Source organism: Xenopus laevis, chromosome 1S (assembly GCF_017654675.1).
Source record: "Xenopus laevis strain J_2021 chromosome 1S, Xenopus_laevis_v10.1, whole genome shotgun sequence".
NCBI lineage: Eukaryota > Metazoa > Chordata > Amphibia > Anura > Pipidae > Xenopus > Xenopus laevis.
Window position 1 is genome coordinate 82,958,165 of NC_054372.1, and position 59,892 is coordinate 83,018,056.

Consider the following 59,892-nt stretch of genomic DNA (forward strand, 5'->3'; position numbering starts at 1 on the left):
GACAAACGTTCACGATTCTTCTTTAGTAGCTATTGTGCACATTTGTACATAGGAAAACACGTAAAAAAAATTATTTTAACAAATACTGTTTTTTTAACCATTTGTAATGTTTTATTTGTGAACTCAAACCAATTGCTGCTGCTAAATTCGCTGCCAGAAAAGATGACTGAGCTGTTTAGAGGAAGGATGTTGGGCAATAATTAGCCATTGTAACTTAAGGGGGGGAAAAAGCTTAACACTGAAAAAGACTCAACAATCATCCATTGCAGTTTGTGTGATTTACCACAGCCACAACGCCTTGGTGAACAACGAGCGATTGTTTAGCATCAAACATCATGTGATATTTTTGCGCACTTGCACATATCTGGGTAGAAGCAAACGTGCACTTCGGACACATGAAACCGCTTGTACCGCCGCCAGATCATTACAAACAACAACGCAGGAAATCCTCCATTCCATCCAATGCTGGAACTTTCACATGCTGGGATGAAAGAGCCGAAGCCGGGGAATACACCTCTTCCCTTATACACAAGCCTGATCTAGTGGACAAATATGCAGTCTGATTGCAGAGAAAGGCCTTGAAAGGATACGCCCACCAACGCTAGTTTGATTGGCTACTTAGGATGGCAGTCAGGGGTTGTCGGTGTCATGCTAGTGTTGTGCTTGCATTGCTAAAGAGGTGATTAGCAACAATGCCAAGAAGTTCTTAACCTAGCACAAATAGAGGTAACCAAAAAACATATGCTTTTTCAAAAAGCCAATATATTTGAACACGGAGATAGAACAGGCAAGCTACTGGCGATGTTAACCAGAGAGGAACTGTCGTCTACCTCTATACCAGCAATTGAACTACCTAACGGTGACCTTGCCTCCTCCCCGGAGGAAATAAACCAGGCCTTTGAACAGTTTTACTCGGACCTGTATACTTCCAAATTACAAATAACAACAGATGGTCTTCAGGGATATTTAGACACTATCCAACCTAATGCATTTTCTGAACAGATTTCCCAACAATTAGCACAGGACATCACCATAGCGGAAGTTGAAGCCGCTATAGCGGCTCTTCCAGCGGGGAAAACACCAGGCTTAGATGGGTTGCCAGCGGAATGGTACAAGCAGCATGTACACAAGTTAGCACACCCCCTTACCAAATTATACAATGGTGTGATCAAAGGGAATCCTCTCCCAAAATCTATGAGAGAAACCTTAATAGTCCTCATACCCAAACCAGGAAAGGACCCATTAATATGTGCCTCTTACAGGCCAATTTCACTTATTAATGTTGATGCAAAAATCTTAGCGAAAATACTTGCTATGAGACTAGCTGACTCTATGGCAGATATAATTTCCCCTGATCAAACTGGTTTTATGTTGGGAAGATCGACTGACACAAACCTCAGAAGGCTCTTTACTAATTTATCCATCAAACATGACAATCATGGTAGCAGAGTGATTGTTTCATTGGATAATGAAAAAGCGTTCGACTCTGTAGAGTGGGAATATCTATGGGTTACCCTAAGGCAGATGGGAATACCTCGAACGTTTATAACCTGGATTCGAGCACTATATACCTTACCAATAGCCAAAGTCCGCACTAATTCCAAACTATCACAATTCTTTCCAATAGGCCGTGGAACGAGACAGGGTTGCCCATTGTCGCCTCTGTTATTTGCTCTGGCGATGGAGCCATTGGCATGCCGCATTAAATCCTCACAGGGAGTGAAGGGGTTACAGTTAGGCGACATGACAGAACTAATCTCAATGTACGCTGACGACACTCTCTTGTACTTAGCTGACCCTAATCAGTCCCTGATAAACGCTTTGAATATTATTAATGACCATACTTCTTTTTCAGGTCTTAAAATTAATTGGACTAAATCTGTAATTCTCCCAATAGACCCACTCCCTCCAATTCTCCCTACGCAGGCACGGGAACTAAACTGGGTGAACAGTTTCAAATACTTAGGAGTATGGATTCATCCTGACATGGGGAAGTTTACAGAACTTAATGTGAACCCCATACTTGAATACTTAAATCAGAAGATTAATAACTGGAGACTTCTTCCACTTACTCTAGCTGGGCGAATCAACCTTTTTAAAATGATAGTCTTGCCCAAACTGACATATATTTTTCGCCAATCACCCGTAACTATACCCCACACAACCTTTCATAGGCTCAAAGGACTTATGCTAACCCTATACTGGAATGGGGAACAACCCAGAATTTCGCTACAAACCTTGCAACTACCAACTGTAAAAGGGGGGCTAGCGGCGCCAAATCCATACATGTACTATATAGCAGCACAGCTAGTCGTAGCTTGGAGATGGACCTCACCCTCGCTAACTAATGCGGCCACTTTGCTTGAAGCTAAGGTCCTGGGATCTCTAGAAGAACTTAAAAATATTCTATATAGGGGTACGGCCTATACTAATAAGGCCACTCTGCCAATGATAACTATAGTTAAGGCATGGAAATTGGCTATAAAACACTTTCCGAAATCTCAACCACACTGCTCTCAGTATACTCCCTTGTGGGGTAACCCAATCCTTACACAACTGAAAACAATCCCAGACCCCCAACTGTGGGCACGGTACAATATTAAGTACATTTCAGACATTATACTAGAGGGCACATTACTATCCTTTCAGGAGCTGAAACAAAAGTTTTCCCTCCCCAATGAAATGCTTTTTCGATATTTTCAGCTTAGACATGCGGTGGGGACCCAGTTTCAGGCTGTCTCCAATATTGATACATCGTCAAGCCTGATTGAAACTATGGTCCACAATGAAGAACTTAAAAAACCTCTATCAATGTTTTATAACAAACTGTTAATGGCTGGAAGTACCTCTCTAACCAAACTATATGAAAAATGGCATTGTGATATCCCACAACTTACCTTAGAAATATGGGAGGAAGTGTTGGAAGCTACCTTTGATGGGATTATTAGCAGCAGGGATAGACTAACACAATTAAAGTATCTCCACCGTACCTACTTTACACCACAGAGGCTACATAAAATGAACCCTGCTATTGGACAAGAGTGTCCCAGGTGTCAACACTCCCCAGCTGATTTTTTCCACCTAATATGGAGCTGTCCCAGATCACAACACTTCTGGAAGGCAATAGCAAGAATTATACTAGAAAAAACTGACTTGACCCTCCCACTTGACCCTATGGTGATTTTACTCAATCAGGTGGAGGACCTTTCACATAGGAGGGCCCAAAGAACCCTAGTTAGTATACTTTGTATGTATGCCAAGAAAACAATAGCAATACATTGGAAGTCCGCAGAGGGCCCGAAGGTTGCAACTTGGGAAAATATGATTGATAAAGCTATACCACTATACAAACTTACTTATATAAGGAGAGGTTGTCCTCAGAAGTTCGAGAAAGTCTGGTCAATATGGATAGACCTGGAGGATAATAGCATGAACCCATGAACTACACTACTGCCCTCTCACACAATCTTACCCCCCAACACATAGGTAATTAAAAGTATATAATTAAACTCCTGGTGGGGTTTTTTTTTTTTTTGTTTTTTTTGTTTTTTTTAATAGTACAAAAAAGAAAAGAGGAAAGAGAAAGGGGAGAAGAAAACAAAAAAAAAAAAACCAAAAAAGAGACATGTTAGGTAAGGGGAGCCAGTGGATAAATGTATAAATGAATGATGACACCGTAATGTTATTGTTTTGTGTTTTCTTTTGTTGGTTAATTTGCATTTACTGTACTGTACAAGTGGAAATCCTTGATCTGTACTTACAATGTATCTATATGTACAATGAGATGCAATAAAAGAATTGATAAAAAAAAAAAAAAAGAGGTGATTAGCATTTAGAGGACTAGGATCTGGTTCAATTAAGGATGTTGGATTTAACTAATGAAATTGTAATTTGTTTTCTATGAAGTTCGAATAATATCTTGTATCTTTGTGTATTACGGTGGCGCCGAGGTTTGCTTGGGAGGTTGGCCACTTTTATTATCCATTCTGTATACTGGTGCCATGCTAATTAATATACGCTCTGCTTTCAAGCTCAGAACTTCCCGGGGGAAGCCAGGTAGCAGATGCTGATTGAGATACTGCTGCCTAAAAGCGAAGCAAGTGAACTCGGAAAAGTATATTGGAGGCGCAACCCTGTCACACAATGGTAGATTTACCGTCTCTGCCTCTCTGCCAGCGGCTTAGCTTCGCCACTGGGCATTTCCTAAACGACCTGTGTGCCTCAATGTGGTTCACATATTTCCTGGTGTACTTCCATTCCGTGTTAGGTTTCGACTCTTTCTACGCGGGAATGCTTCTCCTGGTGGGCCAAATAGCGGATGGCTTATGCACGCCCTTGGTGGGTTATGAATCAGACCGGCACGCTGGTTTGCTGGCGTACGGGCGCAGGAAGTCCTGGCATCTTGTGGGTAAGTGATTCCAGACTCCTTTTTGAAATAGGCATCTAAACCAACTACCTGTTATCTTGAACAATTCTACACCAAATCTGTCAGCAGGGGCATCTTTATAAAGGTGTCTAAAATATTCAATGTCAAGGAGACTTTGGGGCAAATTTACGAAAGAGCAAAGTGTGTGTTTTTTTGGTTTTTTTTTTTTAAAGAAAAAATTTCCCAAAATAATAGGGAAAGCGGCAATTTTCTAAAAGGCAAAGACTATTCCCCTGCAAGAGAAGTTTTGTGCCGTTTCACCAGGCCAATTTTCACCCAGGCCAACAATAATTAATCCATACTCTATTGGCCAGGTTCTGCCTCACTGTTAACATGAAACTACATCTTTGCAAGTGTTTGCTCTTTTTCTTTATATTGTGGTTCCGCTCCCTAAGCTGAGGGTTCAGGGCGGTGCACCTGGACCTCTTCTCGTAACTGGTGAGTTTTATTGAAACCTGAGAATTTTCTATTTATATATTGCTACTATCAACAAGTGTGTAGTGTTTATATATATATATATATATATATATATATATATATATATATATATATATATATATATATATATATATATATATATATTATATATTAATTTCTTGGAGTGCCCGCACTCTGACAGTAGTTGATTGGAGGTGCTTGATCAATATTTGTGATATAAGTGATGAAGGATCCGCACTCTCATTTTCAAAGTATAACAACTTTTATTTATCGCATTACAATCCGAAGTTTCGGTCCCTCCTGGGGACCTTTCTCAATATATATCTATATATATATATATATATAATATATATATATATATATATATATATATATATATATATATATATATATATATATATATATATATATATATATATCAGTTCAGGCTGTGGTGCACTCCAATCCAGCAGAGTTTTACTGCCTGGGTGCTGTCATATATAGTGCAGATAGTTGTGTTCCAAGGAATGATGCACTCCAGGACTTCATGTCATGTCTTGAGAAAGGTCCAGACTGGACCGAAACGTTGACAAATAAACTTCACTTTGCTTGATCTCATTATGAAGTCCTGGAGTGCGTCATTCCATGGAACACGACTATCTGCACTATATATGACCGCACCCAGGCAGTAAAACTCTGCTGGATTGGAGTGCACCACAGCCTGAACTGTATATATAACACTACACACTTGTTGATAGTAGCAATATATAAATAGAAAATTATTAACATTTGCAACCATGCAGTTTTGTCTGCACATCGACAAAAATCGGACTCAAATGTGGTCAAGCATGCTATTGCCACGTGCTCCAAATTTTTTAGTCCCAATTTTTAGGTGTGTGTATTGATGCAGGCCGCTGTGAGAACTGTGGAACTACCATCATTGTTGGGCATATATGTAGATTGTGCCAAAACACACAAATGCAAGGAGAGGTTCTAGATGCAATTAATTTTAATGAATAGTGCGGATGTGTGCAGCAACTGAGGTTTTTTGTTTCCATGTTTAAAGGTCTTAAAGGGATACTGTCATGGGAAAAATTTGGGTGATCTCATGACATAAAAGATTAATCGATTTTGAAGCATCATTAACTATTGATAAATAATTTTATGCCTGCTAAGTCAAGTCTGTCTGTAGTGAATTACATGGTCATGGGAGCTAAAACTACTGCATTTGCCTATTTTAGCCTCCATGCAGCTTTTCTCAGAATGCATTTTCTTTTTCTTTCTGTTAAATGTAATGCAGTGGATATTAAAGGGATACTGTCATGGGAAAAAAAAGGTTTTCAAAATGAATCCGTTAATAGTGCTGTTCCAGCAGAATTCTGCACTGAAATCCATTTCTCAAAAGAGCAAACAGATTGTTTTATATTTAATTTTGAAATCTAACATGGGGCTAGACATAGTGTCAATTTCCCAGCTGCCCCAAGTCATGTGACTTGTACTCTGATAAACTTCAATCACTCTTTACTGCTGTACTGCAAGTTGGAGTGATATCACCCCCTCCCTTTTCCCCCCCAGCAGCCAAACAAAAGAACAATGGGAAGGTAACCAGATAACCGCTCCCTAACACAAGATAACAGCTGCCTGGTATATCTAAGAACAGCACTCAATAGTAAAAACCCATTTCCCACTAAGACACATTCAGTTACATTGAGATGGAAAAACAGCAGCCTGCCAGAAAGCATTTCTCTCCTAAAGTGCAGGCACAAGTCATATGACCAGGGGCAGCTGGGAAATTGACAAAATGTCTAGCCCCATGTCAGATTTCAAAATCTGTTTGCTCTTTTGAGAAATCGATTTCAGTGCAGAATTCTGCTGGAGCAGCACTATTAACTGGTTCATTTTGAAAAAAAATAATTTTTTCCCATGACAGTATCCCTTTAAGTAGCTGTAAGCACTGTGCTCCACATTACGGAAAGTTTTATAGTGGAAAGGTTTATGATGATTTCAGTTCTAATTAAGTTTCTGCTATAAACATTGTTTAGAAAAGTACTCCATGGGATCAATAGTCTTTATGATGTTTTCAACAGTTTTTTAAATAATATATGTTATGTAAAAATTTCTATCATGAAATGCAAAGGCATATTGCATTGAAATTGGATTTTAAATTGTTATTGTTTCTTTCTTTTTTCTTCTTATCTCTCAGGAACTCTAAGTGTGGTTCTGTCATTCCCTTTTATATTCAATCCATGTCTGGGCTGCACATTGAACACCCCACAGTGGGTAGGCCTGATATACTTTATCCCATTCATTGTCATCTTCCAGTTTGGATGGGCAGCCACACAGATCTCCCATCTCTCTCTCATACCAGATCTGGCACAGAATGATCATGACAAAGTGGAGCTCACTGCATTCCGGTAAGTGGCACCATGACAATTATTGCAACTAAATTATTTTCTGACCACATAAAACAATTTATCTCTTAAATTGCATTCATAAAAATGTGTTTGTGCAGGTTGAAGTGATCCATTCTCTACTGTGTTGCCGAAGTCTGATTAACAGTCTTTAGACTGGTCCTTATAATTCATCATAGCTCTGCATTGGGCTTGCATGACTGCAATTAAAAAATAAAAAAGAAGAGAACTCTTAAATCCCAACCAAAAAACAAGATCTTAGTAGAAGGTCAGTGCTCAGAATTATATAAAAAATAGAAAAGTACCCCGTCTGTAACGTTTTAATTAATGTCTAGCAATCAATTAAATCCCTTGAATTGAAATAAGTGAGTGGCTTAAAGGGATACTGTCATGGGAAATTTTTTTTTCAAAATTAATCAGTTAATAGTGCTGCTCCAGCAGAAATCTGCACTGAAATCCATTTCTCAAAAGAGCAAACAGATTTTTTTTATATTCAATTTTGAAATCTGACATTCAATTGAGATGGAAAAACAGCAGTCTGCCAGAAAGCATTTCTCTCCTAAAGTGCAGGCACAAGTCATATGACCAGGGGCAGCTGGGAAATTGACAAAATGTCTAGCCCCATGCCAGATTTCAAAATTAAATATAAAACAGTCTGTTTGCTCTTTTGAGAAATGGATTTCAGTGCAGAATTCTAATAATAATAGAATTCTAACTAATAACTTGATTCATTTTGAAAAAAAAAAAAACATTTTTCCCATGACAGGGTCCCTTTAAATTAAAGTGCAATGTGTGCCTGATCAATTAATTCATGAACTAATTAATTCCCAGTCTTAGAAAATAATAGGCAGCTAGCTTTGGGACAGCTCCACCTTCTTATGTTTCATTATATCCTCTCTCTATTCTGCAAGACCGTAGCATTTGTTTAGCCCTTACCCAATTCTGGTCATATTTTAATCTATCTTGATCTTTTGAATTAATTTATTTTTTTAGTAATGGATATTTACAGGGCCGGATTTACATAATGGGCGCCCCTAGGCCCACTACCGTTCCGTCACCCCTGTCGCCTCCAGGGGGACAGGAGCAATGGGGATTGGCGCATGGGAAATTAAAAAAATTGTCTCTCCAGCGCATCCCCAGTATTATTGAACAAATGTGGGTGTGGTTTGGCAGCATGCCGCCCCCCTAAAATCCTGCCGCCCTAGGCCCGGGCCTAGGTGGCCTTTCCACAAATCCGGGCCTGGATATTTAAATGCCTGGCACTATAGTATTCTAGTTTAATTTTGTTTGTTTTTTTAAATATCAATTCATTTAACCTTAAGCACCTTGTCCAAATTAATTGCACTTCCTAAATGAACTTTGGTCGTTTTTAACTTTATTTAGCTGGGCTCAATCATGAATTGTTTATGAATTGAAGGTTATTAATTGGTTAACACCTATTGGATAGATGCACTAATTGGCACTTTATATTTAATATTTATGAATTGGTTGGAAATTAATTAGTTCATGAATTAATTAAAACGTTACTGACGGGGTACTTTTCTATTTTTTATATAATTCTGTGCATTGAAAAAATAGTCAGTTTTCTTTAAGGTTAAGGCTAGTGCTCAATCAACCTGTATTTATCATATGATCTTAATGTTATATAACCAGAATACTCATTCACTTTATGATACATATTACCTTATTTCACTTTTCTGTGGACTTCCCTTGTCTAATATAATCCAGTTACCACCCTTCATAAATACTTACATCATACATATACATTTCTCCTGCTTTACAAGTGCTGTCCCTCCCTGTCCCTACATTAAGTTACTGTCATACTTTGAATTTAGTTAAAATCCTACAACCTTAAGCATTCCAGATAATAAATCTTCATACCTGTATTTACAAAGTACCCAAGAAAAAAACAAAAAACAAAAAAAAAAAAAAAATATATATATATATATATATATATATATATATATATATATATATATATATATATATATATATATATATATATATATGTGTGTGATTTTAGCCCATACATTGCCTCTCTAATTGAAATATCTCCCCCAGAGTTACCCTTCTGCACATGACTTCTCTCCTCTTTTATTTCCAATTTCTCTAACTCTAACTTTTTACTTTGCACACATACTTTTGAACAGTAACATAACTACCTCCTTCCAGGCTGGGTGCAGGATGTGCACTGGGCCCCCCTCCAGACGCACAGTTTCCTCACCGTGTTTGCTTTGGTGTGGGCCCTGGTGCAACCCCTGTTACACCACTGCTTTTGAAGACCCTTCCCTAAGGTATCAGATGTTCGCAGAACCTTGAGCTTTCAGTGGCTTGCTTAAACATCCATGGAAACATATACAAATTTTGCATTCATTGTTCTTTCTGAACACAGAAATACTGGTGTATAGCTCTATCCAAAAACAAAATCAATAAATAAATAGTCCAGAAATAAAGAAACTGAAAAGGTGAATGAAAAAAATACTAAAACTAATGAAATGGTTTCTCACCAAGACAACCCCCAGTCCAAAGGTTGCCAATCAATTTTTCCAATATGCAAAAATTCCAAGTGGAGTGCGGCCCATTTCCAAGTAAAGCAGTAGCTCAAATATTGAGCTACGGCTTTACTTGGAAATGGGCCTCACTCCACTTGGAATTTTTTCATTGTTCTTTCCTCTTCAATTACCAACTGGCTGAAAGACAAGCTAATCACTGATTGGTTGCTATGGGTTGCTACTCAGGTGCAAAAATGTCCAGTATTAATAAATAAGCCCATTTTGAAATAATACCAGCTTTGCATGCTATGGGAAAGATTTAGGGGCAAATTCACTAAGATCCGAAGTTGCGACAGCTTCGCCACACTCCGCCGCACTTTGCCAGTTGTAGTTTCGCCAGCACTACGCAAATTCAGTAAAATGCGAAGTTGCGCTCAGGAAGGCAAACGGTAGCGAAGTTGCGCTAGCGTTAATTCGTCAAGCAAAGCGAAGTTATGCTAGAGATGCCTAATTTGCATACGGCGCCAAGTTAAAGTACAATGGAGGTGTATGTAGCACCAAATACATTACACTACACAAGCTGGGAAAGCTTCATAAAAAAAAAAATAGTTGTTATTTTGCCCTATACATGTGCCCACTGTATAGTTTAGGTGCCATATGTTAGGAAATGTAGGGGGGAAAGAGGGTACCCCCCAAAAAAATTACGATCTTTTTCAGCCTATCACCCTTATAAAAGCTTTATTTGGGACTTGGAAATGTAAACTTTTTTTTGAAGCAAGCCCTATCTACTCTATTGCACTTGCGCCTGGTCTCTGGTGGCGAAGGCAAGTATGGCGCAAGAAGTAACGTTCAGTAAAATACGCAAGTTAGTGAATTAGCCTAGTTACGCCCCATTCGCCACATCGCAACTTAGCCTGGCGTAAGGGTGCGAAGTAGCGCTAGAGTAGGTCCACTTCGCTAGCGAATTTACGCCAGTAAATAAATAGTGCCAAAACACTCACGATACTTGTATGCTGCAGGCTCTGCGTGCCTCCTGATCACGTGACTCAACAGGATCCATTCAATAGTAGAACAAAAATAATGAAGACGCGATGCCAATGCGGGTGGTGTACTTAAAGTACCTCCAAGGCTTTAATGTGCGGAATATAACCAAACGTTTCAGGAGCCTCGTGCTCCCTTCTCAGTGGATAAATGCACTTATGTGCAGCGCGTCTTCATTATTTTTGTTCTACTAGCGAATTTACGCCAGCGCTCCCAGTAAATTGGTGAAGTAACGAAATTACGTCACGCTGGCAAATTTACGATAGCGTTAGCCGTTTCGCGCTTTAGTGAAGCAAATTTTCTCCATGCTGTTCAGGTTAGTCAGATAATGCTTGTGCACCTCACTTTTAGTACAGGTATGGGACCTGCTATCCCATACTTCTACTCGATACTTAGGATTTTTCAGATAAAGGGTCTTTCCGTAGTTTGGATCTTCATACCTTAAGTCTACTAGAAAAGCATATAAACATTAAACAAACCCAATAAGATATTTTTGCTTCCAATAAGGATTTATTATATCTTAGTTTGGATCAAGTACAAAGTTCTATTTTATTATTACAGAAAAAAGGAACGAGAAAAAGAGTGTATGGTAGATGTCCATTCTGTAATTCGGAATTTTCTGGATAACAGGTTTCCGGATAACTGATCCCATACCTGTAGTGTCACAGGTTCTCATCTGGATTGAGATCAGAACTTGGTCATTGCAGAACATTCACCTTTAACCTAGTGTGAAGATTGTATTCCTTAAACTTTCTACCATGATTCAGTTTTTTAACAGGTTGTTTTGCACCATTTTTACCTGTATCTTTCACCAACCATTCCTACTTTTTGACTAGGTGCCTAGATCCAGTGGGGTGTGCGATATGAAACACAATGTCTTGCACATGTTCGACAAGTTGTCAAATGATTAATCATGTTCAACAAACTTACACTACTGGAGGGATCCCCAGGCTGTACACACTGTGGATGATACGCTTACATCCACTTCTTAATGTAACTTTACTGACAGGCACGATGTTAGCCGGTGTATGGATTTTTTGGCCAAAATCTGCTCAGTGTAGCTGCACGCAGGCTGACACAAAAGACCGAATGGGAGTGGATTCACTTTTCTCTGTCTATGTACAAAGCATCTGCGTTGTTTGTCTTGCCCTTTATATTACCTGGGATGTATTCGCCAGAACCAAAACATGCAGAATAGTTGGATTTAGGCATCACAGAAAAATGGAAAAAAAAGTTAAATACATATAGTATGAATGGAAATTTCAGTACCGTTTATCAACACTAGTAACTTACATGTTTCAAGGTGTCGTTCCAACTCTATTCCCTCAGTAAAAGTACAGTGTTTTCAAACCTGTCTGGTCGATATCTGACCTATTTTCAACCAAAAGTTAATTATTATTTATATCTCTCCATTGTTCTTCACGGTGCATTACAGAGTAAAGGGATACAAATACAAGACCAACCAGTTTACATATACAGAAAAAAAGTTCACCAGAATCGAGCCACAATTACAACTGTATATTGTTAGGCAAGCTTACAATCAAAGCTCTTAGATTGGGCAGGACACTCCCAGGGCCCCATGCATGGATGGATAAGCTACCAACTCTATATGGAGGGGAAATAATGGCAGTGTTTATTGGCCCCTTGTGTTGCCAGCTATAATTTATCTAAATAAGCTACTCTGTAGCCATTGAGCTGACATTCTAGACTGGTAGCAGCAGATAAACGCTAATTTGCTTAGAATACAATGGTTTTAGTACACCGCTTTTCTAACATCAAATAGGGTTTCTACTTTCAACAAATAATTAATTTACAGATGCTAGATATAAGAAGTAATTTATGACATGGAAGACAGGGCTCTATCTTCTGAAATTGAGCAATAAATTTGCGAATCTCGCGTGAAAATTCGCTGGTGAAAATTCCGGGATCCATTTCCGATTTTCACTATTTTTTCCTGAAAACGTTTGAATTGCTCGGTTTTTTCGTGAAAAGGTTCAAATTGCTCGATTTTTTTTTTTGTGAAAACGTTCGAATTTCACAATTTTTTCATTAAAATGGTAGAATTTCACAATTTTTTCGTGAACTTTACGGTTTCACGATTTTTCATGATCTTTCGGGAGAGATTCTCCCATCACTACCCATGAATACAGAGCCGACTGTGGTCAGACAGCTATGTATTTATGAGACGAAATAGGTACACTTCTACAGTCACAAACCCTTCTTCTAACTTCCACATCATTTAGGCATGAAAGGTAGAGCATGCTGGAGGGCACAGGCTACATTGGGGCCCTATACTTACCACCTGTCGTTGAAAAGAATTTGGTTCCTGAATGAGCTCTAAGGGGAGTGATTTTGCACTTCTTCATAATCATAGTAAGCTTTCAGAATATTTAAGTTCCTTTTTGAAGCTGATAATCGTCTTAAAAAAGGAAAAAAGATCATTGCAAGCATTCAGAACATTTTAGTTCCTCTTTCCAGCTGATAATCAGCTTGAAAAAAAAAAAGAACTAAAATGAACTTCTGAAAGCTTGCTATGATTATATTAGTTAGTCAATAAAGGTATCACCGTTATACCACTTTTGTTATTTTTCAAAAGGGTTGCCCTGTATGTGTGTGTGTATATATGTATATAAATATATATATATATATATATATATATATATATATATATATATATATATATATATATATATATATATATATATATATATATATTATATATATATATATATATATATATATATATATATATATATATATATATATATATATATATAAAATTGTCTGTGGTGTCCGCACTCCTTAGCTTGTGAACTCGAGGTGCACGATCAATAAATCATACATAGAGGTTGGAAGGATCAGCACACTCCATTTTGCGATGAAAAAAAGTGTTTTTTTATTATTAAACACACATAACACATAGTTATGTGTGTTTAATAATAAAAAAACACTTTTTTTCATCGCAAAATGGAGTGTGCTGATCCTTCCAACCTATATATATATATATATATATATATATATATATATATATATATATATATATATATATATATATATATATATATATATATATATATATATATATATATATATATATATAGGCTTCTGCTGAAACAGGGAGCTTTTTAAATTGATGTTGCCTGTTGTTTTAAGGGTTACTATTTAAAGGACAAGGAAAGGCTAAATATAATACCAAGTTTAGGAATAGGTGTACCTCTATACAGGCTATCTGTGTAGAAAACTCTGTGATATGAGCCTCCGTTTAAAAGATCAATAGCTGACGATTTTTACAAATGCTTGTCGTACCCAGAAGTCACTGGGCTCCTCGCAAGACCAAGACTGTTACACATGCGCAGTAGATAGGAATTGCCTTTGTGCATGAGCATATCTTATTTGTTGTGAGCGCGCTTTCTCCCCTGCAGGCGGCTCTCTCAACCACACTATAATTGTGTGTGAGAAATCTCCTCACCAATAAACGCTTAGAAAGAGAGGAGAGGAAAAGGTAGGCAGGAACAGCATGTTTGGGTGTGAGGTCAGCAGGCCCAGACTGGTAATCTGTCCGTTCGGGGGGAGTAGCACAAAGGCTTCTTTCTCATCACCCTGCCATACAGATGTTCTTTGTGCAAATTGCGCTGAATTGTAGAACGATGTTCAGATACACCATCTGCAGCAAGATGTTCTTGCAGGTCTTTGGAGGTGATCTTTGGGTTGTCTGTAATCATTCTCACAATCCTCCACATATGCCGCTCCTGTATTTTTCTTGTCCTGCCAGACCTGGGTTTTACAGCAACTGTGTTTGTGGCCTTCCATTTCCTGATTAAATTCCTTATAGTTAAAACTAACAGTTTAAACCTCTGAGACAATCTTTGTTTTCAGATCTTTTGAGAGTTGCTTTGAGGATCCCATGCTGTCACTCTTCAGAGGATAGTCAAACAGAAGCACAACTTGCAATTGGCCACCTTAAATACCTTTTGTCATGATTGGACTCACCTGCCTATAAAGTTCTAGATTTAACAAGCTAATCCAACCAATTTTGTGTTGGCAGTAAGCAGTACTGAGCAGTTAAATGCATTAAAATTAGCAAAATTACAAGAGTACCCAAATTTTTGCACAGCAAGTTTTTCACATTTGATTTAATTTCATACAACTGAATACTGCTTCACTAAAAATCTTTGTTCAGAAAACACCCAGTACTCGGCTGTTTCTGGGAAATGACATACCACTTTTATATTTTTTGTTGAAAGTGGAGTAAATTATTATGCAGGCTGAGTGGGCGTTCCCAAATGTTTTATGACTGTATATACAGTAGAACCCCCATTTTACATCCCCTGATTTTAAGTTTTCCCTCATTTTACATGATATGTGGTCCCACCTATATCCTGGAATTTACATTTTTTTTTCTAGTCCCCTGAAAAACGTAAAATGGCGGTTCTACTGTATTACATTTTGGTAATGTACTATAACTATGTGTTGTTTAAGTATTAATTATGGAGGTATAGTTTTCATTTAAAGGAGAATGAAAGGCTAAAATTAAGTAAGCGTTATCAGAAAGGTCTATATAAATACACCAGTAAACCCTCTGTCAAAAGAAACATCACATTTCTTTCCTTCTATTGTGTACACCTGGGCTTCTGTATCAGACTTCCTGCTGAAACCTCCAGGGCAGGGCTTGAGCATGCTCAGTTTGCTCCTCTCCCCTTCCCTCCTCCCATCCCTGCTGTAATCTGAGCTCAGAGCTGTAAGTGAGCAGGGAGAGACTCAGGCAGGAAGTGATGTCACACCAAGGTTATATGGCAGCTTCTATCCTAAACAAACAGAAACAGTGTCTAGAGCTGTTTACTCAGGTATGTTAAAGCATTCTGCAGAATAAATATAGCATTTTAGCTTGCACTATTGTGGCTAATATGTTGGCAATAAACTGTCTTAGAGCTTTCCTTCTCCTTTATCAACTTAATAAAATGTGGGGCAACTGTTAGGAAAGCCAGTATTTTCATTGGGCTATTGATAAATAATTGTATTTATATTTAATGGCCGTGCACTCTCCTGCTTTTAATAAATATTGCACTATCCATTAGGCTTATTATAAACTGGTCAGTTTTCCATCCTGAATAAAAGATCTGTTTTGTTGTGGAACAGTGGGACAGAGAGTGGAGTGCAAATATTATCCCCTTGAAATGAGAAAAGGGGGGGGGAAATGCTCTCCTTTTACTATGGGCTCTAACAATCACGGTTAGAGGTTAATGCCTTTATCCAAGCCGTATCCCCTCTGCTACAGTCAAATTAATTGTTAGCGGCTAGCTTCTTCAGAAACCATGCTTTCTGTGGGTATTACAAGCAGATCCCAATTTACATTACCGCTCCATTTGTCATACTAGGGATTGTAGAGACAACCACCATCCGGTCTGCCGCATAGTACTTTATCGCCCTATCCGCTGCAATGTCCTCTCAAACAAAACTCGCAGGCTCCATTCATCAATACTTCCACACTGCAGTTGTATTTATGCTGATAAATAATTTTGTAAATATATTTATTTAGGGTAAATTAATTTGGGTGATCTCATGACATAAAAGATTAATCGATTTTGAAGCATCATTTAGCTATTGATAAATAATTTTATGCCTGCTAAGTCAAGTCTGTCTGTAGTGAATTACGTGGTCATGGGAGCTAAAACTACTGCATTTGGCTATTTTAGCCTCCATGCAGCTTTTCTCAGAATGCATTTTCTTTCTGTTAAATGTAATGCAATGGATATTAAAGGGATACTGTCATGGGGAAAAAAAAGTTTTTCAAAATGAATCAGTTAATAGTGCTGCTCCAGCAGAATTTTGCACTGAAATCCATTTCTCAAAAGAGCAAACAGATTTTTTTATATTTAATTTTGAAATCTGACATGGGGCTAGACATATTGTCAATTTCCCAGCTGCCCCAAGTCATGTGACTTGTGCTCTGATAAAATTCAATCACTCTTTACTGCAAGTTAGAGTGATCTCCCCCCTCCCCCCAGCAGCCAAACAAAAGAACAATGGGAAGGTAACCAGTTAGCAGCTCCATAACAAAAGATAACAGCTGCCTGGTAGATCTAAGAACAGCACTCAATAGTAAAAACTCATGTCCCACTGAGACACATTGTTACATTGAGAAGGAAAAACAGCAGCCTGCCAGAGAGCATTTCTCTCCTAAAGTGCAAGAACAAGTCACATGACTGGGGGCAGCTGGGAAATTGACAAAATGTCTAGCCCCATGTCAGATTTCAAAATTGAATATAAAAAAAATCTGTTTGCTCTTTTGAGAAATGGATTTCAGTGTAGAATTCTGCTGGAGTAGCACTATTAACTGATGCGTTTTGAAAAAAACATGTTTTCCGATGACAGGATCCCTTTAAGGACAATGAAACGTCTGCTTAATTTTTAAGGCTTTAAAGGTCTCTTGTTAAATATTGGGTATTGGAAAAATGGTTATATTCCAGTATTGATTACGTTTGAATATGTTGAATTTGTGCACTCATGACTTGTCATTCACACATCCTTCACACATTGTTTCCCATACTCCATTTGTTCCCTAAGTCTGGAGGGATTAGGTTACAGGAAACATATGGAATGTTTTATGGGTGGGCTGGGGGAGGTGTATCTCACAGATTTTGAATATATCCCTGGACAAAGAGAAATTTGCTCTCTCTCACACTGGACACACACACAGACACACACTGACTCTCACACAATACAGACATACACAAACCTTTCATACAACATATTGATACATACATATTTTGTATTATTTTGGTAGGCTGTCAGTAGAGCTGACTGGCTAGATATCTGATAATTTGTACCGTATATACTCGCGTATAAGCCGAGATTTTCAGCACCCAAAATGTGCTTGAAAATCCTACCTCGGCTTATACGCGGGTCAGCGCGGTGAGAGGCAGTAAGAGAGAGAGAGGTTCCATGGCAACGCGTCGCTCTAAGACACTGCGTCCTGCCTATGTTCTACCCAGGGACATCACGTGGTTCATGGACAGCGCTAAACCCAATGACTTATTTATGAGTGACATATATGTATATAAGTACTAGTGTCCCCGCTCTTCATCTGGTCCTTTAAACCCTCCTCCGTCCCACCAACAAACCCACCCCAGTACCTGCTACTCTTTGCCTTCAGTCTCCCCTTACTCTCAACTACTTCCTGTTTCTCTCAGCCGCGCCTGCGCACAAGCCGCAATTCCCTTCGGGCAGAGCTAAAACTACTCCTCCCGGCATGCCTTTCTCTGGCATACGGGAGATGTTACGTAACGATGACGCATATTGGAGGCGGAAGTCAGCTGTGCTGAGGTTCGAGGTCTGGGGGAGAGAACGACCGGGAGCTGCGGTGAGTAAATCGATCGGTTTGGGACCGGACACTGCGGGCGTAGAGATTTGGAAGCGATTCGAGTAAGGCGACTCAGTTAACTACAATTCCCACAATCCTCTGCTGTCAGTAGAACGCTGGGGGTTGCAGTTAGAGGCTTCGAGTGGTTAACAGAGCTCAGGGCAGAGCCTCTTTGTACTGGTAACATCACTGCTGCTATTAGCACCTGTATTTTATTTATATATGTGGCTCAGCTATTGAGTGGATCTGTTGGGATGTTTGTTCCCTTTGTTATGAGGTGGGTACGACTAGCTGCTGCCTGGCCAATCAAAGTGCGGAGGAATGGGGCCAATAGTCTCCAAGATACACTGGGGCCTTTGAAATTCATGGAACAGGTTATTCATAAAAATTACATTTTTTTTTTAAACTTGTGCTTGTTTTTATGAATTAATGTCTTAAGCATCATGGCTTGATTTTTAACATTAAACCGACTGTTTGATATTTCTGAGACTTTTCTGAGTTGTGTCTAGGCTTATACGCGAGTCAATACGTTTTTCTGGGTTTCATAGGTAAAATTAGGTACCTCGGCTTATACGCGGGTCGGCTTATACACGAGTATATACGGTATGTATTTTCTGTAACACATTTTTACACATTAAATATACTTAAATATCACCTTGGTGAGTGTTGTTTGTTGACCATAGAACTTATACAAATTATTTTAAAAAGACTATAGTTTTTACACTTGTAAATATGATGAGATAAGGTGGTTTTCCAACCAGAGGGCAGAGGGATAACATTTTGAAATAAGCTGCATACATCCACAAAATTACTTATACATATTCATTACTATTGTAATAATAATTGATTTATATAAAGTCAATCTAAATATTTACAGAGGGCCTGTGGGGTTATAGTGTTCTGTTTATTTGTTTCTAAATCTTTTTTTCACAATCTGGGACCAACCATATGTGATTGGGGTGCAACAGGCACTTAAACTGTCAATGTTTGTAACTCTTGGACCTAGCCGTGTAGGAGAGCCATATCCATTAAAGTTTGCAAAGAGGGCTTGGAAGATGTTAAAAACACAGCCTGAGATAAGGAAATTACCTCTATTCTTTTATGTTAGTCAAGCAAAATAAACTTTACTAACACTATATACATGAACTTTATTTTAGTCTTGTAAATCACAATCAAATCAAACGGGCAGCAGCCATTTTGTGGCCACTGTTATTAAAGGACCAGTAACATCAAAAAAAATTTTAAAAAAATTTGTTACAATACAACGAAAAAAAACCCACGAAGACCAATTAAAAGTTCAAATCGCAAAGTATTTAAGAAATAAGTTACTGAAACTCAGCTTGCGCCCCTCTATAGAAAAGGCGACACAGCGACAATCCATCGTGCGGCGCTCCTCAATACATTTCTTCACTTGTCTCATGGTATATTTCTGTATGTTTCCTCCGCTCTGCTCAGAGCCACTGTTTTCACCATGTACACCATCCACATCCACTGCCATCTCTCATCTAAAACCATTCTACCTTGTGGCTCCTTACCTCTGGAATTCTATCACTGATTTCCATATGGAACACTCATTCAGTATGTTTAAAAAGAAAGTCAAGTGTCACCTTTTGGAGCACTAGAATTTATCTTGTCTGGTCCAGCCCTGGCACCTAAGTGTCAATACCCAAATCTCTGTAAACGTTTGTACTTCAGTTTGTGTCTGCATGTTATCCACTCGCTTAGATTGTAAGCTCTATAAGGTGGGATCTTCTTACTGCTGTCACATGGCACTCGATCTCTGTATATTTATACTCCTCTTTTACTATGCTTGTTACTTATTTTGTATGTATTATTATGCTTGTCCTCCAGGTGTGTACTTTCCTACTCTGTAAAATAGTTAAGAGCTGCTTATTCATGTAGTGCTTTATTAATAAAGTTATACATACATACAAGAACTGGGGCCCAACACTTTTCTGTATATATAAGGTTGCTAAGTGACTAATGCATAATGCCAGTGTTAATAAGGAAGAAAGATAAGTATGTATGAAGGCTGGTATATTTTTCCAGAAAGGTGGCAACAGGGCCGGATTTACATAGTGGGCGTCCCTATGCCCACTGCGATTTGTCGCCCCTGTCCCCTCCAGGGGGACAGGAGCAATGGGGATTGGTGCACAGGAAATTTAAAAAATGATTGTATCTCCAGCGCATCCCCATTGTTTGAATCATTGTGGGTGTGGTTGGGCAGCATGCCGCCCCCTTAAAATCCTGCCGCCTTAGGCCCAGGCCCAGATGGCCTTTCCACAAATCCGGACCTGGGTGGCAACCTTATGCAAACACAAGCCATGTCTTGTAAGCTACTGTTATGTTCTAACACTGTACAGAAATATATATATGGGAGCTTACCATTACACAACATGGGAATGTCTTTATAGCGTTTTTGTTCTATCGTAAGACTAATACCTATGCATTGGTAATGATTATGTTTGGAGCCTAGTGGCTATTTTCCCCACTTTATATATACAAGTATGCTCTTCTAATTGTTTCTATTTTTAACTGATAGATGGCACATCTACACCACTGTTTTGCCATTATTGGCTATATTTTTCTCTTTCAATAGATTTTAACTGATTTTCTTTTTTTAAAAAAATCGGTTGTTTTCCTATGTTTCGAAAAAGCTCTAAAAACAAAAACCTCTAAGGCAAAATGTTGGCAAGTAAAAGTTGTTGAGGTCCTATAGAAGTCAATGGTAGCTGCACTGATCTGATTGGACTATAAAATAAATAAATAAATTCGGACCTTCAGAGATTTTCTGATTTTTTTTTTTCTGCTAGGAATTGTAAGAAAAAAAATCGAATTTTGAGAGGTTTTCAAGGTATTCATATTTGTTACTGCATTGATAAGTGGCCACACATATTTCCTGCTACTCTGCCAATCTCCTGTTGCAATTCATTACAGTGTGAATTGGCATAATTATGTCACAAAGGTTATTTAAAAAATTTTTTTTTAATTAACAGCCCGTATACCATTAGTCTGATATTATGCAGTGGTCTTGGAATCCGGAGCATGTAGAAAGCAGGATAACTGTTCATATGTCGTTTGAAAGTGCTAAAAGCTACTAATGGTGTGCATACTTGTAAGTTCTGTACTTGCCCTTTAATCTTATCCCAACCAGTTGGTATATTTCATGGCTTGAAATTGCATGGCGTTGAAATTAGTAGGTAAAAGCATGCAAGGTAGAGTGATTGATTGTCTTGAACCTATCCAAACAGCAGACAAGGAAAGATTATAGAGAATAAGGGAACAGTATTAATTTTTTTGGTTTGTTTTTATTTTAAATAGATATGCCTTCACTGTTATGGCTAATATTACTGTGTACTCTGTGGCATGGCTTCTTCTGCACTTTCACATGGGAGAGGACAAGCCTGAAAATATGGAAAACTTAAGCAAACAGGACATTCCCATTTTCAGGGTGAGTGCTGAAAAATCCGAAAAGGATTCATCGCATGAGGTAGAGCACTCCATCTTTGTGTGCAACTTTACTGATGACATCATAAAAAGCAAATCATATTTGTCTGACAGGACCTACCCTTCAAGGCCTTGCTGATTACTACTCATAATGCCATTCTCCAGGAGCATAATCTTGATTGTGTTCTCTTAACAAAAGTTCAACTAACTTGACCAAAACAGATATCAATCTTGCAGGCCTATAATTACAGGTAATCCCTTATTAAATATTGGAATGACACCAGCTTTATAGGTACCAAACCGAATGAAGATGAGTCAGAAAGAGTCCTGGCTAAAAGAGTACTAAGGGGCCTTATGGCAGAGACACGCTGCTATTTCGGGAGATTAATTGGACAGCGACAAATTGCTTTTTCTTCGGGAGACTAATCCCCCCCGAACTGCCTTCTCGCCGGCTAGAATGTAAATAGTCGGTGGGATGGCACTCGGAACACTTCGTTTTCCAGAAGTCGCCCCACGTTGCCTCACGAGGAAACTTTGGGCGACTTCGGAAAACCGAATCGATCAGAGTGCCATCACGCCGGCGATTTATATTTTAGCCGGTGGGAAGGCAGTTCAGGGAGATTAGTTGTTTGAAGAATAGATTTGTTGCTAAGCGACTAATCGCCCGAAATATCAGCGTGTCTCTGCCCTTAAGTACCTGAGGTATATTCCATCCTGGTGCCTTGAACAATACAGTCACTCAAAAACAAAGGAACCCTAATGAAAAGGGCTAATGGTCCTATAGCCATCAAGTCCTAATAATATTGTGGTAGAGATTACCCAGATAATCTATATGTTTGAGGTTCACTTGTACTCTAATTTTATACTTCCTATTTTGTGGTTCCTAGAAACCACTTATTGTGGTACATTGTCAATAGTGGGAAAAACAGATATTACTGAGCCCAACAGCAAATTATTTTTCAGGCCCCCAAAATGTCTAGAGGTTGACTTGTTTTACCAATATTTATTGAAATTGTATATGAATTAGGGCCTCATGAGGCCCCTATACTTCCTTGCCCCCCTGCAGCTGCAGGGTCTGATTCCTTTGTAGTTATGCCCCTGCTTTTATATTTTTGGGTCTACAGTAGCTATATACTTTGGGTACCCTAGAAATTTGTGGTATCTACATGCTTAAAAAAGATGTAAAATTCACAATGTAAAATATTACTAATGTACCTAAGAGCTAGTTGAGATAAGATGTTTGTTAAATGCATGTTTACAGCAGGGAAAATAAGTATTGAACACGTCAACTTTTTTCTCAGTAAATATATTTGTAATGGGGCTATTGACATGAAATTTACACCAGATTTCGATAACAACCCAAGCAACCTACACATACAAAGAACTCAAAACAAATAGGTACCTACATTAAGTTATGTGTAGTTGTGAAATAAGTATTGAACAAGCACTGAAATGTAATATTTGGTATAAAAAAAGCCTTTGTTGGTAATTACGCCTCCTCAAATCTTGAAGGTTCCGGGGGCCCAGGGGCGTAACTACAGAGGAAGCAGACCCAGCGGTTGCAGGGGGCCCAGGCAGTATAGGGGCCCCATGAGGACCTAATTCATTTACAATTTCAATAAATATTGGTCAAACAAGTCAATCTCTAGACATTTTGGGGGCTGAAAAATAATTTGCTGTGGGGCCCAGTAATATCTAGTTACGCCACTGCGGGGGCCTCTTCTAAGAACTCTGATCTTCAGTACTTTCCACAGATTTTCAATTGGATTCAAGTTGGGTGATTGACTGGGCCATTCTTTACAGCTTTATTTTCTTGCTCTGAAACCAATTGTAAGTTTCTTTTGGTTGTGTGTTTGGGATCATTGTCTTGCTGAAATGTCTACCCTTGTTTCACCTTTAGCATCCTGGTAGATGGCAGCAGATTCTTATCAAAAATGTCCCGGTAAATGTTTCCATTCCTACATCCTTCAGTTATTTGAAGTCTGCCAGTGGCATATGCTGAAAACAGCCCTACACTATGATGTTCCCATCTCCAAACTTCACTGTTGGTATGGTGTTTTTGGGGTCATATGCAGTGCCATTGCTCCTCCAAACATAGTGTGTTCAATGACATCCAAAGAGTTCTATTTTGGTTTCATCTAACCAGACTATATTCTCCCAGAATTTAATTGCCTTGTCAAATGTTGTGGCGCAAACTTTAAACAAACTTCAATATGCTTTTTTACCTGGTCACCATGGCAGCCCCCACACTAAGGGTTTCCCCCCCCCATGCTGATAGGACAGGTTCAAAACAATGGTTTCCAATGAGGCCCCTTCACCCCTATATCTTCTTTTCCTACCCTTCCTGCTCTTCCTGCTTTTTTCTTGTCCTCGTAGCTGGAAAGGTATGTTAGTTATGGACGTACCAGGAGTGTGTTTTCGTTCAGAAGGACTGCTTATGCGTCTGCTCGTCGAGGAGACCAGGAGAATTCTACCCTGTTGTAGGCAGCCATGGAATGTGGTGCAAAGCAGATTTAATCTACTCATAGATGCCTGAAACATGCCTGTGTGTTACACCAGGCAGCTCCGACAGCAGCTCCTGTGGTTTGGGGGGGTTGCTAAGCAACTCTAAGTTACGACACGCCACTTTAATTTTGGGCAGTCGGAAGGGTATATTTGACTTGAGCTGGATGCTGCGTTCTTCCGGTGTGCCTGAGAGAAGCAAGGGGAGATGCCAAGTTCACGAGCGGAATTGTAAGGTATTTACAAGAACACCTACTGCAAAGAGTCACAGTTCACAGATTTATACGTTCTATATGTGGATTTGTTTTAGATAACCAGGATGGAGCGGAGGATGCCTAGTAGGCCAGATAATACTGCCCATAGTGTTAGGTGAGCTAAAAAAAATAAGATAAATGTATATATTTTTTTGTGTGTACTTGTTAAAGCTATGGGTTGTTTTTATATACAGTGTGCCTTCACCCAGGAAGAAGACATGTAAAGAAAAGAACAGCGTGTGTGTGGCATGTAACAATACGGCCCAGAAACATTCAAAGCTTTGTGAAAGATGTGCCAGAAGGTTGGCAGGAGATGCTGCAGCAGATACCTCAGATATTATGAGGTGGATAAAGGAAGCAGTGAAAAAAGGAGTAGTAGCAGCAGCCACTAAGAGGGCTGGAGTTGAGATGGATCAAGAGCCTGTACCAAGTAGACAGAGTGAATGGAGAGGAGTAGAGGCGATGTCAGTTATTTCAGATACAGAAGATTTTGGGGAAGAGGATGCAAGCAGCTCTTTTTTTATAATTATGATACAGCCATTCAGTAAGGCGGTAAGATCACAGCTGAATTTGCCAGAGGAGGCGGAAACACAGACCTCATCATTCAACCCTTTTGAGTCACTCAAAAAAGTGAGAGTTAAGTTTCCTATACATGAAACCATAAAGGAAGAGTGGAAGAAGACAGAGGGATAATACCATATACCCACAAGGGTACACAAAATGTATCCATTTCTAACTAAGGAAGAACAGGTTTTGGATAAACCCCCAAAGGTGGATGCAGCAGTGGCACGCTTATCAAGAAAGACCACTCTGCCGGTGGATGATGTTGCTTCTTTTTTTAATCCTATGGATAGGAAAATGGAGGCATTGCTTAAAAAATCTTATATGGCTTTGGGAGCAACGGCAAAACCAGCATTAGCTTTAACATCTGTCTCTAGGGCTGTGCAATGTTGGATACAGAATGTGAAAACAGCAGTTAAAGGGATCCTGTCATCGGAAAACATGTTTTTTTCAAAACGCATCAGTTAATAGTGCTACTCCAGCAGAATTCTGCACTGAATTCTATTTCTCAAAAGAGCAAACAGATTTTTTTTTATATTCAATTTTGAAATCTGACATGGGGCTAGACATTTTGTCAATTTCCCAGCTGCCCCCAGTCATTTTTGTTGAAGAAAAAAACAGGATTATCGGCCAGTTCTAGATTTGAGGCCAATAAACTCATTTTTGAAAATTAAAAAGTTAAAGATGGAGTCGGTATAATCAATCATTTCGCAGGTGGAGCAAAACGATTGGATGCTATCCTTAGATCTAAAGGATGCCTATCTACATGTGCCAGTAGCAGAAGCTCATCAGAAATATTTAACTAAGATTTGCGATACAAGAAGATTGTCAGTACCAATTCACATGCCTGCCTTTCGGCTTAGCAACGTCACCGCAAGTATTTACAAAGATACTACAAGTTTTGATTGGAGAGATGAGGAAGTATGGAATACAGATCTACCATTATCTGAAGGCAAAAGATGTAAAGATCTTAGAAGAACAGCGAGATTTTGTGATCCAGTTTCTCCAGAATCATGGTGGCAGATGAATCTAGAGAAAAGACAAATGATTCCAACACAAGATCTAGTATATCTGGGAGCCAGATTTGTTACGGAGCATGCATAGGTCATGTTACCAGATCAGAAAAGAGAAAAAATAAAGGAGGTAATAAAACAATTTCTAATAAGATATGTAATGTCAGCAAGAGAAATCAATAGTATACTGGGACTCCTGAATTCCACTATACCAATGGTGAAATGGGCCAGATGGCATATAAAGGTCAGTGCAACAGTGTTTCCTACAACAATGGAGGAAGGTGAGTCAAGTTTGGAAACAAAAGATTTCAGTATCACAGATAGTGAAGCACAACATGAGGTGGTGGTTGAACAATGAACATCTGATGAAAGGGATTTCATTTAAAAAGCTTCAGTGGAAAACCGTAAAACCGAAAAACTTCAGTCCATGGGGCTGGGGAGCTCATCTGGGTCAGATAGTTACCCAAGGCACATGGAGACCAGAAGAGAGATTCCTTCCAGCCAATGTGCTAGAACTCAGAGCAGTGAGGAAAGCAATTGGAAAGCTGGATCAGACACTAAGGGGCAAATTCACTAAGCGCTGAAGCGCCTAACGCTGGCGTAAATTCGCTAGTGTTACTTCGCACCCTTACACCTGGCGAATTTAAGCTACGGACGTAACTACGCAAATTCACTAACGTGCGCAGTGTACTGAACGCTACCTTTTACGCTAGACTTTTTTCGCCACCTCAGACCAGGCGAAGCGCAATAGAGTAGATAGGGATTGCTTCAAAAAAAGTTCAAATTTTTTCTAAGTCCCAAAAAACGCTGGCGTTTTTTCTATATTATGGGTGATAGGCTGAAAAAGATCGAAACATTTTTTGGGGCTCCCCTCCTTCCCCCCTACATTTCCTAACTCATGGCAACTTAACTATACAGTGGGCACATGTGTAGGGCAAAAAAAAAATTTATTTGATGTTTTGAAGGTTTCCCAGGCATTTGTAGTGATTCTACGTATTCCTCCATTGAAATTTGAATTTGGCGCCGTATGCAAATTAACCATTGCTAGCGTAACTTCGCTTCGCTTATCGAATCAACGCTAGCGCAACTTCGCAACCTTACGCTACCCCTGTGCGCAACTTTGGATTTTAGTGAATTTGCGGAGCGCTGGCGAAACTACGCCTGGCGAAGTGCGGCGAAGTTACGCCTTATCGGGAGTTATATTCCAAAAAGACAAAATTTTCTCTTCACCATGCAGACTCTTTGTTTTCCTTCATAGTACTACTCAAATTAACACCTGACCAACAAAAAATGTTGTCTGACCCTATTACCCTTCAGGAGATTCTGGATGCAATTAAAGTTTTAAAACCGGCTAAAGCTCCTGGTCCGGATGGACTCACCGGTGCATATTACAAGAAATTCAAGAATATTTTGGCTCCTCAGCTACTCGCATCTTTTGTCAATCTTGCTAATGGGCAACAGCTCTCATCTGAAGTTAACGGCTTATATAGCCTTGTTGCCTAAACCATGTAAAGATGCAACTCAATGTGGTTAATTTAGGCCAATCACAATACTTAACTTGGATGTAAAAATTTTGGCAAAGGTTTTAGTTTTACGTTTAAATAAGTTTATTCCCTCACTGATTGACATAGACAGTCTGGTTTTGTTCCAGGAAAGCATACATATGACTATGTTAGAAAATTGTTCAATGTTATTTGGTCGGCTTCCCAATCGAATGCCTCCTCAATGATCCCATCTTTGGATCTTGAGAAGGCGTTCGATTCGGTAGATTGGGACTATTTGTTTTGTATTTATTACGTTATATGGGCTTCCCGGTTACCTTTTTGAACTATGTTACTGCTCTCTATAACACTCCCAACAGCTCAAATTAGAACCTTGGGCCTTCTCTCTCAACCATTCAGTATTCATAGGGGCACACGTCAGGGGTGCCCGTTGTCCCCCACTCTGTTCTTATTGGCTATAGAACCACTTGCGGCTTTGATTAGGGCCTCGTTAGATATATCTGATATTTGCATTGGGGCCATAGAGTATAAATGCACCTTGTTTGCGGATGATCTCATACTTACTTTAACAAGACCTATGACATCCTTACCAAATTTATATAATCTGCTAGGGAATTTTGGTAAAATTTCAGGCCTACATGTTAACTTAGCTAAATCTAAAGCACTTAATATTAATCTCCCTTCACCATTGCTTAAGTTACTGCAAATTAACTTTGATTTTATCTGGGCTAAACCACATTTGGATTATTTAGGGATTAAATGTATGCCTCAATATCATCAAGCTGCAGATGCTAACTATTTGCCCTTGATTTCTAGAGTAAAATCGTTGTTACAGAAATGGAAAAGCTTCCCTATTTCATTGGTAGGCGAGGTTCACGCAGTTAAAATGTTAATTTTGCCCCTTGCTATGTATCTGTTTCAAACTTTACCGGTAGACCCTCCCAAGGGCTTCCTTAAGTCTCTTTAAAAAATATGATTTATCTGGAAGGATAAACCTCCTAGACTAATTTTTTCCCAATCCACAGACGGAACAGGAAACAAAATGGCACAATTTATACACAGCCAGATGTCTATCTATTTGAATAGGACTAAGTCCTGGAGACCCTTTGGGTTATAGAAGAGGACAAGCAGCAGCTACGTCCACAATAAGTAGATGGATTGTTAATTGCATGAGAATGGCTTATCAAGAGAGTGGAGTAGATGTTCCAAAAGGGGTAAAGGCACACTCCACAGGGGCAATCTGTACTTCTTGGGCATTTCAGGTGAAGTATGCAGAACAGCAGCATGGAGATCGGCAAACACCTTTCTCAAGCATTATCATTTAGATGTACTGTCTGCTAAAAAGCCAAATGTAGGCTTGAAAGTTTTGGAGGCAGTTTGCAATTCAAAATAAACGTAAATATTTTGCCAGCAGAAGGCTGTTTTTGGTCCCTCCCTTATGAACAGCTCAAATAAATCACCCTTAGTGTGGGGACTCCCATGGTGACCATGGAAAAGGGAAAAAAAATATTTTCCTGGTTAACATGGGCAGCCTTCACACTAAGCTCTCCCAGCAACAACAATGCTCGGACATTAAAAGACAAGAGCAGGAAGGGGAGGGAAGAAGATATAGGGGAGAAGGGGTCTAATTGGAAATCGTTGTTATGAACCTGTCCTATCAGCATGAGGGGTGGGAAAACCCTTAGTGTGAAGGCTGCCCATGGTAACCAGGAAAAGAAAATTTCGTTAAGTATGAAGTCAAATTTTCCGTTTTCTTCAGCAGTCGAGTCTTGCGAGGTAAGCGTGCATAGAGGCCATGTTGGTTGAGTGCGTTACTTATGATGTCATTCCAATATTTAAAAAGGGATTACGATCTCAGCCTGGCAATTATAGGCCAGTAAGTTTGAAATCTGTGGTGGGCAAATTATTTGAAATTTTAAGAAATCACATTCAAAATTTTGTCCTAGTGAATGGCATTGTGAGCAGCAATCAGCAAGGCTTTATGAAGGATAGGTCATGTCAGACAAATTTGCTTTTTATGATGAGGTAAGTAAGATGCTGGACAGTAAGTGGGGAGTAGATGTGATCTATTTGGATTTTGCCAAAGCGTTAATGAAGTCGTTTGCAAATGGATAAGATCGGGTACAGAGGGTGGTTGCTAATGGTACAATACAAGAGTCCTCTGCACTCAACCCATTATCAATATATTTAAGACAGAGACATTTTGTGCATACTGCTACTGAAAAATGCCTTACCCTTTAAACAAAACAGGGATTGTTTGTCCATATATTGCAATATATTTATGCTGGCCAACTACCTCAAAGTCATCCCATATCTGTCCAGTCCTATGCTCAATTTTCATCTGATTGTTTAAGAATTCTATTGCTTCATTATACATTTTACAAAGGGACTAAGTTTTACCTGCAACTTACTAGCTGCTTTCAAAGTAAAACTCCCAAACTTGGCTGCCCTTTTATTAGACACCAGTGGGATCACCTGACTATAGCTGGGAAGGGTGGGAGCTACAACATGGAGCTGGTCACTGCTCCTGTATAACTATAACAAACAAGGGAAAGTTGTGCTCACCACTAATATTTAAAACCATTAGACAGACAGAGACATTTTGTGTATACAGCTACTGAAAAATGCCTTACCCTTTAAGCAAAACAGGGATTGTTTGCCATATACTGCAATATGTTTAAGCTGGCCAACTACGTCAAAGTCACCACATATCTGGCCAGTCCTATGCTCAATTTTCATCTGATTCATTAAGAATTCTATTGCTTCACTACACACACACACACACACACACACTCTTTATGTGTGCAGTATACACGTCATTACATTGTATTATTTTGCCTCTTTTGTCTAATCCAAGAGGACAGCAACAGTAAAAATGCTGAATGTGTCATAAGTCTAAGGCCAAAAATAAACGGAGATTTCAAGTGCTTTACCCATTATGCAAACCATGCTTATTCCCAAGTGCCGTGGATCTAAAAGGATAGAGCCAGAAACTGATTTGTGCTGCTAAATCTTTGAAACGCAATAGCCCTTAAAGCGTCACATGTAATACTAAGTAAATTTCATGTTTATTACTTGCAGGCCTTGGCCCTGATCATGGTAGGGTTGGGAACATTATTCTCTCTTTTTTTCCATATTGGAACAAAAGAGAAGCCAGAAAGTTTTCATCATCTTCTGAAGACTGAAGACCCAGACAGTCCTCGTTCTTTTGATGATACAAGACTTTCTGAACCACCAATGCCTTACATGGTTTGGAAGCGCTGGCTAAAGGAACCATCTTTTTATCAGGTACAGTATTGTACTTTTAAGATGGATATGTTTAGTATTTGGATTACTCAGGGTGTACTAATATATGTGTAACCGAGTGCTGTGAAACGGATTAGCTTTCTGTTTTTTCAGCTTGCATTGTTTTTAAATTTTTCACAATGAACTTTAGTTTTTGCTTAAAAATATTGTGTTATTTTTAGGTGGCTGTTTTATACATGTGTACAAGACTTATAGTCAATCTTTCTCAGACATTTATTGCTGTTTATTTGACCAATTCCCTGCACCTTCCAGAGGTAAGTTTATCTTTTTTGCCTTTAACCCTTTAAGTGCCACAGAACGTAGAATCTACGTTCTGTGGATCAAAGGACCAAAGTGCCACAGATCGTAGATTCTACGTTCTGCAGCACTTCCGGGTTTGCGAGCGGAGGAGCGGCTGTTAGAGCCGCTCGCTCCGCTCCTTCACGATCCCCTGCCCCTAGACAACGAGCAGAGCAGGGGATCGTGTGGCCCCTGGGGCGCGATCGCCCAGGGGCCCCAAAGCAGCAGCAGGGACGCGTTTCCTATGCGTCCTGCTGCTGCCTGCGCCGCACTTCCGCCCAGCTCCGCCCCCACATGGCTGATGATCGTTGGAGCTGGAGATCTGCTGCGTGGGACCCTTTCTGATCGATCTGCAGCATCTACCCCAGGTAAGTGTAACATTTACACACACAAAACACACAAACACACCAACACACACTTATTACAGTAATATACACTTACATTCACACTTACACACACTCACACATAGATTTTTGGGGATTGGGGGGGTCACACACACTCACAGCACCCATGTACACTTGCACACGCGCACATGCGCAAATAACATGCAATTTACCCGTTGTGCACACGCATATGTACATATATGGCTTTGTGGCTTTTTTTTTTTTTTTTTCTTATCGCATCGTCTCTTTTGGGCTAAAAAAAATGTTTTATTGCCGTTCCGAATAGCGTATTCGCTAACCGTACTGTGCAATAGCTTTTGTATGTTATTTTGGTGGTTATATTGCAATTTTGGGTATTTTGGTGCATTTTTAGCCATTTTATTGAATTTTTAGCCATTTTATTGCATTTTCAGCTCTGCATTTGTGTTGTTCACTTGTTTCTGCCCGTATAATCGATTTGGCCCAGCTAAAATATTCAAACGGTAATTCTGGTGGCCGATTACACTAGTGTGAAAAAAAAAAGCATTGATTTTGTGGTTTTATTAGTTTTTGGTGATTTATTTGCATTTCACACTGTTCTGTGTTATTTTGTTTTGCCTATGTAAATTTTATCTACTATATATCCATTTGGGGTCTCTGTGCGCCACATAGTTTGGTATATCTATGCATATTGGGCATCAAAGTGTTCAGTAGACCCCTGTCATTCATATTTAGGATGTTTTATGCTGATACGTTACGAAATGTGGGGCACATAATGGGGTAAAATTCAAGCTTTGTGACGATTTTCAGAAATTTGATAAAAACCGTTATGTTCAGCATTGCTTTGCAGTTTGGCAGTTTGCTGTAGAAACACTTATTTACCCATTTTGGATTCGTCAGAATGTGTACTTTCTGAAAATATATGGTTTTCTGGGGTCTCTGTACTGTTAGGGGGGTCTAATGTCGCATAATACACACACCAGGTGCTTATATTGCAGCAGCCAGCGCGTCAGCTGTGAAAATGTCTATACATATTGTCATTTGGGGGTCTCTGTGCGCAACATAGTTTGGTATATCTATGCATATTGGGCATCAAAGTGTTCAGTAGACCCCTGGCGCTCATATTTAGGATGTTTTATGCTGATAAGCTACGAAATGTGGGGCATATAATGGGGTAGAATTCAAGCTTTGTGACGATTTTCAGAAATTTGATAAAAACCGTTATGTTCAGCATTGCTTTGCAGTTTGGCAGTTTGCAGTAGAAACACTTATTTACCCATATTGGATTCGTCAAAATGTGTACTTTCTGAAAATATATGGTTTTCTGGGGTCTCTGTGCTGTTAGGTGGTCTAATGTCGCATAATACACACACTGGGTGGTTATATTGCAGCAGCCAGCGCGTCAGCCGTGAAAATGTCTATACATATTGTCATTTGGGGGTCTCTGTGCGCCACATAGTTTGGTATATCTATGCATATTGGGCATCAAAGTGTTCAGTAGACCCCATGCGCTCATATTTAGGATGTTTTATGCTGATAAGTTACGAAATGTGGGGCATATAATGGGGTAAAATTCAAGCTTTGTGACGATGTTCAGAAATTTGATAAAAAACCGTTACGTTCAGCATTGCTTTGCAGTTTGACAGTTTGCAGTAGGAACACATATTTACCCATATTGGATTCGTCAAAATGTGTACTTTCTGAAAATATATGGTTTTCTGGGGTCTCTGTACTGTTAGGGGGGTCTAATGTCGCATATTACACACACCAGGTGCTTGTATTGCAGCAGCCAGCGCGCATCAGCCGTGAAAATGTATACACTATTGTCATTTGGGGGTCTCTGTGCGCCACATAGTTTGGTATATCTATGCATATTGGGCATCAAAGTGTTTAGTAGACCCCTGGCGTTCATATTCAGGATGTTTTATGCTGATAAGTTACGAAATGTGGGGCATATAATGGGGTAAAATTCAAGCTTTGTGACGATTTTCAGAAATTTGATAAAAACCGTTATGTTCAGCATTGCTTTGCAGTTTGGCAGTTTGCAGTAGAAACACTTATTTACCCATATTGGATTCGTCAGAATGTGTACTTTCTGAAAATATATGGTTTTCTGGGGTCTCTGTACTGTTAGGTGGTCTAATGTCGCATAATACACACACACCGGGTGGTTATATTGCTGCAGCCAGCGTGTCAGCCGTGAAAATGTCTATACATATTGTCATTTGGGGTCTCTGTGCGCCACATAGTTTGGTATATCTATGCATTTTGGGCATCAAAGTGTTCAGTAGACCCTGGCGCTCATATTTAGGATGTTTTATGCTGATAAGTTACGAAATGTGGGCATATAATGGGATAAATTTCAAGCTTTGTGACGATTTTCAGAAATTTGATAAAAACTGTTACGTTCAGCATTGCTTTGCAGTTTGACAGTTTGCAGTAGGAACACATATTTACCCATTTTGGATTCGTCAGAATGTGTACTTTCTGAAAATATATGGTTTTCTGGGGTCTCTGTACTGTTAGGGGGTCTAATGTCGCATATTACACACACCGGGTGCTTATATTGCAGCAGCCAGCGTGCGTCAGCCGTGAAAATGTATATACACTATTGTCATTTGGGGGTCTCTGTGCGCCACATAGTTTGGATATATCTATGCATATTGGGCATCAAAGTGTTCAGTAGACCCCTGGCGTTCATATTCAGGATGTTTTATGCTGATAAGTTACGAAATGTGGGGCATATAATGGGGTAAAATTCAAGCTTTGTGACGATTTTCAGAAATTTGATAAAAACCGTTACGTTCAGCATTGCTTTGCAGTTTGACAGTTTGCAGTAGGAACACATATTTACCCATATTGGATTCGTCAGAATGTGTACTTTCTGAAAATATATGGTTTTCTGGGGTCTCTGTACTGTTAGGTGGTCTAATGTCGCATAATACACACACCGGGTGGTTATATTGCAGCAGCCAGCGCGTCAGCCGTGAAAATGTCTATACATATTGTCATTTGGGGGTCTCTGTGCCCACATAGTTTGGTATATCTATGCACATTGGGCATCAAACTGTTTAGTAGACCCCTAGTTTATATTTAGGATGCTTTATGCTGGTAATGATACATGGACAATACGATGCTGGAAAGTTGAAGCTTTGAGGCAATTTTCAAAATATTTACCAAAACCGCAAATTTGGCAAAGCCTTGCGACTCAGTAGTTTGGGCAGAAAGGCATGGTACCCATTTTAGATTCGTTATAATGTGTACTTTCCAAAATATATGGGTTTGGGGGGTAACATATATTTCTGTGTTTTACCCCACAAAATGCAGTCAATGTGTTGATTTTCATTAGCTGAAGTTACCCACAGGATATTGTATGCGCTAACTTCATTTTGGGGCCTCTAACTGCCATATACTTTGGTAAACCTATGCACAGTGGGCACCAAACTGTTTGGAAGACCCCTGGCAATCATATTTAGGGTGTTTTTTTGCGTGCGTAACGATACATGTGGGATGATAATGGTGCTGAGAAGTTGAAGCTTTGAGGCAATTTTCAGATATTTCACCAAAACCGACAATTGTGGGAAAGCCTTGCGACTTCAGTAGTTTGGAGCAGAAAGGCCATGGGTACCCATTTTAGATTCGGTAGAATGTGTACTTCCAAAAATATATGGTTTGGGGGTAAACATATATTTCTGTGTTTTTACCCACAAAAATGCAGTCAATGTGTTGATTTTTCATTAGCTGAAGTTACCCACAGGACTATTTGATGCGCTAACTTCATTTTGGGGCCTCTAACTGCCCATATACTTTGGTAAACCTATGCACAGTGGGCACCAAACTGTTTGGAGACCCCTGGCAATCATATTTAGGGTGTTTTTTTTTGGTGCGTAACGATACATGGGTGATATGGTGCTGAGAAGTTGAAGCTTTGAGGCAATTTTCAGATATTTCACCAAAACCGACAATTGTGGGAAAGCCTTGCGACTCAAGTAGTTTGGAGCAGAAAGGCATGGGTACCCATTTTAGATTCGGTTAGAATGTGTACTTTCCAAAAAATATATGGGTTTGGGGGTAAACATATATTTCTGTGTTTTTACCCCACAAAAATGCAGTCCAATGTGTTGATTTTCATTAGCTGAAGTTACCCACAGGACTATTTGTATGCGCTAACTTCATTTTGGGCCTCTAACTGCCATATACTTTGGTAAACCTATGCACAGTGGGCACCAAACTGTTTGGAGGACCCTGGCAATCATATTTAGGGTGTTTTTTTTTGGTGCGTAACGATACTGGGTGATATGGTGCTGAGAAGTTGAAGCTTTGAGGAAATTTTCAGATATTTCACCAAAACCGACAATTGTGGGAAAGCCTTGCGACTCAAGTAGTTTGGAGCAGAAAGGCATGGGTACCCATTTTAGATTCGGTAGAATGTGTACTTTCCAAAAATATATGGGTTTGGGGGGTAAACATATATTTCTGTGTTTTTACCCCAAAAAAAATGCAGTCAATGTGTTGATTTTTCATTAGATGAAGTTACCCACAGGACTATTTGTATGCGCTAACTTCATTTTGAGGCCTCTAACTGCCAGATACTTTGGAAAAACCTATGAACAATGGCCACCAAACTGTTTGGAGGAACCCTGGCAATCATATTTAGGGTGTTTTTTCTTGGTGCGTAACGATACATGGGTATATGGTGCTGAGAAGTTGAAGCTTTGAGGCAATTTTCAGATATTTCACCAAACCGACAATTGTGGGAAAGCCTTGCGACTCAGTAGTTTGGAACAGAAAGGCATGGGTACCCATTTTAGATTCTGTAGAATGTGAGCTTTCCAAAAATATATGGGTTTTGGGGGGTAAACATATATTTCTGTGTTTTTACCCACAAAAATGCAGTCAATGTGTTGATTTTTCATTTAGCTGAAGTTACCCACGGACTGTTTGTATGCGCTAACTTCATTTTGGGGCCTCTAAATGCCAGATACTTTTGGTAAACTTATGAACATGGCCACCAAAATGTTCAGCAGGAACCCTGGCAATCATATTTAGGGTGCTTTTTCTTAGTACGTAATGATACATGGGTGATATGGTGCTGAGAAGTTGAAGCTTTGAGGCAATTTTCAGATATTTCACCAAAACCGACAATTGTGGGAAGGCCTTGCGACTCAGTAGTTTGGAGCAGAAAGGCATGGGTACCCATTTTAGATTCTGTAGAATGTGTACTTTCCAAAAATATATGGGTTTTGGGGGGTAAACATATATTTCTGTGTTTTAACCCCACAAAAATGCAGTCAATGTGTTGATTTCTCATTAGATGAAGTTACTCACGGGACTGTTTGTATGCGCTAACTTCATTTTGGGGCCTCTAAATGCCAGATACTTTGGTAAACTTATGAACAATGGCCACCAAAATGTTCAGAGGAACCCTGGCAATCATATTTAGGGTGCTTTTTCTTAGTACGTAATGATACATGGGTGATATGGTGCTGGGAAGTTGAAGTTTTGAGGCAATTTTCAGATATTTCACCAAAACCGACAATTTTGGGAAAGCCTTGCGACTCAGTAGTTTGGAGCAGAAAGGCATGGGTACCCATTTTAGATTCTGTAGAATGTGTTCTTTCCAAAAAATATATGGGTTTGGGGGGTAAACATATATTTCTGTGTTTTTTACCCCACAAAAAATGCAGTCAATGTTTGATTTCTCAGTAGCTGAAGTAAAGTCCTGAACAATTTGGATGCGCTAACTTCATATTTGTGTCTCTAAATGCCAGATACTTTGGTAAACCTATGCATAATGGATATCAAACTGTTCAGTGGACCCCTGGCAATCATATTTCAGGTGCTTTTCTTGGTACGTAATATAGTTTGGGATATGCGGAGCAGCAAAATAAAACCTTTGAAATGATTTTTCAAAATTTTGAATTTTATTTTGAAAAACCGCTATGTTCAGACAAGCTTTCTCTGTTTGGTAGTTGGGAGTAGAGAGACATAGTTACCCATTTGTAATCGGCAGAATGTGTACTTTTCAAAAATGTATGGTTTTCTGGGGTAAACCTATGGTTTCAGGATTTTTTGCCTTGGAATCTAAAGCATGCCGTTTTCTGCCTTAGTGCTTTCAAAATTCAGTAATATACTGCCGGGAGTTTTTGCTGTACAGAAATCCTAAATCTCCCTAAAACTATACATATCTGGTATTGGCACGTTCGAGAGACATAAGGCTTTCCAAATCAGTTGGATTTTCATCTGTAAAATGAAATATTTTTCTGGTATAAATTGATATACAATGAAAAATGGTAATTTTTCATTTTTTTTTGTTATTTAGCACTATAAATTTTTTTGCACAGGTGGAAATACATGAAAACTCAGGCAGATTTAGAAAGCTCAGTTTCTACCGAAAAAAACAATGTATAGTTTTCCTAGGTAAACTATAGGTTTCCCCTCAGAAAATGCCCCTAAAGTGAGAGAGCACAAAATGCTTAAAAACGGCTGGCATTTCGCGTAACCAAAATGTGAAATTCTGCTGGCACTTAAAGGGTTAAGGATGGCATATGCATTGTTTTGTTATATTCCCCCCCTGGGCAACAAAGTGAGTAAAAATAAATTTTTGTTTTTATTGGAGTGAAAGAAAAAACAGCTTCTGATATTTTAAGAGCTGCATTTCTGGTTTTTAAACTGAAAGAAATCAGCTCTGTTAGTGCAGCAAGCACAATAGTGCTCTCTGTGTTAAAGGGGACATTTAGTATATATTTTCACAATGCTTTAAACCATTTCAAATAATGTAAAATAGAAGAGAGTGTTTTTATTTCAATACCTTTTGCATCAAAAAACGCCTGTATTAGCTTGAAAACTGTTCTCAGCCCTCCCCCTTTGAAACTTCCTGTCTCAGACTCTTCAGTATCTGAACTGCTGCCGACAGCTCTTTCTGTATAAGCTATAGAGCAACAGCCAATGAGGGAGGAGTGGGCGTGTCTGTGATGTCTCTCTCAGTCCTTCCCTGCAGACTTCTGTTAACCCTTAGGGCTATTCCACACGGGGAGATAGCCACGCGTTTGCGGTCGCGGCGACAAAGCGCCGCGCCAGTCGCCGCGACCGGCGCAGGCGACAGTTTTGTATGGGCGCCTATGTAAAAACGCCTGTGCTAACCACACGAGGCGATGCGCTTTTCAACAGTCGCCTGAAAAGCCTGGCGAGGCATTTTCAGGCGACTGTTGAAAAGCGCATCGCCTCGTGTGGTTAGCACAGGCGTTTTTACATAGGCGCCCATACAAAACTGTCGCCTGCGCCGGTCGCGGCGACTGGCGCGGCGCTTTGTCGCCGCGACCGCAAACGCGTGGCTATCTCCCCGTGTGGACTAGCCCTTACTGCTGGTTTTCCCTTCCCTGCTCCTTTCTCTCCCTCTCTGTCCTATTTATGTAACCCCCTCTCTGCCCTGTTTGTTTTCCTCCCCCTCCCTTCACTACTTGTTCCTTTCTCTTGCCCTGCAATAATTGTGGAAAAGAAAGAAAAGAAAACTTCTATATAAATAATACATAATCTGCTGCTAAAAGTATTTTATTCTTTTCTGGGGGCAATGAGCAGTATGAGCAGTTAGTGTAAGTACCATAGTCATTTTCTACCCAGTATTATGTTGTATACAACCAGCAATCAACGTCTTTTTGGGGTTTCCTTTGTAACTCCCTGCATCTGTTATTATATGTTATACAATTCCATCAGCTGCATTTATTCCCTTGCAACTCCCTGCACCTCATTATAAATTGTTCCATAACAGCTGCATTTCTCCTTGCAACTCCCTGCACCTGATCATAAAATATCCCAGAACAGCTGCATTTATTCCCTTGCAACTCCATGCACCTCCCTATAAATTGTTCCATAACATCTGCATTTCCCCTTGCAACTCCCTGCACCTCCCTATAAACTGTTCCATAACAGCTACACTTCCCCTTGCAACTCCCTGCACCTCCCTATAAATTGATACACAACAGCTGCATTTCCCCTTGCAACTCCCTGCACCTGATCATAAATTGTTACACAACAGCTGCATTTCCCTTGCAACTCCCTGCACCTGATCATAAACTGCTCCACAAGAGCTGCATTTTACCTTGCACCTGGTCATAAATTGTTCCAGAACAGCTGCATTTCCCCTTGCAACTCCCTGCACCTGGTCATAAACTGCTCCACAACAGCTGCATTCCCCTTGCAACTCCCTGCACTTGGTCATAAATTGTTCCAGAACAGCGGCATTTCCCCTTGCAACTCCCTGCACCTGGTCATAAACTGTTCCACAACAGCTGCATTCTCCTTGCAACTCCCTGCACCTGGTCATAAATTGTTCCAAAACACAGCTGCATTGTTCCAGAACAGCTGCATTTCCCCTTGCAACTCCCTGCATCTGGTCATAAACTGCTCCACAACAGCTGCATTCCCCTTGCAACTCCCTGCACCTGGTCATAAATTGTTTCAGAAAAGTTGCATTTTACCTTGCAACTCCCTGCACCTGGTCATAAATTGTTCCAGAACAGCTGCATTTCCCCTTGCAACTCCCTGCACCTGGTCATAAACTGTTCCACAACAGCTGCATTCTCCTTGCAACTCCCTGCATCTGGTCATAAATTGTTCCAAAACAGCTGCATTTAACCTTGCAACTCCCTGCACCTGGTCATAAATTGTTCCTAAACAGCTGCATTTTACCTTGCAACTCCCTGCACCTGATCATAAATTGTTCCAGAATAGCTGCATTTCCCCTTGCAACTCCCCTGCACCTGATCATAAATTGTTCCAGAATAGCTGCATTTCCCCTTGCAACTCCCTGCACCTGATCATAAATTGTTCCAGAATAGCTGCATTTCCCCTTGCAACTCCCTGCACCTGATCATAAATTGTTCCAGAATAGCTGCATTTCCCCTTGCAACTCCCTGCACCTGGTCATAAATTGTTCCAGAATAGCTGCATTTCCCCTTGCAACTCCCTGCACCTGGTCATAAATTGTTCCAGAACAGCTGCATTTACTCCCTTGCAACTCCCCGCACCTGATCATATATGAATATGAAGGAAAACAAAGCTACAGCTGCTGTTCTGCAATATCATAACAGTGAATACTAATGGACACTGTTTGTATAAGTTTTATAATGTAATAGAGGCAGGGAGTTGCACAGTGTATAACAATATATTATGGACTATAGATTATGTCCAGGGACATGTGTGACCTTGCAACTCCCTGCACCTGGTCATAAATTGTTCCAGAACAGCTGCATTTCCCCTTGCAACTCCCTGCACCTGGTCATAAACTGTTCCACAACAGCTGCATTCTCCTTGCAACTCCCTGCATCTGGTCATAAATTGTTCCAAAACAGCTGCATTTAACCTTGCAACTCCCTGCACCTGGTCATAAATTGTTCCTAAACAGCTGCATTTTACCTTGCAACTCCCTGCACCTGATCATAAATTGTTCCAGAATAGCTGCATTTCCCCTTGCAACTCCCTGCACCTGATCATAAATTGTTCCAGAATAGCTGCATTTCCCCTTGCAACTCCCTGCACCTGATCATAAATTGTTCCAGAATAGCTGCATTTCCCCTTGCAACTCCCTGCACCTGATCATAAATTGTTCCAGAATAGCTGCATTTCCCCTTGCAACTCCCTGCACCTGGTCATAAATTGTTCCAGAATAGCTGCATTTCCCCTTGCAACTCCCTGCACCTGGTCATAAATTGTTCCAGAACAGCTGCATTTACTCCCTTGCAACTCCCCGCACCTGATCATATATGAATATGAAGGAAAACAAAGCTACAGCTGCTGTTCTGCAATATCATAACAGTGAATACTAATGGACACTGTTTGTATAAGTTTTATAATGTAATAGAGGCAGGGAGTTGCACAGTGTATAACAATATATTATGGACTATAGATTATGTCCAGGGACATGTGTGACTGATGCCTATTTGCTGTGGAACACAGGACAATACTGTTGTACTTTAAATAAAAGAAAATACTATTATATTACTATTATAGTTTGTATTAACCTTCACATCTATTGATTAATGTTGAGCATTTCAGGGATGCTGTTATAAGTGAATGATCAGGCAGCAGCATAAGACAGTTATGTGCAGGCTGGACACACAGGACAGAGAGTGAGAGGGGAGGGGTTTGGCTGCTAAAGCTCAGGAGTTCAGCCTGTCAGTCAGTGCTGTGACCACTTCCTGTGAGAGAATGAACAGACACTCCCACTCTTCATTTCAGCCTAGCTTCTGACCTGAGAGGTTCTCTCTGCAGCTCTGATATAATGACAGTTCTAGGAGGTAAAATGCTTTCAAAATGTTTTTCTTTCTGCATCATTACATGTTTTGAGGAAGGATGTGTAATATATCTGAATATGAAGGTTATTTGAAATGTCCCCTTTAATAATGCGGCCCCCCCTTTGACGGCTCCATTGATAAAGTGCAGGGCCTCAGAAACTGCTCTAAGGAGCAAGATTGCAGCACTGCATTTCCTGCCGTGTTATCCTGGGCCAGTGCAGTTTCCAGCAAAGAGCAACACCAGCTACAGTTCCAATCCGGCCAATATTTTATCGGCCTGTCCTGTAAAACACCAGTCAAGGCCAGGGCTGGTATTACAAAATGTGGGTGGACACTCCATGGCTTTATGACCTTTTGAATATTTTAATATACTGGTTCCCATTGCCATTTAGGCTCACAGGCATAATATGATGTAACAGACAATATAGTTTGTGCAAACTATCAACATATGATCTATTAACCTTGACTTCATAGCTCTATGAACAGGGGTCTATTTTATTTTTACATGCTTGCATAACTGTAATAAAAGTTTTACCCGAATGTGTTTGAAAGTGCTTTTCTGGCTTGTTGTGTTTTGTAGCTGCTCACTGAACTTTAAGCCAAGAGGGTGATAAATATATTACTAAAGTGCTAATCAAGCAGAAAGAATGCTTAGTGTTCTTGCTGCAGCAGAAGTATCTTCCTTTGCTTTTCCAAGACATTTCTGGTAATTCAGGTGAAGCTGGCCATAGACAGGTACGAATCAAAGGTTTGTATGATTTCAGACCGTGTGTGGATCGTCCAAACATTTTTCATACCATTTCATACCATTTTTCTGATGGCTAATGATAACATCTCACCATGTATTGCCTATCTAATAATATCGATGGGTGACTGTCACTTCTGTTTCTTGGACATAACTTTCTGCTGTCACCTCAAGAACATCGTCTGATATATTTAATCCGAATGGCTAGTGACAGGTTGGAGGATTGCGACGTACGATTGTTCGTCAGATACAAGGCTAAAATCTGCACGTCTATGGCCAACTTTAGGACAATGATACACAGGGCATTTTGATGCCTGCGGGAAATCTGTTCTGCAGGAGACAAATTGCCTGAAAATGCCTATCCATCCATCAGTATTGGAATCCCTGCATGTAAAACACTTTACATGTGATGATCCTATGAAACCATACAAAAATTAAGAAGTATTTATTCTTTGCAATCATTCACAAACTTCAGGAGTGGTCCTGAAATATATTTGTTTTGAAATAAACAGAAGAATCCAATGAATATATATTTATAATGAAACATGCAACCCCTGTATAACTTGAGACGCATGTGAATTAGAAGGTTTCAGCTGTTCATTAATGATTTCAGTGTTTTCCCGTAAGGCAAGTAATATGCTTTGTTTGGGAAACATTGTAACCATTTTATCATTAGCTACAATTAGTAGTGTCCAAGTTCTTATTCTTTTTGATTCTTTGTCTGATTTTAAAGATGTCACTTACTTTACCTGCAGTTTATATTCAATACTATTTATTGCTTGATGCCATTTTTCTTTTTTATTATATTTTTTATTATAGAACTATATAGCAACAATTCCTTTAGTTATGTATGTAAGTGGCTTTGTGTCATCATTTCTAATGAAACCCATCAACAAATGGATTGGGAGAAATGTAAGTACTCGTCATATTTCACATTATTAAAGGCCAAGGATATGTGTACATTTTTTGGCTAACAGACATTTTTTCCAGCTTACATACTTTGTAGGTCTTCTTGCCATTGCCACATTTGCAGCATGGGTAGCACTAGATCCTGGTATGGGAGTTGCAGTATATGGAGCTGCTGTTGTGCTGGGTACTGGATCAGCAACTATTTTGGTTACTTCCCTTTCCATGACTGCTGATCTTATTGGGACACACTCGGTAAGGATGTTTTTTATGAGAACTTGTGTATTCCAGAGTAGTATTGAGACACTGCATTTCTTTATAAAGTAGCTGTTACGTTAAATTCTTGACATTTCCACAGAACCAGAACTAAATCTGGTTTGACCCTACATACATTACAGTAGCCTTGATGTATTTAATGGCCTACTGCCAAGCAAAGCAGTATTGAGTCACTGATTTTAAATGTTGCCTATAATAAGGCATATAATGCTGGAATTTGATCTCTGAGACTTTCAATCAAAACACTTCCATTTGCTTGCCATCCACATGAATGAGGAGCAACATGGGTAGGTTTCAATCAAAACACTTCCATTTGCTTGCCATCCACATGAATGAGGAGCAACATGGGTAGGCCAGGTGATGTATTGTTCACCTAAAAACAAGCTCTGGATCAAATGCAGAGTATGCAAGTGACCCTGAACGCCAGAAATAATATGGCCTTAGCTACAACACAATTTAGAGCAATTACAGGTATGGGACCTGTTATCCAGAATGCTCGGGACCTAGGGTTTTCTGGATAACATCTTTCTGTAATTTGGATCTTCATACCTTAAGTCTACTAGAAAATCATGTAAGCATTAAATAAACCCAATACAAGGGATAGTTTTATTATTAAAGAGAAAAAGGAAATTATTTTTAAAAATGTGGATGTTTGTTAAGACATGCATAAAATATATTTATAATTCCACCATAACAATCATGACAGTATCCCTTTTAATCACATATGTGGCATCAAGGGTCGTACGATTAACATAAAATGGTTTACAGGATGGTCCTGCTTGAGAGTATTGCAATACATCATGGTATGTGAATAAGATTATCAGTATGTGCAGACTCTTTGGGGCATATTTATCAAGGGTCGAGTTTTGAAATTCGAATTCAAAAAAGACCAACCAAAGTGGAGTCAAAGTTTTTTTTGGGTCGAAGAGGTTCGTATTCGGCCGTATTTGAATCGTACGATCGAAGTTTTCCAATTGACTCCATATAGGTTCTAGGAGGTCCCCCATAGGCTAAAACAGCACTTTGGCAGGTTTTAGATAGCAATAGTCAAAGTTTTAAAGAGACAGTACATGATAAATTTTGACTTTTTTTCAAATTCGAATCGAAGTTGGACTATTTCCTATTCGAAGTACACAAAAAATAGCTTGAAATTCTAAGTTTTTAACTTTGAAAATTCACCTCAACCTTTGATATATCTGCCCCTGTGTGTATGAAAGTATTGCAGTCAAAGGTTGACTCCATGTTTGACAACCTTTACATGAAGGGCAAGAGAAATAAACTTGCCAACTGCTTATTCTTATTCTCATTTAGCATGGAATAAAACGTTTAGTTACATTAAAAAGCCACTCCTGCTTTTTCTGGTAAGACTTGATTAAATTGTTTATCTTGATTTGTAATGATTTGTCTTCTTGTCAAGAGGTTCACTATTTTGCTTTTTCATTTTTACAGCGAAGTGCAGCATTTGTTTATGGGGCAATGAGCTTCACAGATAAGGTAGCCAATGGCTTGGCAGTCGTGGCTATCCAGTCTCTGCACCCTTGTCGGTAAGCATTTTGTCAGAAGGTGCGCATGTTATGAAAGAAATGGTGGGAACTCCCATATCATGAGAAGGATGGTGTTGGTGACAAGTTTAAAATCAGAAGACATTTTGGGCTTAAGGTTACCAGAAGTAAGAGTAAGACTCTTCATTATCTTTGTGTCTTCTCCACTCTCTCCATAGTACTCAGGTTTGCTGCCCAGCTTGCATCCCCTTCTATCAATGGGTGATGGTGGCAGTCACAGGAGGTGTGGCTATTGTAGCTGCTTTTTCACTAAGTTCCATTATGATCTGGCCAATTAAAGTGAGATATTGTAAGTACATCCATGTTATTTACATTAAAAACTTTGATGTTCGTTTGATAAGTCCATTTTTTTAGCTATGTTAGTAGAATGATGAAATGTAAAATACATTAAAATACAACAAATAAGTACAGTTTAATATCACATTCAACTGTTAAATGCATTCTAGTGTGAGAAGCCAAGGGAGACTTTGTTTGTTATTTTTACTTCTATAGAGTTGGAGCACCAAGTCACTAATGTGTTTGAGCCTTTAATAGAGTTACTATCGTCATATTATGTGTGTAATACATGAGTTTTTTTTTTAAACATGGGTCCCCAGATGTTGCTTTATTACAACTCCCAGCATCCTCCATCATATTTACTAAAATCGAATTGGAAGACGTAGTCCAGCAAAATCTCTGAACCTGACATAAAGAGACATGAATTTAAGAAAATAATAGTAGTTCAAACTTTAGACTTGAGGAACTGAACTCACTTAAAGCAGTGAAAAGGGTTCCTCACTATGAGGACAGATGATGAAGTGATAGATTCTATAAATACTTTTAAGAGTGGCTTGAGTGACTCCATGAACATGTATAATATCCAGTGATAAAGTGATTATCTACATTTAGTTTTGTATGCTTGAGAGGCCTCCATCTTGAACTAACCCCTGCACCACCCCAAGTCATGTTTTTATAACCTGTACAAAAGAAGCAGAGTAGCCCAGATAGGCTTTCGGGCTCCATCTTGCGCTACATAATCTTTTCTTGTCAGCATGTGAGTTGATGTCTGGTATGGATCGGTGTCAACTGTGTATCCCTAGTGTCAAAAATTGCTTGCAAGAGAAGATTAAGTGGTGCGATGTGGCGCCTTACTCTCTATTTTATGTACAGGTAATGAAAATGGGCTAGTTTTGAGGGGTGAAGTAGCACATTTGGGGTGGCAAACTCTAGGGTTGGAAAATTGTATTAATCTTTTGCTCTCTTCACATAGAAAACATGTGCTTTGCCATTGTGTGCCATGTTGCTCTGTACGTCTCTTTAAATTGGGTATAAAGCAATGATTTATTGCTGAGCCTCCTCTGAACTGCATTTTTTGCATAGCAATGTTTAACAATAGATGTACACTGTCTGTCTTGCAGGGCATTTGCTTGCACCTTTAAAACTGTTGCTTGCAGATTTTTGCCTATACCTGTAGTTAATTTTTATTCCAATAATCTTTATCCTCTTCTCCAAAAGCTATCCAATAGCAAGGAATTGTCTATTGATTGGTGTGTATTAGAACATCTGGTGTTTCTATGGTAATAAGTCAGATCAACTGGACTTGCTGTGTTTTTTCTGTAAATAACAGTTTGTATGGCTCAAAACGCAGAAATATCAAAATGGTATCAAAATGGTGAATGGTTAAGCTGGTGTCTGGAGACTGTACAAGAATTTCCTGTCCCATAACGGCTTATAACTAGTTTTGTGGTTGCAAGTCTTGAGGAATCTTGAATACATGTTAACTGGTAAGGTTGTTTGAACCAGTATTTTTAGGTACGTCTATAGAATAACTTATGTAGTAAATAATTACTTTCAATATATTTATTGTATGAGAATGATCTAAAAACAAAAAAGGAAGGGCATACATAGGGCAATACTGTATTTTAGTACTGTGCAACTTCTGTGGTACTGAGGGCCGGAATTTTTCTGGCCTTCATGGTGGATGGGTGATAATGGAAGCCAGTGTTGACTCCCTGCTTTTAAACCACACACATGTTACCACAAGAACTTTTAAGACCATGTCCACATTCCACAATGGATTAATGGTGGTAGCACACCAAAAAACAAATTGTTGGTGCTCACTGTTGTGAAATCCATATGCCTCCTCCTCCCCTGTAGCTACAAAAAAAAAAAACTACACCAAAAAAGTCATGACAATCCCTTTAAGATTACTAGAAAAATTATGCTACAAGCAACCTAGTATAATTGAAGCTATTTAAAGGGGGACTATCGCCAAAATGCAATTTAATATAAGCTTCAACAATAAACTTTCTGAATACAATCAATTGAATATTCTGCATAATTTCTGAAATAATTTGAAAAGAGGATCTTTACCTAAATTGGATCACCATAACTTAAGTATGCAAAAGGTTATTTAAACATTAAATAAACCCTATAGATTATTTTGTCATTGTTACAGATTAAAAGGTAACCCTTTTTTAAAAATCATAAATATTTGCACAAAGCGATACTGACACGTTTCTATAAAAAAAAAATCATAGGAACGTGTCAGTATAAAGTAAATGTTCCCCGCAAAGCCCCCAGCCCGCGAACCTGTGTGCTGCCGACCCGCTGACACCACTAACAGATCTTTCTGGTTGCTTCAGTGACGCTGGGTTGGGGGCGGAGCGATCCTTCCATAGGCCGAATTCCTGTTTTCATTCGTAATCTGCTTATGGAAGGATTGCGTCGCCCCCCAGCCCAGTGTAACAGAAGGTCTTTTAGTAGTGTTGGAGGGTCGGTGAATGCAGGTTTGCGGGGGCGGCTTTGAGGGGAGCGATTACGGGTGCAGCATTTACTTGATAATGACACGTTCCTATGATTTTTATAGGAATGTGTCAGTATAGCTTTAAAATTCTGGATAACATGTTTTTCTGGATAACATGTTTGCAGAAAAGGGATCACATGTCATATGGATCTTGTAATAACTTATAATACCAAGTCCAGAAAAACACATAATACTAAGTTTATCCAGCACTAGTGTGGGTGATAAATGAGGGAACAGTGATCATAATATGGTCTCCTTTTGAGATTATGTTGCAGACGGTACAGGAGAGAAACTATGAAGGTACATTTTAGATGCACAAACTGTTATAGAACAGGGGCATCTCTGCAACATTAACTGAGAAAAGGTTAAACACAGAAGTAAAGAGGAATGGTGTGATAGAAAAGTTAGCATTGAGATTTGTAAGAAAAAATGTACAGTCATGTTAGCTGGGACTAAGTTCACCGTGAGGGCAATGAGGTTATAGAGGATTTTTTTTTTATGATGGCAGATTTTATTAAGAGTTGCTTGCCTGACTACTTGGACAAGGATAACATCCAAGACTGTAGCGATTTCAAGATCTACAGTTAGTTAAATATAATAAGTGTATATATATATATTTTAGAACACAAATGGAAAAAAAAATGTATTGGGGGATAAAAATTCACTACTCGCCTAGTGCAAGTGAATTGACTGTGCTACTTTGACTATAGCAGACAGTAATTCTCTCTCTCTCTTTCTCTCTCTCTCTCTCTCTCTCTCTCTCTCTCTCTTTCTCTCTCTCTCTTCAACTGGCGAAGTGTCAAAGTCGAAGTTTTTTATGGAGACAGTATTTCAATTTTCGAATGGTCGAATTTATGAAGTTTTTTTCAATTTGAATAGAATTTTGGCCTATTCGATGGTCGAAGTACCCAAAAATTACTTAGAAATTCAAAGTTTTTTAATTCAAAAATTCACTTCGACCCTTAGTAAATGGGCCCCTAGGTGTTAATGGCATAACACCCTGTTTGTTACCTATTTTGCTAGAATACAAATACCAGCATTCTTGATCATGTACTCAGCAGCATCTTAGTCCAAAACTCTTTCAGGATTTAATTAATTTATGACTTTGCACTTTCTGCATCCATTTTTATTGTCTTTCTTCTCTTTGTGCATCCTTTCACCAAAAGTGTTTTCTGTTTTATGTTATGCTGCATTGTCAAATTGCTTTTTCTGTTAGTATAACATTTTTATTCCAGGCTATGCTTGCAAGCCTCTCATTGCAGATTTCCTGCAAATATACTACATAAAATACAGATTTGTTTGCAATATGTAAATATAAGGCAAGATTAGCAATTGCCTCCACCTTCAGATGCACAACATTCACATGGTGTCCCTTTGTGTTTTAGGAAATGTTGGGGGAAAAGTAAATCTGTGGAGTGAGATATATTTTCCTTCAATCCAGCTGTTTATAAGCTCATCTGCTTCTGGCCTTGCCTTGACGTGGTGAAGGAAATCTTTGTGGTTCATTCTGGTATTGATCAGCTGAGAAATAAAGCAATGCATAGTATGCAACATTCATGCAACTCTTCATCTAACTTTGCTTTACTTACTACTGTCTTAAGGACAAGTACAGACACAAGCAACATAAACTCTGGGGGAGGAGAAATGCCTAAAATCAAAGTTACAGGCAGTGGTCCACTACAAGGTGGCCACTGATAAACTGGAGCAGCATGCTGCCACTGTGATTAGCATTTGGTGGTGGTCTTGATTGCCACATTTTCAATGCTTACATGGAATTTGTACCTTCTCTGGTACCTTCCACTGGGTAGTCTGGTTTACTACCATATTTTTAAAGAATATAGGATGGGAATTGTCTTTTGGTGAAATTGACCCTCGCACATATTTGTGTGTGTGCATGGTAAGAACCTTAGGCTGTAAGCTACACTGGGGCAAGTAAAATGTCTATAAAGCACTGTGTAATCTGTCTGAATAAATTATAATAATACAATCTGAACTGTTTTGGAATGTTATGTGAAAACCATGGTCCAATGTTCTGCCCCTGCAACTGTTTTACTGCGGTGAAATTCAGCATCAGTTTTTATAATTATTTTTTGGTTCTTATGTGTCATGTGGGCACTAGAGCCTGTTTCAGAGTGTGTGTAAAAAGCAGTATGTGTGTCCGTGCTCTACAAAACACATTACAGTATGTAATAAAAGGCACTCAGTTTGCTAGGTGCAGTAACCTATACCAACCAACAAGGTGTTTGCTTTTAAACAGGTGAAAGTAAATGCTACAACAGAATGGTTGCCATTAGTTTACACTTGCATATGTTTCTGTTCCCACACACCACAATCCACAAAACAATCTTCCCACAATAGCACAGACTTTAGTTCTCTATCTCAAACTCAGAAATAATGTACTTGCACAAAGGGTCAATGTAGACCTGAAACGTTGCTGTCAATGGTCTGTGCCAACCTGATGAAAAAAGACATTTTAACAATATGATAAAAGTGACCTTTGAGTGCTGTCCAAGATTTGAAAGTTGTGCGACCTGTGTCGACGTGAACACAGTGGGACATGCACCAAGTACATAAGGAATTAAGTGAAGATGCTGACTTCTAGTCTGATTAATGTTCACCAGTCATGGACAATTCTGGATAGATGCTTGGGATAAATAATGCACCATGTAATTTAATAGTGTATGTGATGTGTTGCAGGACAAAAGTAATTGCTCTTGATCCTGATTGGTGTACCCTTTTGAGGGTGGTGTATACTGTATATTCACCTTTCTGGCAATAGTGTACAATTGTTGCAAACTCCACATGCACAGCATAGAAAAGTCTCATCTTTTGGTGGATATCCATAATATTGCCTTTTAAAGCTACTTATAACTTTGCCATAAAGTATTCGCACAATGCTTTTACATTACCTCTGAATTGACACAAAAAAAAGTTGTTTTTGTTTATTTTTTACCTAGTGGTGGCAGGTGGCAAGGCATGTGGCAAGGCATGTGGCATGTTATTGCATGCTACACTTTTGGGTAGGCAGACAAATTAGCCCAGGATATTTTTGGTGTGATACAAGGGAAACCTGTTTTGAAATAATTAAATGATGTTTTTCCTTTACTGTTTCATGACCAGTCTGACCAGTCTGGTGTGGGAAACTGACAGCATCCTTAGAGCAACAATAGAATAGTACAAAATGAAACTTGAAAAATGTAAAGAATGGGAGAGGCAACCAGTAAGATGTGCCAAGGGCTGGTCTTGTCCTCTACTATTGGATTGTCACCAAACAAGCTGTCAGTGTAGCATCCTGTTTTAGAAATATATGGGAAATATGGAAACATTTTTAATTTATATTTATTTTTATTTGCAGGCAAAAAAGACAAAGAAAAGAATTGTACACAAACATGGTTCTAGATTTGTAGTCACTGGGAGTGTCCCAGCCTACAGAAATGTTTAGACACATAAAACTTTCACTTTGTCATCCGAACCGTACAATAAACAACAATAAACAGTTTTGAATCAAACCTTTATTTGAGTACTGTCATATTGGTTGTCATATCATTGAGAGGGTAGAGGACATAGCAATTTAAATATCAAGGCGGGTAAGAGGTGGCTACAAGAAGGGTAAGATTACATTGTAATAGAGATTATGTCACCCCTTCCGGTGTGGGTTGAAGGAAAGTTAGGCCGTTAAGGAGGTAACACGTTCCGGTACGCCATCCACGGTGTCCAGACTTTGTAGAATTGTTTCTGGGAGGCTGTACGTAAGCTGGTCATTCTTTCTAGGAGGAGCATGTTATCTAATTTGGTTTTAACCATGTGGAAGTCCAGAATCGAAGATTTCCAAGAGGACGCTATAACCTGTTTTGAGGCTGAAAAGATGTGGGTGATCAATTTCCAAATGTGCTTATTGCCTCCTGGGATCCTCTTGTGGATCAGGGCCTCCGCCGGGTTTTATATGGAAACATTTTTAAAGGTTTGCAACTTTTTTTACACCAATTATTCCAAAGGCTAGCGTGATATAATAGGCATATTTATAAAGCTTTGTTGTTTTTGTGAATTAATGACAATCACAGACATAATCTATTAATCATGTTCTCAAATACTTCCATAACTGTTTTAAATTAGTTCTAATATATTCTTTATATTTTGTTTTTAAACAGATACTTTTTGCATTATTACACAACTATTACATTTTTACCCAAGCCTTATGGGCAGATTTATCAAAGGTCGAATTTATGTGAATTTTTTTTTTCTTACTCTAATAAATTCAAATATACTCACAACACTCAAATGGGAGGTTATTTAAGAAACAGTTCAAACATCTAATTTTTGATCGAATAGTCCCGACCCTAAAATTCAAATCGTCATTAATGGGGAGGGTATTGTAAGTAATGTATCAGTATTTGCAGACGACACAAAACTATCCAGCCCAATAAATTCCATCCAGGATGTGGCATCCTTGCAACACAATCTTAACAAACTGGCAATCTGGGCAGCTAAGTGGCAAATGAGATTCAATGTTGATAAATGTAAAATCATGCATCTGGGATGTAAAAATATCCAAGCCACTTTTACCCTTCATGGGAATGCACTAGGCAAATCCATTATGGAAAAGGACCTTGGAGTCCTTGTAGATGATAAATTTGGCTGTAGCAAGCAATGCCAGTCCGCAGCATCTTGAGCTGTATTAAAAGGGGCACAGAGTCACGGGCGGAGGGGTTAATTCCTCCACTGTATAGAGCACTTGTAAGGCCCCATCTAGAATATGCCGTACAGTTTTGGTCTCCATCACTCAAACAGGACATTATTGTATTAGAGAGGGTACAGAGAAGGGCAACTAAGCTGGTAAAAGGTATGGAAAATCTTAGCTATCAGGAAAGACTGGCCAAATTGGGGATGTTCACGCTGGAGAAGAGGCGCTAAGGGGAATTATGATAACTATGTATAAATATATACGGGGATCATGTAATAATCTCTCTAATGCTTTACTTACCAGTAGGTCTTTCCAGCTGACAGAAGGTCACCAATTCCGATTTGAAGAAAAGCGGTTCAGCCTAAATATTCGGAAGGGGTTTTTTTTTTTTTACAGTGAGAGCTGTGAAGATGTGGAATTCTCTCCCTGAATCAGTTGTACAGGCTGATACATTAGATAGCTTTAAGAAGGGGTTGGCAAGTTGATCCAAGGACTAGTCTGAGGCCATTTTGGAGTCAGGAAGGAATTTTTCCCCCCTCTGAGGCAAATTGGAGAGACTTCAGATGGGTTTTTTTGCCTTCCTCTGGATCAACTAACAGTTAGGCAGATTAAAAAATAAAATAAAAGGTTGAACTTGATGGACGTGTGTCTTTTTTCAACCTTACTTACTATGTTAGTATGAATGTCAGAAAGGCAATTAACATATTCAAATAGTTCAACGGACCTCTGCCTCTTGCTAAATTGAAGTGAAATGTACCTGTCTTTGGTGTTTAAGTCTGGCAGCTCAGTGATCCAGGTGCAGATTCTGAACTGTTAAAATTTGCTACATTAGTTGATACATTTATCAGCAGTATATTCGTAATTTTAAAACTATTTCATCAAATCATTAACCACAGTACTGGCTTAGTTGGTTTCCTCCAAATTATATCTATGTTAATAAATACAAATAAATTTATATTAATATATACCTTGTTGAGTTATGTACAGTTAAGCAGAGTTGTGATGTTTGTTTTAATTATATCTTATTCAACCTATGTTTCTGAGAGCCAGTTACAAATGTTTGTAATAAAGTGTTTTAGCTGCTTTGTTGTTTTTTGTTTTTTTTTTTATTCAATATTGATGCATTATGAAAAACTGTGTGTGTGTTTTGCTTTTATTTCAGAAAGTCATTTGTAATAGTATGCCCCAGTAAGGCAGGAAACAGAATAATTCACATTTTCTATAAAATACTGTATAATATGTTTGCATTATATAAACAGAATATAATAATGTTATTATTTTTCTTCGAAGAGGTTATTTACACTAGTGTCTGTGGAAAATGGCTCTAAATGAGCCATTATGATTATGTATTTTACATGTAACTGTAAGGGGCACATTTACCTAGGGTCAAATATCGAGGGTTAATTAATCCTCAATATTCGACTGCTGAAGTTAAATCCGTGGACTTCGATATTCGCAGTAGAAGGATTTACCGCAATTCGTTTGATCGAACGAAAAATCGTTTGATTGAACGATTCAATCCTCCAAATCGTTCGATTCGAAGGATTTTAATCCCTCGATCGAATGATTTTTCTTCGACCAAAAAAAGCTTACAAAGCCTATGGGGACCTTCCCCATAGGCTAACATTGAGGTTCGGTAGGTTTTAGATGGCGAAGTAGGGGGTCGAAGTTTTTTTTAAATAGACAGTACTTCGATTATCGAATAGTCTAACGGTTTTTAGTTCGAATCATTCGATTCGTAGTCGAAGTAGACTATTCGATGGTCGAAGTAGCCAAAAAAATCATTCGAAATTCAAACTTTTTTTTATTCTATTCCTTCACTCGAACTAAGTAAATGTGCCCCTCAGTGTTCTGTCTAAAAAACGCCCTTCTCAGTCATCTACTGATTTTTTTTTTTCTTTCTTTGTACAGGCAATGTCTCCATTTATACCATCCAGGATTCCTCAGATATTCCAAGATCTCCTTCTAATACTCGGAAAATAAATTAATTGAAAACATGAGTTCTAAAGAGTGAGAAGAGACCTTTGCCATATTGATACATTCCTATGGTTTCCTTGTTTTGCACACTGACATCACTTTGACAAATTACATTTCATTGGACATCCAGACTGCATAACTTCTTTTGTGGAGCCAAAAATATTTTTGAATAAAATATTTAAAAGGGAATATCACTGAAGAACGTACCAATGATACTATAGAAACATGTTAACTTACAATTGTACACTTGCCAGAATATCATGTCTTGGGTGAGAAGCAATAAACACAAATTACATTTTTTACAACGGTCTATGCTTAAGTTAATTTCTCCTAAAGATCTGATGAGGTATGATTAGTATCAGTGGTGTCTTGCCACATTGAAGATCTTTTGATCCAAAGATAAAATATTTGGCCTGCACCCTGCAAGAATTAGGTGCCCTGCTTTAAAGTACAGGTATGGGACCCGTTATCCAGAATGCTCGGGACCTGGGGTTTTCCAGATAACTGATCTTTCTATAATTCAGATCTTTATACCTTTAGTCTAAAAGAAAATCATGTAAACATTAAATAAACTCTATAAGCTGGTTTTGCATCCAATAAGGAATAATTATATCTTAGTTTGGATCAAGTACAAGGTACTGTTGTATTAATACTACAGAAAAAAAAAATAATTTTTAAAAATTTAGATTATTTGATAATAATGGAGTCTATGGGAGATGGCCATAATGTAATTCAGAGCTTTATGGGTAACTGGTTTCCGGATAACGGATCCCATACCTGTACACATGCTTTATAACAGGCATGTCCAAAGTCAGGCCTGGGGGCCAATTGCGGCCCATTTTCAAATTTACACAGGCCCTCAGCCTCCATCATGAAATTAATAATAAGGTGGCCCCCACCACTGTGCAATCAGAAATCGTGTAGCCATAGCAGTAATATTTGGGCATATTAGTGAAATGTGAAACTTGGTCTATACTGCTGCCTGTGTGCTGAAGGTGTTAGCAATAGACACGTACTGGCACATAGTGACACACCAATCTTACATACTTCTTTAGGGCTGAAGGTGCAATAGATGTACTGACGTGCCAGTACAGTGAACTAAAGATATATGCGAGAGCAGTGTGTCACTGCGTTTTGTTAAGTGTCTATTACTAACACCTTCAGCACACAGGCAGCAATATAGACCAAGTGGCAGAACATTTCACTAATCATGTGCCCAAATATTACTGCTATGGCTACATGATTTCTTGTTAAAATAAGGCGCGGAGAATAAGTCCAAACAGACACCACTTCCTAAACATCGTGTACGCGTCCATCTCCAGGAGTGAATTATCCTGATCACAAGCTAGCTACATCGGAATGGATGTCAGGTTGAATGGTCGGCCCTCACACATTTTCACCTCACTAAATCTGGCCCTCGTTGCAAAAAGTTTGGACACCCCTGCTTTATAAGCAACAGCTGACCCAAGCGTCCTTACAGGGTTCTCTACTTGGTACATAACGTATGAATTATGCATATAATAATTATTTCTCTAATTTCTGCATGACTCGTCTGCCAGTTATTTTGAATAGAACAGGTATCTTTTGTTTGGAATCTATATTGTTTTAGACCTGGGGGCTGTCTGGTTACAGCCAATCTCCTGGCATCTGATGGATTACAGAAACTCAGGCAGGATTATACAATGGCTTGCAAGTCTTAATATAGGTCACCAGGTATTTCCTCTGCCATGGGAATAGCTGTGTGATTTGTACTCAAAGCTATCTTGTGTAGTTTATTGTTGAGGGGCACAGAGTCACGGGCGGAGGGGTTAATTCCTCCACTGTATAGAGCACTTGTAAGGCCCCATCTAGAATATGCCGTACAGTTTTGGTCTCCATCACTCAAACAGGACATTATTGTATTAGAGAGGGTACAGAGAAGGGCAACTAAGCTGGTAAAAGGTATGGAAAATCTTAGCTATCAGGAAAGACTGGCCAAATTGGGGATGTTCACGCTGGAGAAGAGGCGCTAAGGGGAATTATGATAACTATGTATAAATATATACGGGGATCATGTAATAATCTCTCTAATGCTTTATTTACCAGTAGGTCTTTCCAGCTGACAGAAGGTCACCAATTCCGATTTGAAGAAAAGCAGTTCAGCCTAAATATTCGGAAGGGGTTTTTTTTTTACAGTGAGAGCTGTGAAGATGTGGAATTCTCTCCCTGAATCAGTTGTACAGGCTGATACATTAGATAGCTTTAAGAAGGGGTTGGCAAGTTGATCCAAGGACTAGTCCGAGGCCATTTTGGAGTCAGGAAGGAATTTTTCCCCCCTCTGAGGCAAATTGGAGAGACTTCAGATGGGTTTTTTTGCCTTCCTCTGGATCAACTAACAGTTAGGCAGATTAAAAAATAAAATAAAAGGTTGAACTTGATGGACGTGTGTCTTTTTTCAACCTTACTTACTATGTTAGTATGAATGTCAGAAAGGCAATTAACATATTCAAATAGTTCAACGGACCTCTGCCTCTTGCTAAATTGAAGTGTAATGTACCTGTCTTTGGTGTTTAAGTCTGGCAGCTCAGTGATCCAGGTGCAGATTCTAAACTGTTAAAATTTGCTACATTAGTTGATACATTTATCAGCAGTATATTCGTAATTTTAAAACTATTTAATCAAATCATTAACCACAGTACTGGCTTAGTTGGTTTCCTCCAAATTATATCTATGTTAATAAATACAAATAAATTTATATTAATATATACCCTGTTGAGTTATGTACAGTTATGCAGAGTTGTGATGTTTGTTTTAATTATATCTTATTCAACCTGTGTTTCTGAGAGCCAGTTACAAATGTTTGTAATAAAGTGTTTTAGCTGCTTTGTTGTTTTTTGTTTTTTTTTTATTCAATATTCATGCATTATGAAAAACTCGGTAATAATAATGTCATCACAGAACTAGGACTGTAATTGGCTTACCATTGTGTGTGTGTGTGTGTTTTGCTTTTATTTCAGAAAGTCATTTGTAATAGTATGCCCCAGTAAGGCAGGAAACAGAATAATTCACATTTTCTATAAAATACTGTATAATATGTTTGCATTATATAAACAGAATATAATAATGTTATTATTTTTCTTCGCAGAGGTTATTTACACTAGTGTCTGTGGAAAATGGCTCTAAATGAGCCATTATGATTATGTATTTTACATGTAACTGTAAGGGGCACATTTACCTAGGGTCAAATATCGAGGGTTAATTAATCCTCAATATTCGACTGCTGAAGTTAAATCCGTGGACTTTGATATTCGAAGTCGAAGGATTTACCGCAATTCGTTTGATCGAACGAAAAATCGTTTGATTGAACGATTCAATCCTCCAAATCGTTCGATTCGAAGGGTCCCTGTCTCCCAAACTGAGGCAAGTACACTGTATAACAACACAGATTAGCACAGGGTCCCTTATTATGTAGATGTGTATAGCCAGTAGTTTATTACATTACTAGAGCATATGAAAAACATAAAAGGGAGAACAGTTGGGAACAAACTACTGTTTAAGGGGCATGGAACCTAAAATTATTTTCTTATTCAGATTTCATCACCATGTTTATGATTTTCTCAAACTCCCTGTCATATTGTGTGATCCAATTTAAGTGGAGGAAAGCCAAACCAGTATATTTAAAAAGGGATTGTGTTCTCAACCTGGCATATATAGGATTTTAATTTGCCAAATGTAATTGATTTATCATGTAGTATACTGTAATTGCTTTTTAATGAATAAGTAGGGACTTGAAGAGTGGGGTTGATCACATCTACTGCAACCCCACTGTTCAAGTTCCTGTTAACTTCATCATATGTTGCCAGTCCAGAGATACCAAACTACTGAATTAAGCTTGTTAAATGTTTATTGAATATTAATGTGCCCCAGAGCTTGACAGAATGCACACTTACAGGAAAACTATAACCTTTGTTAAGTACTGTCTCCAAAAGTGCATTTAAGTTAAAGCTTCCCGTGACAAAGATGAATTTGCATTTACTTGCAAAGAAGAGATAAAAAATATACTGTCATAGACCATATTGAAATTGAAATTTACCATTTTATGTACAGTATTTATGAATCGTATGTTTCCCGTGCTCCTATCCGTTCGCAAAGAGGAGTTTTACTTCAAGCAGGAGTTTGTGGTCACACCCCTTTTCTCTGATGTGAGTGATGTGGTGTGTTACCAGCTAACATCACTCATGTTTGCCACTTGATATGTAAAGGCAACATCCTCTCACAAGAGGAATTCTGACAGCAATTTTAATCAGTCAGCCAACCATCCCTACAGAACGGCACTGGTATTCTGTTCACAAATTGTCCCATTGCCCTCCGAAAATTCATACGTAAATTGAAACACACATACGGTACAAACACCCCTCCTCATAAATCACAGGCATCTGTGGAGAAGCTGTGAAATGGTTTCCTTTTGCCACAGAGAGCAAGCTGTCATTGCTCATGCATGACCTGGTCCATCTGTGATCTTGCACACCAGAGACCACCACTGCCTTATTCAAATGATCTTCAGGCCAGTCATCTAAAAGTCTCCTAAACTATTTGTACCTGGTGCCTCATCCTTCAAGACTGTGAAATGCTCAGAAAAACAAGTTTCCAACCAGACAGAAGATAAACTGTGGCTTTATTTTATAAATACAAAAGTATTTATAAAATAAAAAAAATATTTTATAAATAACTTTAGGATCATACACTATTTATTTTAAATGCATCAGTTGAATACATTTATTTAGTGTGTGTGTGTGTGTTTATATTCATGTTGGCAAATGCAAGAGATACTCTGCACTCAACCCATTATCAATATATTTAAGACAGAGACATTTTGTGCATACTGAAAAATACCTTACCCTTTAAACAAAACAGGGATTGTTTGTCCATATATTGCAATATATTTATATTATATATATTTTAAAGTCATCCCCGATATGGCCAGTGCTACACTCAACTTTCATCTGATTCATTAAGAATTCAATCGCTTCATTATACATTTTACAAAGGGACTAAGTTTTACCTGCAACTTAATCGCTGCTTTCAAAGTAAAACTCGCAAACTTGGTTGCCCTTTTATTAGACACCTGTGGCATCACCTGACTATAGCTGGAAGGGGTGGGAGCTACAACATGGAGCTGGTCACTGCTCCTATATGAACTATAACAAACAAGGGAAAGTTGTGCTCACCCATATCGGGGATGACTTTGACGTAGTTGGTCAGTTTAAATATATTGTAATATATGGACAAACAATCTCTGTTTTGTTTAGAGGAAGG

The 59,892-nt window shown here is 38.9% G+C and overlaps 1 protein-coding gene across 3 annotated transcripts; it reads left to right on the top strand.

Moving 5' to 3' along the window:
- The first annotated feature begins 203 nt into the window (after positions 1–203).
- LOC108706796 (major facilitator superfamily domain-containing protein 12) lies at positions 204–54,899 on the top strand. 3 transcript variants are annotated; one of them, XM_018243509.2, is made up of 11 exons: positions 204–679; positions 3,822–4,408; positions 7,047–7,257; positions 21,469–21,598; positions 30,508–30,714; positions 30,894–30,986; positions 43,230–43,322; positions 43,401–43,571; positions 45,042–45,136; positions 45,313–45,443; positions 54,532–54,899. In XM_018243509.2, the coding sequence occupies exons 2-11, from the start codon at positions 4,144–4,146 to the stop codon at positions 54,606–54,608; spliced, it is 1,473 nt and encodes a 490-aa protein (XP_018098998.1). In that variant the 5' UTR covers positions 204–679; positions 3,822–4,143; the 3' UTR covers positions 54,609–54,899. The 3 variants fall into 3 exon arrangements, with proteins under 3 accessions (XP_018098998.1, XP_018099001.1, XP_018099000.1); XM_018243512.2 differs by lacking the exon at positions 54,532–54,899 and adding an exon at positions 49,325–51,452 and having other exon boundaries at positions 205–679; XM_018243511.2 differs by lacking the exon at positions 54,532–54,899 and adding an exon at positions 51,295–51,452 and having other exon boundaries at positions 205–679.
- The last annotated feature ends 4,993 nt before the right edge of the window (positions 54,900–59,892 follow it).

What these genes read in the sequence shown, in the direction of transcription:
- LOC108706796 (XM_018243509.2), top strand. Translation starts at nt 4,144, where the DNA reads ATGGTAGATTTACCGTCTCTGCCTCTCTGCCAGCGGCTTAGCTTCGCC. An exon ending in GAAGTCCTGGCATCTTGTGG is followed by an intron (nt 4,409 to 7,046) that starts GTAAGTGATTCC and finishes CTTATCTCTCAG; the next exon opens with GAACTCTAAGTGTGGTTCTG. An exon ending in GCCAATTAAAGTGAGATATT is followed by an intron (nt 45,444 to 54,531) that starts GTAAGTACATCC and finishes TTCTTTGTACAG; the next exon opens with GCAATGTCTCCATTTATACC.